Source organism: Panthera tigris, assembly GCF_018350195.1.
Source record: "Panthera tigris isolate Pti1 chromosome X unlocalized genomic scaffold, P.tigris_Pti1_mat1.1 chrX_random_Un_scaffold_87, whole genome shotgun sequence".
Classification (NCBI taxonomy): domain Eukaryota; kingdom Metazoa; phylum Chordata; class Mammalia; order Carnivora; family Felidae; genus Panthera; species Panthera tigris.
In genome coordinates this window covers 52,677-123,010 of record NW_024962178.1, presented here as the reverse complement: position 1 = coordinate 123,010, position 70,334 = coordinate 52,677, and the positions used below count along the sequence as shown (strand labels likewise).

The 70,334-nt window shown below is 56.2% G+C and overlaps 1 protein-coding gene and 1 long non-coding RNA gene across 3 annotated transcripts in view; both read right to left on the bottom strand.

Annotated features, from left to right (window-relative positions):
- Positions 1-1,524, bottom strand: part of LOC102958502 (PI-PLC X domain-containing protein 1) — a 24,942-nt gene extending 23,418 nt beyond the window's left edge. The window contains exon 1 of the mRNA XM_042977161.1: positions 1,488-1,524. The gene's annotated coding sequence lies outside the window, so the exon portion shown is untranslated. The remainder of the gene's footprint in view (positions 1-1,487) is intronic.
- Positions 1,525-29,918: 28,394 nt separating this feature from the next.
- LOC122236292 lies at positions 29,919-54,082 on the bottom strand. 2 transcript variants are annotated; one of them, XR_006214371.1, is made up of 5 exons: positions 53,981-54,082; positions 41,190-41,272; positions 40,685-40,763; positions 40,383-40,473; positions 29,919-30,951 (listed from the first exon to the last, which is right to left on the bottom strand). It is a non-coding gene; the product is annotated as an uncharacterized LOC122236292 (long non-coding RNA). The 2 variants fall into 2 exon arrangements; XR_006214372.1 differs by lacking the exons at positions 29,919-30,951; positions 40,383-40,473 and having other exon boundaries at positions 40,507-40,763.
- Between the last annotated feature and the right edge of the window lie 16,252 nt (positions 54,083-70,334).

Here is a 70,334-nt window from a genome sequence, read left to right as displayed (position 1 = left end):
CCGAGTCCCCTCTGCCGACGCCAGGCCCTGGGAGAGATCCTGGGCGTCCCAGCACCCCAAGTCCCCTCCGCCGACACCAGCCCCTGGGAGAGATCCTGGGGGCCCCAGCACCCGGAGTCCCCTCTGCCGAGCCCAGCCCCTGGGGAAGGTCCTGCAAGCACTAGCACCCCGAGTCCCCTCTGCCGACCCCAGCCCCTGGGAGACATCCTGGGCACCCGGCACCCCGAGTCCTCTCCAAAGCCCAGCCCCTGGGAAGGTCCTGGGAGCACCAGCATCCCGAGTCCCCTCCGCCGACCCCAGGCCCTGGAAGAGATCCTGGGAGCACCAGCACCCCGAGTGCCCTCCACCGACCCCAGCCCCTGGAAGAGATCCTGGGAGCACCAGCACCCGGAGTCCTCTCTGGAGCCCAGCCCCAGGGGAAGGTCCTGGGAGCACCAGAACTCCCAGTCTCCTCCGCCAAGCCTACCCCTGCGAGAGTTCCTGGGAGCACCAGCACTCCAAGTCCCCTCAGCCGAGCCCAGCCCCTGGGAAGGTCCCCTCGACAGCTGGACAGCCTCCACCCTCTCTGATCACATCAAGGCAGGGCTCAGGCGGGCCCTGGGAAGGAGGGGGTTGATTGCACAAAACCGGGTGAGGGCAGGTTTGCAGGCTCCCGGCCCAAGCAGGTGAGACACAGCAGCCTCCCACTCGTGAGCCTTCGGGGAGGTGGCTCCGTGTCCCCGCGGCGCATCCGGAGGTGGTGGCTGGCGACAGTCACACTCAGGAAATAGCTCTTAGGTGAATAAAAGGACGGACGTGCCGCCGGCAAACCCGCGTGACATTCTGTCCCGTTCACGGGCCCCCAACGCTCCCCGACCCGCCTGCGCGCACGCAGGCTCTGCCCCAGACCCAAGGACCCGCGATGACACCTGGGGCGCTAAGTCCTGCGCCAGCGGCAGAGCAGGGTCTGAGGACGCACCGGCATCCGCCGCCCTCACCACCCCGGAGCGGGTCAGCGCTGACCACGGCGAGTTCCCGCGGCCGCGGAGCCCGGAGTCGAGCCTGTGGCGGCCCCTCCTGCTAACCCTTCCCGTCCGGTCCGGAGGACGTGCCGTGCCCCTCTCCCGCCCCAGGCCGGGACCCCACCCCCGCTGTCCCCACCTGTCCCCACTGTCCCCGCAGGGACCCGCGACCCGCCCGGAGGCGCTCACCGCGCGCCGCAGACTCTCCAGCGGACTTTCCGGCGAGGCCTGAGCCCAGGACGCGCCCCGCCGGAGCCCCAGGCCGGGACCCCCCGCCCCCGTCCCCACCTGTCCCCACTGTCCCCGCAGGGACCCGCGACCCGCCCGGAGGCGCTCACCGCGCGCCGCAGACTCTCCAGCGGACTTTCCGGCGAGGCCTGAGTACAAGACGCGCCCCGCCCGAGCCCCAGGCCGGGACCCCCCACCCCGTCCCCACCTGTCCCCACTGTCCCCGCAGGGACCCGCGACCCGCCCGGAGGCACTCACCGCGCGCCGCAGACTCGCCAGCGGACTTTCCGGCGAGGCGCCCTCCCCCAGCCGCGGAGTCAAGCACTTCCTAAAATGCTCTGGCCTCGCCATTGGACGCCGGGAACCCCCGCCCCCGCGAGGAGGAGGGGCCGCCTCCAGACAGTCACGCCCAACCCCACACGGGCCCCAGGCTGCAGCCCCCACGTCCCAGCAGGACCCCTGCGGGGAGGGCAGGGCGCGGCGGGAGGGGGGCGTGCCCCACACGTCCCGGGCAGCCCCACCTGCAGGGACCAGACCCTCCCCGAGGACGGGAAGGTGTCCCGAGGGGACCCGCGGGGTCAGCGGTCAGCGGTCAGGGACAGGAGGGTGTCCTGAGTGTGACCACGGGGTCAGGGTCAGGGGACAGGGACAGGAGGGTGTCCTGAGTGTGACCACGGGGTCAGGGTCAGGGGACAGGATGGGAGGACATCCTGAGAGCCTGGCCGTGCTTTGGCTGCCGTCCGTTCCGGTCAGTCTGGACCCCAGGCCCAGAGCAAACAGGACTTTCATCAGAGCTCGGATGGCCTCATGTCCTCGGCGCCTGTGATCTCTGAGGACGTGGGTCTGCAATCCGACCGCGGCCTTTACTGAAGTGTGTGGCCCTCTGGCCTGAGTGGCTCTGGTCCCCGTCCCGGCCGGGCCAGGGCGTGTGGCCTCCGTCCGCGTCGGCGGAGGCGCATTCCAGGGCACGTGCACACCTGCACAGCCACCCACCCTGACGCTGACCCCGGTGACCCGGAGCCTCGTCCCGTCGGCTCCAGGGCGCGGGGCGCTCCGCACGTGCGCCTGGTGTGGGCTCTGCCCTGCCTGCCCGAGGCCAGCCGGGACCCAGAGCGCGCACAGGACAGCCCAACGTGTGCGGCGGAACCCCGCGCGACTGCCCCCCCCCCCGCGCCCTCCGCCCGCAGCGCAGTCCGGCTACTGGGGCCGGGGGGGAGGGGGGCGGGGGGCCGGGCACTGCCTCAGGGGCTCCCCGCCCAGCAGCCCCGCGGCGCCTCTTTCCGCGCCCTACCCCCGCGGTCCCTGCCTCCTCCTCCTGCCCCCTCCCCCTTCTTTCCCCTCCTCCCTCCGCCCTCTCTTCTCCCCTCCCCTCCCTCCCCCTCCCTCCCTTCGCCTCCCTCATCTTCCCCTCCCCCCTCCTCTCTCTCCTCTCCCCTCCCCCTCCCTTCCCCTCCTCCACTTTCTCCCTTCCTCCCTCCTTGGAGACCCTGCTCCTGGCCGGCAGCTCCCTGACTGGCCCCCTGTGCCCCGCCCTCCACAGCCCGGGGGGCCCCCCCCGTACCGCCCGTGAAATGGGGCTCTGAGCTCCTGGGGCCTGGGCAGCGGCCGCCACTGGGGACCCCCGCTGCCTGCGGAACAGACCCTCCCTCCCCGTGTGTCCGGGCTTCCTGAGGCCGGCCTCCACGCGCCTTCCTGCCTCAGGTGGGGAGACCCAGGGCCCCGAAGTTGTCCAGATCCCCAGAACCTGTGACTGTCAGGCTCCACTGCGGACGGGACTCCAGGTCTCTGCACAGCTGAGCTCAAAGCAGGGGGCGGGTGTGCGCGCAGTCCCAGGGGCTGTGCTGGGCCCGCGGGCCCAGGACTGGGCGGGACCCTCGACAAGCACTCCAGCCTGGCTGGGTTTGCCGGAGTGGGGGGGGGGGGGGCGCAAGGGAACCCAACACCGGCGCATTCGCACCCCAGTGTGGACGTGCCTACTATCTGAGCCTGGACCCCACTGTGGAAGTCCCTGCACCCGGATCCCCCCCCCCGACCCCCCACCCCCACCCCACTTGGACGTCCCTGCGCCCGGGTCCCCCCACCCCACCCCACTTGGACGTCCCTGCGCCCAGCTCCCCTCCCGGACACCACTGTGGACGTCCCTGCACCCGGGTCCCGCCCCCCCCCCCCCCCCCCCCCCCCCGACTCCACTGTGGACGTCCCTGCGCCCGGGTCCCCCCGCCCCCCACCCCGGACTCCACTGTGGACGTCCCTGCGCCCGGGTCCCCCCCCCCACCCCACTTGGACGTCCCTGCGCCCGGGTCCCCCCCCCCGACCCCCCCCCCACCCCACTTGGACGTCCCTGCGCCCGGGTCCCCCCACCCCACCCCACTTGGACGTCCCTGCGCCCAGCTCCCCTCCCGGACCCCACTGTGGACGTCCCTGCACCCGGGTCCCCCCGCCCCCCCCCCCCCGGACTCCACTGTGGACGTCCCTGCGCCCGGGTCCCCCCCCCACCCCACTTGGACATCCCTGTGCCCGGGTCCCTCTCCCCACCCCACTTGGACGTCCCTGCGCCCAGGTCCCCTCCCGGACCTCACTGTGGACATCCCTGCGCCCCGGTCCCGAGTCCCCCCCCCCCCCGACCCCACTTGGATGTCCCTGCACTGGGGTCCCCCCCCACCCCACTGTGGACGTCCCTGCACCCTGATTTCCTATAGCCAGACAGGCCAGGGGGACATTCATCACTGGAATAGGCGCCCCCCTCCCCACGTCCCTATGTCCAAAAAAGATCCCTTCCACAGACTCTGGGGGTCAGGACATGGCCACGTCTCTGTGGGGACACTGCCAGTAAGAGGCTACTAGGGGAGGGTGTGCTCCCAACACAAGAGCAGAGGTGAGTGATGCTGGGCTGGGTCTCAGCCAACACTATGGGTAGATGCACCAAGGCCCCTTGGAGGGGACACAGGCAGGGCCACCCCAAGAGTGCTGCCCATTGGGGATGCAGCACCTTGTGCTCTGTCAAGTTGGGGTCACCCCCTCCCCCAGAGGCCACCCCCCACACACACCTGTGCTCAGCCAGGTTGGGGTCACCCCCTCCCCCAAAGGCCACCCCCACCCTCACACCTGTGCTCAACCAGGACCCGCAGTCCCCGTCTGTCAGGGTCTGTCCCCTGGCCCCCCTCTCTTTGGGGTCTGTCCCCTGTCTTCCCCCCTATGGGGTCTGTCCCCTGGCCCCCATCTCTTTAGGGTCTGTCCCCTGTCCTCCCCATTCTGGGGGCTGTCCCTGTCCCCCTCTCTCCGGGGTCTGTCCCCTGTGCCCCTCTCTCCAGGCTCTGTCTCCTGTCCTCCCCCCTATGGGGTCTGTCCCTTGTCCTCCCCGCTCTGGGGTCTGTCCCTGTGCCCCTCTCTCTGGGGTCTGTCCCCTGGCCCCCCTCTCTTTGGGGTCTGTCCCCTGTCCTCCCCCCTATGGAGTCTGTCCCCTGGCCCCCATCTCTTTGGGGTCTGTCCCCTGTCCTCCCCATTCTGGGGTCTGTCCCTGTCCCCCTCTCTCCGGGGTCTGTCCCCTGTGCCCCTCTCTCCAGGCTCTGTCCCCTGTCCTCCCCCCCATGGGGTCTGTCCCCTGTCCTCTCTGCTCTGGGGTCTGCCCCTGTCCCCCTCTCTTTGGGGTCTGTCCCTGTCCCCCTCTCTTTGAGGTCTGTCCCCTGTCCTCCCTGCTCTGGGGTCTGTCCCTGTGCCCCTCTCTCTGGGGTCTGTCCCCTGGCCCCCTCTCTTTGGGGTCTGTCCCCTGTCTTCCCCCCTATGGGGTCTGTCCCCTGGCCCCCATCTCTTTAGGGTCTGTCCCCTGTCCTCCCCATTCTGGGGTCTGTCCCTGTCCCCCTCTCTCCGGGGTCTGTCCCCTGTGCCCCTCTCTCCAGGCTCTGTCCCCTGTCCTCCCCCCTATGGGGTCTGTCCCCTGTCCACTCTGGGGTCTGTCCCTGTCCCCCTCTGTCTGGGGTCTGTCCCTTGGCCCTCCTGTGTCTTCCAGTCACTGTCCCATATTGCTACCTTTCCTCCACACCTTTTCAGTGTGTCATCTGTCGTATTAAAGGCTCCTGCTCAGGTCACTTCTTCCGGCCGTCAACGTCCTTCGTCTGCCCGTGCGGTGAGAACTTCAGTCACCCTGTGTTTGTGCTCCTGTCCTGGGTCTGGGTCCTCATCTGTTTGTGTCTTGGGCTCAGCAGAGACACTGAGAGGCTGAGAGCTGAGTCCCCTAGGAGCCTGATGACAGAGTGTGAGTATCACTGTCCATCCTGGGGCTCGCTGTGGTTGCTGTTCTCCCATGTGTGGATCTCACACGGCGACCCCCAACCAGCCCTGCTGGGGCCAGGCTGCTGTGGTTCCCACACCCGGATGGGCTCCCAGATTCTGGACAAAGAACAGTGAGATCAGTTTGCTTGGTTTCGAAATGGCTTCATGCAAAATATCTGAGATCCAATCATTAATTTATTGTTTTAATATTTATTTTTTACTTTTGAGAGAGACAGAGAGGGAGAGAGAGAGAGGGAGGAAGAGAGAATGAGTGGGGGAGGGGCAAAGAGAGAGGGAGACGCAGAATCCCAAGCAGGCTCCAGGCTCCAAGCGGTCAGCACAGAGGCCCATGCGGGGCTCGAACCCATGAACCGCGAGATCATGCCCTGAGCCAAAGTCAGACGTTTGACCGACTGAGCCACCCAGGCGCCCCGTTTATTTATTTGTTTGTTTGTTTGTTTGTTTGTTTTCATCATTTTTTTTTAAGAGAGAGAGAGGTCGTGAGTGGGGGAGGGACAGAGAGAGAGAATTCCAAGCAGGCTCCATAGTGAGCTCAAAGCCTGTACTCGTGAACCTTGAGGTTATGACTTGAGCCGAAATCAAGAGTCAGACACTTAACCCATCGAGCAACGCAGGTGCCCCAGTATTTTTTATTTTTTTAGAAACCAATTAGTTTATTTTAAAAAAATTTTTTAATGTTTGTTTATTTTTGAGAGAGACAGAGCATGAGCGGGGGAGGGGCAGAGAGAGGGGGAGACACAGAATCCGAAGGAGGCTCCGGGCTCCCAGCTGTCAGCGCAGAGCCTGATGCAGGGGTTGACCCCACGAACCTTGAGATCGCGACTGGAACCGAAGTCGGACACTCCAGTGGCTGAGTCCCCAGGCGCCCCGAGACCAGTTACTTTAACCCCTCCTCACAGAGCATGTGGGGGCTCCAGGTATGCATATTTCACGGTCTGCAGGACAAGCTCGTCTCTCCTTGTGCTCGAGACCGGTCCAACTCCAGCCACCGGCCCCAGGAAATGTCCTCCCCACCGAGGGCAGAGCCTGCCTCATCCTGTCTCCTCGCTGCCCGGATGGATGGGTGCCCACAGGTCTCTCCCTGTTGGTGTCTGTCTCTGTCTCTCTTCTCTCTGTGTGTCTCTGTCTCATCTGTATCTCTCTGTCTCTGGCACACGCTCCTACAGCTGCACAACCAGAAACAGGACTCACCCCATCCCCCACTCCTGGGTCATGATCCCGGGTCTTCAGATCCGGACGGGCCCCAGTCTTCAGGGATGGCAGCCCTCCAGCACCACCTGTGATCCAAACCCAGGACTCTGGGACTGCAAGAGTTGAGCAGAGAGGGAACAGGCTTGGGGCAGAAGCCACGAGCACCCCAGCAGTGTGGGAAGTCACCTCAGCCTGTGCTCCTGGGAAACCACAGTGATTAAACAAATCTGCAGATGAAAGACCTAAATGGAGACAGGAAACCATCCAAACCCCAGAGTAGAGAGCAGGAAAAGACCTCTCTGACCTCAGCCACAGCAATTTCTTCCTTGACACATCCCCAAAGGCAAGGGAATTAAAAGCAAAAATGAACTATTGGGACCTCATGAAGATAAAAAGCTTTTGCACTGCAAAGGAAACAATCAACAAAACTCAAAGGCAACTGACGGAATGGGAAAAGATATTTGCTAATGACATATCGGACAAAGGGCTAGTATCCAAAATCTATAAAGAGCTCACCAAACTCCACACCCGAAAAACAAATAACCCAGTGAAGAAATGGGCAGAAAACATGAATAGACACTTCTCTAAAGAAGACATCCGGATGGCCAACAGGCACATGAAAAGATGTTCAACGTCGCTCCTCATCAGGGAAATACAAATCAAATCCACACTCAGATATCACCTCATGCCAGTCAGAGTGGCCAAAATGAACAAACAGGAGACTATAGATGCTGGAGAGGATGTGGAGAAACGGGAACCCTCTTGCAGTGTTGGTGGAAATGCAAACTGGTGCAGCCACTCTGGAAAACAGTGTGGAGTTTCCTCCAAAAATTAAAAATAGATCTACCCTATGACCCAGCAATAACACTGCTAGGAATTCACCCAAGGGATACAGGAGTCCTGATGCATAGGGGCACTTGTACCCCAGTGTTTAGAGCAGCACTCTCAACAATAGCCAAATTGTGGAAAGAGCCTAAATGTCCATCAACTGATGAATGGAGAAAGAAAGTGTGGTTTATACACACAATGGAGTACTGCGTGGCAATGAGAAAGAATGAAATCTGGCCATTATTTGTAGCAACGTGGACGGAACTGGAGAGTGTGAGGCTAAGTGAAATAAGTCATACAGAGAAAGACAAATACCAATGTTTTCACTCTTATGTGGATCCTGAGAAACTTAACAGAAGACCATGGGGGAAGGGAAAGAAAAAAAAAGGTTGAGAGGGAGGGAGCCAAACCATAAGAGACTCTTAAAGACTGAGAATAAACTGAGGGTTGATGGAGGGTTAGAGGAGAGGGTAGGTGATGGGCACTGAGGAGGGCACCTGCTGGGATGAGCCCTGGGTGTTGTATGGAAACCAAGCTGACAATAAATTATATTCATAAAAGAAAAAAAAAGGAATCTCCAGAAAACATCTTTACTGTGGGTGGAAAGGACGCTGGAGTCTGAAAACCCAGGACTTTGCACCGTGACCTTACGTGGAGACAGGGTCTGCACAGAGGCAATCACGTGAAGTGAGGTCATTAGGTTGGACCATAATTCAACAGCACTGGTGTCCCTATAGAAAGGGAATTTGCACGCACACACACACTCAGACACACGTAGAACGTCGTGTGAAGATTTGACTGAACCCACAGCAGTGCAGTTGTCTCCCCGAAGGGAGGACACCCGTGACTGGAATGGCCACAAACCAAGTTCCAAAAGCTGGGACAGACGCCTGGAGCCACCCGGTCAAAGGGGACCCAGACTTGCAACCCCAGAACAGGCCACCACTTGGGCATAAGTTCTCCGTCCTCCTAATCTGCCTAAAAGCAGGGTACACATTTCCCTTTGTGAGGTTGGTGTGGACGTCTGCACCCTGTCCTGTGCTGGGACGAGGAGAGAGACCCTTATCACACAGAGGGGCCACTGACACCGAGAGGACACTGCATAAAGGGACCTCACTAGAATAACCTGTACCTGCCATTGAGTTCCCCATTTCCTAGTCACGTCCCCACAATCTATCTCTCCTTAAAGCCCAAACCCTGTTTTCTTTGTTAAAAGGATACATAAACCCCTGAGTGTAACTACTTCTTTGAGTATCAGTTCTCGTCTGTGGAGACCTCTCTGCATGTCAGTATTCATACAAATTGCGTTATTTTTTTCCTCTTAATCTTTTTTTTTTTTTTACTTTAATTCACAGGCCTCCATGACAGAACATAACAGGGCAGAAGGAAAGTCTTTCCTCTCCAATATGTCCACAAAGCATTGAGAGGGAGTCAGGCCCTGCCGACGACTTGATGTGGGACTCCTGGCCCCTGGAACTGAGGGACGACAGACACATTTCTGATGTTTCAGCTACCTGTTTGTGTTTATTAATTTTGGCAGCCTCAGTAAAGTCACACCACTGTCCTCAAAGACTCAGATGAGACCCCTGAAGACGCTGTTTCCTCGGACAACGCTGCTGGGCCCTCCACTTCTCTCCTCCGTCCCATCGGTGGCCCGCTGAAGTGTCCGTCCCCAGTGATCCTTCGGGATAAGTGCTAGTCAGCTTGCCTCCTGTCATTGGGCCTCTGGACTCTGCCTGCATCCACCTGAGCCCCCAGACGGCCCTCCTGTGGGCCCATCCGGAGAGCCGGCTATAGGCAAGGACAGACGTTCCCTGGCCGGCTGTCAGGCGCACGGCACACTCTCCCCACCCAGGCGGTCCAGCCCTTTTGCTCCTAACGCTGGAGACGCCTGCAGACCAGTGGCCCCAGTGTGCTGCCTGTCCCGCCGTTCTGCGTGTACTGGATGGACCTTCACACGTCAAACCTCACCGCACTGATCTCATCCCTGTGTCATCCATTCAAACACCCAGGAAATCACAGCGAGGCTCTGTGGCTCGTTCTGAGGGACCGCCGGGTGCACAGTCAGATGGTCACCCGCCTGGGTCACGTCACCTGCCTGGATCACGTCCCTCGCCTGGATCACGCCACCCGCCTGGATCATGGTCACTCACCTGGAACTTAATCCCATCTGCAGAGACCCTTTTCCAAATAAGGTCCTGAACCACAGCTTCCAGAATTAGTAGGTGCACACATATTTCGGGGTGTGGGGTCACTGTTCAAGACACTTCAACACCTAAAAAGGTGCGTATTTTACTTCCTGTGACTTGTGAAAGGATTTATGGTTTATGTAATCTTTTGGAACTTACTTTTCCCTTGAAGTTGCCTTCCTAAGATTCATCCTTTTTTTTTTTTTTAAGTTTATTTATTTATTTTGAGAGAGAGAGAGAGCAAGGAGGGGAGGGGCAGAGAGAGAGGGAGGCAGAGAATCCCAAGCAGACTCCACACTGGCAGCACAGAGCTCGACGAAGGGCTTGATCGCATGAACTGTGAGATCATGACCTGACTCGAAATCGAGAGTCAGATGCTTAACCAGCCGAGCCCCCCAGGTGCCCCCTCAGATTCGTCCTTATTGTGAGGCATCAGCAGGGCATTCGCTCTGGCTGGGGTACACTCGCCATGCGACCCGCCTGCCAGGTCTCCACATTACCAAAAAAAAAAAAAAAAAAAATTCCTGGGCTCTCGGGTAGCTAAGTCTGTCAAGTGACTGACTCTTCATTTCAGCTCAGGTCATGATGTCATGGTTCGTGAGGTCGAGCCCCGCATCAGGCTCTGCACTGGCAGCATGGAATCTGCTTGGGATTATCTCTCTGCCCTTTCCCCGCTTGTGCACGAACCCCCCCTCAAAATACATAAATAAACTTAAAACACAACTGATTAAAAAAAAATTCTCCACTCAACGTACAAAATATAGAGATCCATATTTTCTTCATTTTTGGATTATATATATATATTTCTGTATTGTACGTGTGTGAATATACAATATACAATGTACGTGTATACTATATATATATTTCTGCATTGTATGTGTCTATTTACAATATACAATGCATGTATGCTTATATATATGTTTCTGTATTGTACATGTGTGTATATACAATATACAATGTATGTATACATATATATATTTCTGTATTGTACGTGTGTGTATATACAATAAACAATGCATGTATATATATATATATATTTCTATGTTGTACGTGTCTGTATGTACAATATACAATGTATGTATACATACATATATTTCTGAATTATATGTGTGTGTATATACAAAATACAATGCAGGTATATATATATTTCTGTATTGTACATGTGTGTATATACAATATACAATGCGTGTATACATACATATATTTCTGCATTGTACGTGTGTATATATACAATATACAATGCATGTATATATATATATATTTCTGTATTGTACGTGTGTGTATATACAATATACAATGCATGTATATATATATATTTCTGTATTGTATGTGTGTATATACAAAATACAATGCATGTATATATATATTTCTGTATTGTACATGTGTGTATATGCAATATACAATGCATGTATACATATATATGTTTCTGTATTGTACATGTGTGTATATACAATATACAATGCATGTATACATACATATATTTCTGTATTGTACGTGTGTGTATATACAATATACAATGCATGTATATATATATATTTCTGTATTGTACGTGTGTATATACAAAATACAATGCATGTATATATATATTTCTGTATTGTACATGTGTGTATATGCAATATACAATGCATGTATACATATATATGTTTCTGTATTGTACATGTGTGTATATGCAATATACAATGCATGTATACATACATATATTTCTGTATTGTACGTGTGTGTATATACAATATACAATGCATGTATATATATATATTTCTGTATTGTACGTGTGTGTATATACAATATACAATGCATGTATATATATACATCTATATATTTCTGAATTATATGTGTGTGTATATACAATATACAATGCATGTATACATACATATATATATACACATATATATTTCTGTATTGTACGTGTGTATACCCAATCTCTACCTTGTCGGCACTTAATTCCTGTGGAGCTGATTTCGCCAAAGAGGGAGCTGGAGAAGTCCACTTTGATCCTCCTTTTTATGAATAATATGCTGCCTCTCCCTCCCCCTGTTATACAATTAACACCTTTATTGTTTGTAGCAGTTTTAGGTTTGAATAAAAATTGGACAGGAAGCCCACAGAGTTCCTGTGATGTCCCCAACCGTCCCAGTGACGTCCCAACCGCACCCTTCTCAGTCCCGGGATCCCAAACATCACAATCCGGCAGAGCCTTTGTTACACCCTATAAGGTGATGTTGCTACAATGTTATTAACTGGACTCCACCCAGTGTAGGCGGGCTCATCCTGGTGGGTTTACACACATTTACAAGGACGGGACTCTGCCACCACAGGACAGAGCAGAGCAGGGTCTCTGTTCTGCCTCCCCTCTGCCTCCCACCCTGGCCCCGCCATGACAGCTCTGTCCCTTCCATGGTCATTTGTGCATTTGACAGTGGGTCATGTGGCCGGGGCCACACGGGGGTGGGGTGGGGGGGGGGAGCAGCCTTCCAGAGTAGTTTCCTCCTATTCTGTTTCCACTTGAAATTTTATTTTCATTCCTCACCGCTCAGAGAATGTTAGATACTCTCTTTTTCCTGCAGACTTTTATGCCTAAAAGTCTTTTATTGGTCATGCCAGCATCCCCATGCTTACAAATGGTTAAAAATTTCTTGTATGTATTACAACCATAAAGCTCTAAGAGCTACCTTTTCCCCTGAATTAGCATCATAATTATGAGTAGTTGCAACATGTTAACATAGTAGTAAATATGTTTTGGTATGTCATATACTGTTTATACCAGTAGATAAAATGTATCTGAACTGCATCTTTGTATAGAACGAATGAAACGCGCCCTTTCTTCCCACATGTATATGAAGGACAACCACAATTTATTGCTAGAAATAGAAAAGGTGTGGGGGCACCTGGCCAGCTCAGTCACAGGAGCATGTGACTCCTGATCTCAAGTATGTGAGTTCAAGCCCCACGTGGGGGTATAGATTTCTTCAATGAATAAATAAAACTTAAAAAAAAAAAAACATGGGGTGCCTAGGTGGCTGAGTCGCTTGAGTATCTGACTCTTTTTTTTTTTGTCTGCCTCACTTTTTTCTTTTTTCTTTTTTTCAATATATGAAATTTATTGTCAAATTGGTTTCCATACAACACCCAGTGCTCATCCCAAAAGGTGCCCTCCTCAATACCCATCACCCACCCTCCCCAAGTATCTGACTCTTGATTTCAGGTCAGGTCACGATCCCGGGGTTGTGGGATCGAGTCCCGCACCGGGTTCCATGCTCAGTGTGCATGCAGCCTGCTTGGGATTCTCTCTTTCCCTCTGTCCCTCCCTCGCTCTCTCTTTTCAAAAAAAAAAAAAAAACAAACAAACAAACACAACAAAAAACAAAAAAAAACTTGAAAAAAACAGAAAAGATTCAATAATAGATATATTCAGACTTTTTATTTATTTAAAGTTTATTTATTTTGAGAGAGAGAGACAGACAGACCCAGAGGGCGCAGGGGAGGGGCAGAGACGGAAGGAGAGAGAATCCCAAGCAGACCATGCGATGCCAGCATGGACCCCGACGCCAGGCTGGATCTCAGGAACCATAACCGTGGGACCATGACCTGAGCTGAAATCAAGTCGGCGGCAGCCGCGCAGGTGCCTCCCCAGTTTCTACTTTTAGCCATTAGCATTGAGCCGCTGTGTTTACAGGAGAGTAGAAGTTTTGTTACAAAAGTATCAGTTACTCTTTCAAGTCTGCCCTACTGACAAGCCCAAGTGTTACACAAAAGGTTGGGTAATCAGTCCGCTGAGTGATCTGCTTCTCTGCCAGTTGTGTTGAAAGTAAACAATGGCAAACGTTCAAAAGGATGTGGGATTCACTCACGAGAAGGGTCCCCTTTCCGAGGGTCTGGGAAGCCGGCCAGCGGGCTTCCTCAGTGCTTAGCAACAGAGAAGCTGGATTTTGCCAGCCAGTCTAGGACCTAGACATTCTTTTGTGTGTGCGATCTTTAATAATAATCTCTACACCCACGGTGGGGCTCGAGCTCCCAACCCTGAGATCGAGTCACCAGCCAGGAGCCCCTAGAAATGCTTGTGTCCTGATGTGTTCAAAAGACTCGGGAGATTGGGGTACGGTTATTCTGCCTTTGCTCCTGTGGTATTTTACTTTAATGAAGGCTCCTACCGGTGAGATCTGAGATCCACGTGTCTGGGTCATTCTGCTTCTGGAAAATCGGTGTATCCGCCCCTCCCTCCCAGCCCCTGCAACCAGCCCGGTCAGGCCCCCTGACAGCCACAGGCCCGTTTCAGTTTTCGCTGCAAGAAAAGTGTGTGCTATTGTGGCAAAGGCAAGCTCACGGCACCAAGAGAGGCGACCTTCAGGGCAGTTTCTAGAAGCCCGCCGGCGAATCCAAAGGGGAGAAAACGAGTATCAGAATAACTCTCTGCATGTGCAATGCTGCCTCACTAACTGAAACTCCTTTAACGGCAACTTCCGAGCGCACTTCAAGCCCGCGGCTTGATACGTGTTGAAATGTGCGCACACCGGGCAACGGTTCCTGCCATCGAGATAAGGACCTACCCCTCATCCGGAGACAAGCCTCCGGCCCCTGCCCTCGCTCATCTGCAGACAACTGCTTTCTCCCACACACATGCCTGCGCGTCTGGTAAATGCATATCGCTTACCAGTGTGTCTGGAGCTGGGCTTTTCAGAGTCCGGGATAAGTGATAAGAACACGTAGCAATTACAAACGTTTTCACCCGGTTTATCATAGCCTTTAACGCAACAGAAGCTGTGCCCTGGGGGTGAGGGCGGGGACGGCCTGGAGCAGCAGACAGAATATTCTGTATTTACCGGGAAACGTGCCTACACCGTGTTAATAGGAAAAGCAGGAACACTTTGCAAGATTCTGTGAGGCTCAGCTACACCCGGATCGGCATTTTAGGGCAGGAGTAGGTCCGAGAAGCTCTGCCCCAACAAAGCCGGTCTGTCGGCCAGGGGCACAGCAAGCTCACCGTCACTCTGTCACCACCTGCAGCCCCGTGGGTGTGACCGTTGACAGCCCGTTTCCCTCCCGACCCTTTCGAGGCTCCTTCCGTCCAGCTCGGGAAGCACACGAAGATGAGCGGTGTGGGAAGCCGAACAGAATCGCTGTGTTTAAGGCTGCGAAATGCTGCACGGCTAAGACACATTTCAGATGTGCTGCTCACGTGGGGTCTCGCCCGGACGCAGTGATTCCCGGCATTGCCGGAGGGCGGACGCCGTCTTGGGTCCCACCGACAGCTGAGTTCATAATGAACCGTGAACACCACCTGCTCTCGTTTTTGTTTCAATGTTTATTTATTTTTGAGAGAGAGAGAGACAGACAGTGTGCCCGAGGGGGCAGGGCAAGAGCGAAAAGGGGACGCAGGGTCCCAAGCAGGCTCTGCGCTGACAGCCGTGAGCCTGATGCGGGGCTCAAACCCACAAACCACGAGATCGCTGAGCCCCCCACCCGTCTCTCTGCTCTAACCCTTAACAGAAACTGGCCCAGGCTGGGTAAGGCAGGAAACCTTTTCTTATGGACTGAATTGTGTCCCCTGAATGTCCGTATCTTCAAGTCCTCAGCCCCAGGACCCCAGAAGGTCCTTGAAAGAGATAACTTAGCTTAAATAGTCAGTAGGGGGTCCCCAACCCAACATGACTTGGGTGCTTCGTTCCCAATAATTCACGATGATCACACTTTCTGCCTCGTGGAGAAAAGATGAATTATTTCTCTTACTAATTATAAGGGAGCGGGAACACACGGAAGGAAACAATTACAGTAAACGTAAAGAGAGAGAGTATCGAGAAGAACAGAGAAGGGTTAATCCACCAAATCGGGTGCTCACGACATCCAACCTCTCGGCTGGGGAAGCCCCACAGTGAACAGCCAGCTGGAGTCCCGATTCGGCGTCCTGGCAGCCTGTCCCCCCTCGGATGAGGCCTCCCACTACCTCTTGCCGCCAGGGCAACACATACACCCGGCTTGTGTGACCCACGGTCAGTCATTAAGTCGGCCTCGGTGCGGTCCCTAGCGAGCTGGTTTTTCTGTCTCTCGAATGGTACTCACGATCTTAGGGACGGGCGTCTGCACAGTCCTCTCCCCTCCCTGATCCATCCCAGGGGGCCAGCCTGGTCTGGCTCAAGGAGGAACGTGAGTCGCTTTAATGCCTCTTGGTGTCAGGAACAGAAGGGCCGTTCTGATCGTGAGGCCAGAGACGGAGCACAAGCCAGCTAAGCCCCCGTGAGGGTGTGTGGGTGGCTCGGGGCAGAAATGCATAACAGGTCACACGAACAAGTTCTACACAGAGCATCCTTATAAGCAGATCAGGACACAGACACGCGCGGAGGGCCAGCCACATGAGGACACAGGGAGAAGACGGGGTCTACTTGGCCACTCGGCGTGTGGGGCTTTGTTTGTTATAGTGCAGCCCGAGCAGAGACATCTTGCATTGATGGCATCTTGAGGACTTCAAGTCTGTAGGGAAGAGGGCTGCATGGGGGGTTTGCTCTGCAAGTCAGCTGCCAGGCAGGCCACTTTCAGGAGCACCCAAGAATTGGAGGGTCTGCGCAGGGATTCCCTCCAAATCACTACCCTCTCCTGCGCCTTGGACAGAGGACACGGGAGTCCCCGTTTGGAGACCTCTGGTCCCAGCTGCGTTCTCTACATGGAATTGTAGATTCTGGGTCCACACCAAAGTTGGGTGTTCTGCTCGTGAACCACGCTGGTGCCCTGAGCTGCCAGGCATCCTGGGGTAGAGCCCTGTGCTCGAGAGCCCTGTCGAGCTCATCTTTCCTGGGAAAAGGACCAGCACACAATTCTGGGCAACAAATTAACTTTGATCTACTGATGAACACACATGATTTCTGAACGGCTTTAAGATGCGCTTAATTTTGCAGGTATGTAACCACGGTGTGATTCTAGGAACGGTTGTTCTCATTTTTATTCAGAACCTTATTGAGAACATTTTGGAAAATCATGTCTCCAGTGATTACGTGGCTCGGAGGTTTTGAATTGCCAGTGAATGCACCAGGATTGCTGTAACCATGGTGATTTAGATTGTATACAGACATGCCCATTTGTCCTTGTTTAAAAGTATCATAAAGGTTGATGGGGCACCTGGGTGGCTCAGTCGGTTGAGCGTCTGACTCTTGGTTTCGGCTCAGGTCAGGGTCTCTCAGTTCCTGGGATCAAGTCCCGACTTGGGCTCTGCACTGACAGCATAGAGCCTGCTTGGGGTTCTCTCTCTCTCTGCCCTTTCCCGGCTCGTAGGCTCACTCTCTCTCAGATAAATAAACATAAAAAAATGTTGAATCGAGTTGAATCCTATCTCTTTTCTTAAGTTTAAGCATGTGATTGATTACTGGTTATGTCTTTAGTGTACGGAGGGCAAGCTCTGACATACTAAATTACAGGTTATTTTATTAAAATGTATTTACCTTTCATTCTCCTTTATAGTATAATTATAGCTACATAATAGACACACATTATAAGGGAGTTACACATGCAGAGACACTATGTTACCTCTACATTTGATTTCAGAAAGGGAGGGGAGGGTTACAAAATATTTGATACAAAGGGGATGCGAAATCTGTTGACAGACTCACAATGAGACACCGCCTCACGCCCACCGAGGAATCGGAAACACAGGCAATAACCAGGTGCGAAATGGAACCTCCAAACAAGGCTGGTGGGGAAGCAAAATGGTATAGCCATTTCGGAAAACCGTCTGGAAGTCCCTCCAGACGCCAAGCAGGGAGCCACCCCGTGGACCAGCGATTCCAGTCTCCCGTACGTGTCCCGCTTGTTCACGGCACCACGGTTCACGAGCACCAAAAAGTGAAAACCGCCCACATGACCATCAACGGGTGAATGGATAACAAACAGAACGTGGTGTGTGCACACTGGGATGTCACTCAGCCACAAACGGGAGTGAAGCGTTGACACCTGGTGCCACGTGGATGGACCTTGAAAGTGCGCTCGGTGAGACAAGCCAGATGAGGACACCAGATGGAGACCCTTCCCATGGAGGAAGTCACACGATTCCCTTTACACAAAATGTCCAGATCAGGAAAATCTAGAGCGACAGTGGAAACCAGCGGGTGCCGAGGGCCGGGGGAAGGAGGTATGGGGAGACGCTGTTTAATGGGCACAGGTCTCCTTCTGGGGTGAAGGCGATGTTCTAAAACGGACCCTGGGGATGGTGGTTGCGACTCTACCGATGTTGTGACCACACTGACAACCACTGTCTTGTACCCTGGGTGGTCTGCATGGTGTGTGAATGCATCTCAATAAAGCTGTTTGCAAGAAGAGAATCTGGTGGGTAGAGAAGCACGGCCTCAGGTGGTCCTAGGAATTCTAGCTCCTGTGCCAGAATTGGGTTTGGCCGCCATCTTGGCGTGGAGACATTGTGCGGGGACCCCCACGGGAAGGGTTTCCACGGAGAAATTAAGATTCACAGGAGGTTCGGACTTTGCTGTGCTACAACATGAGGCTGCTAATATAGATTATCACACGGATGTATGATCACATAAATACATATAAATTTCAATGTATCAATACGTTGGCCAACACAGACACTGGTTTAGAAACATTGTATCGTGTGAAAGAAAAAAAGGTTCACAGGAGGAAACAGACGGAACAAGCCTCAGTGTTGTCCACGGTGTGTGATGCCTGGAGCTACAGCAGCCACTTAGGGACCCTGAGGAGACTAGGCTGGATTAAAGCTCCACTGACTGAAGAAGGAACACGAAAGACGGAAGAAAAGAGCCTGAGCCTTCCGAACTGTTATCCAGAGGCCAGGCTAACAGCTCGGCTTTCACACCTGCCGCGTCTCTGTACAGAGAGCCAGGAAAGTCCCATCTTTTGTCACCGGCAGCCCCAAAGTAAGGCCCATGTCATTTGAGAGGATGTGTACGCCTGGAAAAGGAGACGCGGAGGTGAGCCCCCTGGACGACTCCACTGTTCATCACGGAGCAGGTGCCTGGCGGGGGGGGGGGGGGAAAGGGGCACAGAGCGGCCTCAGGAGCTGGTGTTGTCCCACCAGCCCCCGCCCCCTGCCCCTCACCCCACCTGCCCCTGACGCCCTGCTCAGTCCCCACTCCCACCTGCCCCTGACCCCCATTCAGTCCCCACCCCCACCTGGTCCCTGATATCGCCCCCATCAGGGCTCAGCCTCACCCCGCCCCCACCTCCCCAACGTTGCCCCCTCCTTCCCCCCCCCCCCCCGCCCCGCCCCACCGCCCCCAGGCCGTCCTGCCCGGGCCTCCAGGTGTGGTCTTTGTCCCCCCAGGAAGCTAACCCAGCCGGGGACGGCTCCCTACCCAGATCAGAGTCAGAAACTCTTGTAACGGCGGCGGCGGAGTAGCTGTGCTGACACTGTTTGCAACCGAACCCTGTGGTTCGGCCAAGACATCCGCGTTCCTCCTGGGCTCCGGGAGACCACCGGGGTCGGGGGGGGGGGGGGGGGGGGCGCCAAGCGGCGTGCCCAAGTGACCAGCCCCCAGCCCAGGTTCCGCGTCTCTGAGGGGGGGAAGCCCACCTGTTTTCACCCTTCCTTGCGGGGGGAGGGGCAGGCTCTGCGAGACCCCGGGGGAAGGAGGGAGCATTAGGGCACCAGCACCCGGATTCCTCCCGGTCCCAAAGTCGGATCCGGCCACGCGTCCGCGGGGCGCACTGACTCACGCATGCAGCCCTCTACCGAGCCCTGAGATCCTGCCAGCACGGTTCCGCCAGGGGTGGGGGTGGGGAGGGGGGGGAGGGCGGGTGTTGTGTGACCTCGGGGACCCCCCGCACGCCTCCCCTCTCTCTCTGCTAGATGCAGGAACCACTTCCCCTTGCCGTCTGGGGAGCATTTCCAGTGTTTGAAGGCTGAGCCCCTGTCTCGATGACCCCACCCCCCACCCCCCACCAAGAACATGCAAACCATCCAGAACTGGTTGGTCCCCAGGCCTGGAATCCTTCCCTTCCCCATGTCCTAAGGAAGGAACTGGAAGTTTGCGCAGCAGAGGTCTCAGCAGTCGGCTCCGCTCTCCCCACGCGGTCACGTCTGCCATGGAAAACACGCTTGTGAGCTCTCCCGGCCCCCTCTGCCCCCTGTGTGGACGGCCCTTCCCACGTGCCGGCCGCAGGCCCCGCTGCTGGAGGGCACTGGGTTCCGGGGCTGGTCCACGCAACGCCCCCACGGGGTGGCTGAGGCCTCACAAAGGCACACGCTGAGCCACAGCTCCTGCCATACGTGCTGCTAGCTGGAGCCCGAGAGCTAAAACGGGGAGAAGAGACGGGGCTTTGGAAGCAGCACGTTGGCCACAATGGGCCCCCTGGCCCGTGTCCTGGCGTCGCTGTGCACGGACACACGGTTCCTCGTCGTCTCTTCCCACACAGGACGTCCCCCATCCTGCGCTTCGCCCTGGCCACGCCCCAGGCGTCAGGGACGCCATAGGCTGCGAAGGAGGCCTACCCGTGGTGGAGGCCCGGCTGGTCGCCCCGCTCCCAGGAGCCCAGACACAGCGCACGAGGGGGGCCGCGCAGTGAGGTCCTGAGGGTTCCAGGTCCGGGACGCTCACGCCAGCAAAATCTGCCACTGCTCACTGGAGTCTCACCCAGTGCGAGACCCGGCACCCACACTGCGGCCGTGAGGTCTGCAGGAGACGCCCGCTGCGGTTCCTGAAAAGTCTGCTCAGCACTCGTTTCGGCCCTGTGCTCAGCAAGGGACAGTTGCCAATGCCCGCCATCACGGCCCCACGCCCAGGCTGGGAGACACTAATAACCCGTACGCAGCACACAGCAGGGCCTTGGTGCGGTTCGCACCTGGGGGCTGGGGGCTGGCGGGAGTGGGCCTGGCCCTCTGCGCCCCTCCCCACCCCCTCTGAGTGCCCCTTGGCAAAACCTGACTGTCAGGACTTACGTTGCAAACACCTTCCCTTGGGGCATCTGGGTGGCTCTGTTGGTTACCCACTTTGGCTGAGGTCATGATCTTGCCGCTCGTGGAGTCAAGCCCAGGGTCAGGCTCTCTGCTGTCACCACAGGGCCTGCTTTGGATCTTCTGTCCCCTCTCTCTGTCCCTCCCGGGCTTGCGCTCTCTCCCTCTCAAAATAAATAAACATAAAAAAAAAGAAAAAAAGAAAAAGAAAAAAGCCTTCCTTCAATGGGATTGGGTGTCCAATCCTACCATCGGGGTCGCTCTGCAGCAGGTTCTGTATTTCCCATCACCAGGAGCTGCTCTGGGGCACGACTCGGGGAGGCCCCACTGGGCCCCCGCAAGGCCCCCAGCTGCTCCTGGATGAGTCCGCCACGGCCGTGGTGCAGAGGGCTTTGCACTGTGTGGCTTTCCTCCTCCCGCAGGTGCACAGACCTATGCTGCATAGAGAGGGGCCGCTCTGGGCTGCCGTGCCTGCTGCCCCCAAGGGCTCCGGGGCGTGTGACTCTGCCCACCACCCCTCCTCCCCTCTTCCTTACTCCTCGTGAGGACCGGGTCTTCTCGAAGCGCCCTGTGACTCACCAGCTGGTTGAAATGATTCAGAAAACGAACCAGAGACACCTCCCCACTCTGTCCTGATGCCCCACACCTGTTCCTGGCTGGGGCAGGAAGGCCCATGTCTCCACCTGAGACCCCTGATTGGCCTACCGGGGCGGCGAGAATTGGAGAATTGGCCTACGGGGCAGCCTCCCCCAGCCGAGACAGCCTTCCTGGGAGTGGGGCACAGGTGTCCCTGCAAAAGAGGTTTGTATAAATACCCCCTTCAAAGTAAGGGCACCTGTAGGCACGCCTGATCTGGCCGGTGGCTTCAGGGCTGGGCTGCTGGGAGAGAACAAGGGGTCACGGCCTGGCAGTTTGCCTGGTCTGAGTGGCCTTTGCTGGAATCTTCTATCAAATTGCTGGGTTGCAGCCTGCCAAGGAAGAGACTGTGTGGCACGACCCACTGTGTGAAATTCACGCCAGGTAGAGGTGAGGAAGCAGGAAAATAAGGCCCTGGGGTGAGGAAGGAGGGGCCGACTCGGGTAAATCGAAAGCTTGCAGAAGAGCGTGTGCAAGAAACCAGGCCCTGTGGCCTCAAGGTGCCAAACTAGGCTGGTTTGCTTGTGTTTACTGGTTTGGTTTTGTGTGACTTTTTGGTTACGTGTTTCCCCATATTTAAGGTTGTTGCACGTAATCTGTGTGGTGTGGCCTGCAGAGTGGGAGCTGTGGCTGGGCAGACGGCCCCTGGTGGGGCCCAGCAGCTTTCCGGTGGGGACGCTCCCTGCATGGGTGCCTGCTGGCCTCACATGAGGAAGTCCCCTCCCTCACGCCGTTTGTCCACCTCCAATCGGCTTCTGACAGTGTGGCAGGTGTCCCAATGGGGTTTTTGTCACTGGGACGACCGGACTCTTGGTTACCACTGAGAACGGGGGCATGGAAGGTGTTGAACCAGGAGATTGTCTGCGATGCTTCTGACCCCACACGTACAGGGCGCCAAAACCTCGGGAGGCCAGTGGGCAGTCTGCACACTTAGGGGCTCAGGGCTCCAGACTTGACCCTTCCGCAGTCTGGTGTCCAGCCCCTGCTGTGGGACCTGTGGGGACCCACTGCTGACTCTGCGGGTTCCATAGTCCATCTGCCTTTTAGGGGACCCATGCCCCCGGGAGCCTACAGAGCAGGGGCCGTGTGTGTGAGTTTCCCTGCAGCTTACTGTAACAACGTCCACAAGCTGGTGTTGAAAACAACAGAAAGGTAACCTCTCTCAGCTCTGGGGCCGGAAGTCTGAGATCCAGGCGGAGCGGGGCCGTTCTCCCTCTGGCGGCTCCAGAGGGTGGGGGTAGGGGTCCTTCCAGCTTCTCCAGCTTCTGGTGGTTGCTGGCAGTCCTTGGCTTATAGACCTCACTCCAGTCTCTGGCCCTGTCATCCCATCGGCTTTGTCCCCGCAGGTTCTCTTTTCCCTTTTCCCCTTCTTACAAAGCACACCTGTCACTGAATTAGGGCCCACCCTACTCCAGTGGGACCTCAGCTTGGTCACATCTGCAAGGACCCTAACCCAAATGAGGACATGTTCACAGGTACTGGGGGTTAGGATGTGAGCATAGCTTTTGGGGGGAATACAATTCAACCCCACACAGGGTCTGTGAAGTCCTTGGCATGCGTTCGCAAAGGTATGGTGCAGAATTTACTCTGAGAGTTGCTGTTAGGACACCATGGTCTCTGACTCTACATTGTACCTTCTCTCTGCGATCTCCTGGCAAGTTTCCCTGGTTACCAAGGACAGTTCACAGTCACTCCTGAAGCCAGGTGACTTCCCACGAGGCCACTTCACAGCCTCAGCGAAACCCTCCTTGACTTGAGCTCGTGAGCTGCAGAATCCGGGGCGGACTTGCCTTTCGTCCTTTGGGAGGTGGGCTGTGGGCTGACGCAAGATATGTTCAAGGTGTCCCATGCGGCCACAATCTGAGGGACGGCCATGTTTTTAACATTCTAGTCGTAGCGTGCACGTGGGAACGACGCAGGGGGCGGGAAGAGGTCTTAGGCCATGAACTGTAGAATTGTAGAGCCAGGAGTGGCCTCAGGAAGTGTCCACTTGAACTGTATGCAAGTTCTTTCTGATCAAGGACCTGTATGCTGTGCTTTTTTTTTCCACCAGGGACCCTGTATTTTGAAGTATTGTGACTACCAGAGTGAATTAAAGTTTTTAATTCAAGTTTCCATATTTATTAGTGAAGAACAAAGCTAACCTGCCTTAAAAACTTTTAAAAAATGTTTATTTTTGAGGCAGAGAGAGAGAGAGAGACAGAGCCCAAGCAGGGGAGGGGCAGAGGGAGAGGGAGACACAGAATCGGAAGCAGGCTCCAGGTCCCAAGGTGTATGCAGAGAACCCAGTGCTGGGCTCAAACTCATGAACTGTGACATCGTGACCTGAGCCGAGGTCAGATGCTTAACCGATTGCGCCACGCAGGCACCCCCAAAAATTATTTTTAATTGTAGTAAAGAACGCAGAATACAAAAATTATCCTCTGAACAATTTTTCAGCCTACGGTTTAGGGAGTGAGTAACTGTATTCCATTTTGTGTAATGGATCTCTAGGACTTTTTTCATCTCGCAAAACTGAAACTCTGTGCCTGTTCAACAACTCCCCCCCCCCCCCAGCACCTGGGGCCCACCCTTCTACTCTCCTTCCCGTGAATTCCATATAAATGGCGTCATGGTGTTTGTCCTTTTGTGACTCCCTTCATTCACTCATCATGTCCTCAAGGGTCATCCATGTTGTAACATGACAGGATTTCTTTTAATTTAATTTTTTTTAATTTACATCCAAATTAGACTACAGTGCAATAATGATTTCAGGAGTAGATTCCTTACCCATTTAGCCCATCCCCCCCTCCCACAACCCCTCCAGTAACCCTCAGTTTGTTCTCTATATTTATGAGCCTCTTCTGTTTTGTCCCCCTCCCCGTTTTTATATTTGTTTCCCTTCCCTTAAGTTCATCTGCTTTGTCTCTTAAAGTCCTCATATGAGTGAAGTCATAGGATTTTTGTCTTTCTCTAATTTCACTTAGCATAATACCCTCCGGTTCCATCCACGTAGTTGCAAATGGCAAGATTTCTTTTTTTCTTTCTTTCTTTCTTTTTTTTTTTTTTTGATTGCCGGTGATACTGCATTGTACACATGTACCACATCTTCTTTATCCATTCATCCGTCGACAGACATTTGGGCTATTTCCATACTTTGGCTATTGTGGATAGTGCTGCTATAAACGTGGGGGTGCACGTGTCCCTTCGAAAGAGCACACCTGTATCCCGTGGATAATTGCCTAGTAGTGCAATTGCTGGGTCATAGGGTAGTTCTATTTTTAGTTTTTGGAGGAACCTCCATACTGTTTTCCAGAGAGGCTGCACCAGCTTGCGTTCCCATGGATTTCTTTCTTTTTTGTGACTGAATAATACTTCATTGTATATGCCACATCTTCTGTGCCCATCTTCCCAGAGACGTCTTGTTGCATCCACACGACTCCTGAAACAGAATGCTACGGGCGCCAGTGACAGTCACAACAAAGTTTATTGCAATGAGAGGCAAGGCAAACCGACCGATCGGGACCGACACTCTTCACCAGAGTGCGGTCTCGAACAGCTGGGGTACAGAGTTTTTATAGCCGACCACATTGTCTTATCACCTGGGAGCAGAACAAAGGAATAGTTCCCAGGTGGAAACAGTTCAAACAAGCCCTTGCCCCAATCCAATCAAACACTAATCCATCCCTTGATTGATAGGATAAGGCTGTTGTCTCCTAACCTATAGTGTTAAAGCTGTTATTTCTTAAGGCTACGTGTTAGCCCTACACTACAATTTAACCCTTACAATCTGGGCTGTTTCCACCTCTCGGCTGTTGTGAATGATGTTGCCATGAGCACAGGCATCCAAATATCTAAGATCCTCCTTTCAATTCTTTTGGCTATGTGCGCAGAAGTGAGATCGCTGGGTCAAAGGGTAGTTCTATGTTTAGTTTATCAAGGAACCTCCATACTGTTTTCCATGGTGGCTGCACCATTTTTCATTCCCACCCACAGTGCATGAGGGTTTCGATTTCTCCACATCCTCATCAATGCTTCTTGTTTTCTGTGTTGATAGTGGCCTTCCTAGTGGGCGTGAGGTGGTATCTCCTTGTGCTTCCCATGTGTGTTTAATGACCAGAGATGCTGACCATCTTTTCATATGTCTGTTGGCCCCCTTTGTGTCGTCTTGGAGAAATGTCTGTTCAGGTCTACCTATTAAGTAGCTCACCCGCTTTTATTGTAGGAGTTCTCTGTATATTCTGAATACCAACCCTTATCAGAAGTAGGATTTGGGATTAGTTTTCACTCCAGGTCTCCTTTTCGCTTCTGCAGAAGCTTTTAAGTTGGTAGTCCCATTTGTGTATTTTTCTTCTGTTGCGTGTGCTTATGTGGCCTTTGAATAACTTGAGACAAAGAGCAGGTGTTCTTGCACCAGTCCATCAAGTTCCTCCCAGAGCAAAGGCACAGACATATTAGTGAGCAGAGAATGTCTCCGTAGCAAGCATAAACATAAGACTTCTGTCGAGAAGTTTCAATGTTTGGACACAATGACAGACTTTCCAAAAGGCAACAATATGGTACAAAGAATTCCTATATAATGTGCATTCACAGTGCCCAAATGTTAGCGTTTACGTGAGCTGCGTCCAGGATCCGAGCAAAGAGGACAGAACACACTTTTTGTGGGAATTAGTTTCCTATGGTTGCAGTCACAAACGAAATCAGCTGGTTGGCTTACAACTACCAAAGTCTACCCTCTTCCAGTTCTGGAGACCAGAAGGCTGAGATCCAGGAGGGGCAGGACCACACTCCCTCCAGAGGTTCCAGGAGAGGGTCCTTCCTGCCTCTTGCAGCTTCTGTGGCTCCTGGGCTTGTGGCCGTGTCCCTTCCAACTCTACCTCTGTCTTCACGTGGCTTCTCAGGAGTGTGTCCCCTCCTCTGTATCCGTGTCTCCTCCTCTGTCTCTTCTAAGGACACCTGTCACTGGACTTAGAGCCACCCTGACCCAGGATAGTGTCAGCTCAAAATCCTTCACTGCAAAGAACCCTTTCCCAAATAAGGTCCTGTTCACATGTTCTTGGAGAAACCCCTTCTGGAGGTCACCATTCAGTCCACTATCTGTGTTAAGATAATTCTTTCATCCTGGATGAGTCAGGTCTTCTATGGACTGGTGTTGACAGCAGTATTATTGGGGTGTGGGTATAGGGACACTGAAAAATCTCTGATGGAAGGAACCCAAGTCCTGGCTCCATCACAAGGCGGGCTCTTCGACCATGAGAACAGTTACCCCATCCTTTTCATGGGTGCCGAGTGCAGAATTAGTCACCTTGTAACGCTGGTTCTTACGGGATTTTATGATTAATAACCTCATGTAGCCAATAATTGCAGGTTTGGAGTAATTGATCGCTGGAACATAATGACAGCACAGTCACTGTAGGCTCTGCAAGACTGAAATAGGAATGCTGTTAATGGGGAAGGCTTGGGCAATTCAGAAAGTTGGTTGCCAAGGGAACCGAGCAGGTTTGTCAGGGTTGTCAAGGAAACTTCTCCTCCACGGGGAAGGCGGAGGTGGGCGGGACCTGAACTGAGGGATTAGCCTTTCAAAGGGGCCCCGGCTTTCAAGCCCCATGTACCTGAGTGAGGCTCTCTGAGTACCCTTCTAGTGTGGGCTGTGGCTTGGGGAAGTGAGTTCCATTAAGCCTTATTTTTTTTTTTTGTCACAATCGTGGAGGGGTTTGCAAAGCACCTTTGTGTTTAGGGCAACAGATGTTACCACAGCAGAGCGTCCCCACACATCAGAGATGAAAGATTCAGGCCATGTCTTCGTCATGTGAATCTCAGGCCGGTCAAGCCCTGTCCATGTGGTTTCTCCCTCCTCCTTCTGGATGGAGGGTTCCCACCAGTAGTGGGTGGGGCTGTTTGGGTGACCGTGCAGGAGCCAGACCCCTTGTCCTAAGACCCTCACGGATCCGACTACATCCCCTTGGGAACACCCAGGGACGTGGAGTCCACACTCCAAAGTGGGGATAGGCTGGGAAGCGCAGTGCAGACATGAGCAGGAATAAGGTAGGAAGACGGCTTCTGGCAAGGAGCCTCTGCCACAGTGGGGTCGCCAGGCTCCTGGTTCACAGTCTCTGGGTCCGTATACTATGTGAATTACACGTTACTATGGACTCTGCTGTTTCCTTGTTTTGGAAGCCCCATAGGAGGTGGCTCACATCGCTTGTTAAGCTATGGATGCAGTCACAGCAAAGTTCTGTGGTTCAGTCTGGAGGTGCCGATGTGGGCGCAGAAAACTGGCAAGAACGAAACCACCTTGTGGGAATGTGGATAGGGTGCATTGAACCTGAATGTGGTTGTGTTTTGCCTAAAATCTCTTCTATTGCTTTTTTAAAAAAAATACCTATTACAAGCTTTTGTGCGTTATTAGAGAATTCAACGAACACAATTACTGTGGGGCCCTTGTTGGGCTTTGCGGATGCTGGAGTAGCGGGTAACTTGGTACATGTCCCTCGTGTTTGTGCCCCAGAGGAGCACAGTCACCCCTCAGTGTGTATTTAGGGCACTTGTAACGTTGCTGCCTCGAAATGTGCACTCAGGTGAACATATTTAAAAATAATTTTTTTTAAGTTTATTTGAGAGAGAGAGAAGGAGAGGAGAAGCAGAGAGATAATTTTTTTTAAGTTTATTTGAGAGAGAGAGAAGAAGGAGAGGAGAAGCAGAGAGAGAGAATCCCAAGCATTCTCTGCACTGTCAGCACAGAGCCCGATGCGGGGCTCAAAGCCATGAACCGTGAGACCGTGAACTGAGCCTAAATCCAGAGTTGAGGGGCACCTGGGTGGCTCAGTCAGCTGAGCGCCCGACTTCAGCTCAAGTAATGATCTCACGGTCCGTGAGTTCGAGCCCCGCGTCGGGCTCTGTGCTGACAGCTCAGAGCCTGAATCCTGCTTCGGATTCTGTGTCTCCCTCTCTCTCTGCTCCTCCCCAGCTCATGCTCTGTCTCTCTGTCAAAAATAAATAAACATTAAAAAAATTAAAAAAAAAAAAAAAGAAGAGTTGGATGCTTACTTGACTGAGCCCCCCAGGTGCCCCTCAGGTGAACATATATGTAATGAGAGCTTTCTCAGTGACTGGGAGTGAACCCGGTGACGTGTTTGTTGCTCTGGTGATTCTCGCCTCTGCCTCTCCAAGATGCTGTGAGTAGAGCAGCCATGTTCACATCCAGACGGTGTCATTTAAAAAAATACTAACAAGCAGGGGCGCCTGGGTGGCTTACTCGGTTAAGCGTCCGATTTCGGCTCAGGTCATGATCTCACGCTTTGCGAGCTTGAGCTCCGCATAGAGCTTTGTGCTGACAGCTCAGAGCCTGAAGCCTGCTTCAGATTCTGTGTTTGCCTCTCTTCCTGCCCCTCCCCCACTCACGCTCTGTCTCTCTCAAAAATAAACATTAAAAAATTAAAAAAAATAAAAAATACTAACAAGCAAATCCACTGTAATCACAGATGCCTGGTAGGGAATGGCCAATCCCGCATCTGACACGAGCCGCACGCTTACGGTTCCAAAGTGCCAGTGAGTGTAGGTAACAAGGGGACGTGCTCCCACTGTGGTCCGAGTGACATTAAATGCCCTCAGTGCCACCTAGAGATACTATGGTGTCGCCTTTGTGTTCTCCAGCAGCCTTGGAGCCAGGGGCCACAGGATGTGACGAACCCTTTACAGACACCACTTTGTGCAGCATGGGCTCGCCACGACCCAGGTCTAAATGATGCAGCAAAGTCGGCCTCTGCCTTCACTCTTCCTGGGGACGTCGGTGAGACCAAAAGATGCGGACAACCCCCAGGTGCCACTTCAGGGCCTGGTCCCCAAAGGGAGAGTCCTGGTCAGGGGCCAGGCACCCAGAGAGTGGTCGGGGAGGGGGGACGACAGTGGCCGCTCAGGGGCAGGGCGCTCACTTGGACTCAGATGTAGAATGTGTCTGGACGTCCCTGGTGGGTACAGGGCAGGAACCAGCTCCTGGTGCCTGGAAGGCCAGAAAGGGTGTTTGAAATGAATGAATGGATGATAATCCAGAGCACAAGGGGAGGGCGCCGTGGTGGCCGGGAGGCATGGCCCGACAAGGCAGAGAAGTCCGTGCTGCTTACGCACCAGGCTTGTTCTCATTATCACTCTTGAGCCCGTCTGGCAGCCCCCGTCTGGCAGCCCAGCACCTCGTCCCGATGGACCACTGCCCCTGGGAAAACAATATTTTCCCTGCTCGAAGGCTGAAACCATTCTGCCTCACGTACAGATGGCACAGGGAGTTTGAGTCAGCGTGCAGACGTGCTTGGGAGTCTGGTTTTGCCATTTACCAGCGTGTGATGCAGGACACCCACTTCCCTCTTGGGGCCTCAGTTGCTACACCATGAGCAAACCGTGTATAAGGATGTCCCAGTCCAAGGACTGCTGTGACGCTCCCATGTGACCATTGATGCAAAGGACCTGCTACATAGAAGGTGCTCACAGCGTCAGGCAGATGCTGCATCCAGACCATGAGGGTCCGGAGCCAGGTCCCTGCGTCCCTCGACGATCCTGTCCCTGGGGCCCCTGTGACTTGTGTACCAGGGGAACAAGTGGCAGGTTCTGTCAGTTCTGAGACCTGATATTTTCACGGCATGCTCGCGCTGCCATAGCAAATACCCCAGACTGGGCGGCTTAGACCATAGGTATTCATTTCTCAGGGTTCTGGAGGCTGGGAGTCTGAGATCCAGGCGGGGCTGAGGCTGGTTCCTGCAGAGCCCTCTCTCCTGGGTGTGTAGATATCATCTTTATCCGGGTCCTCTTGTGGTTGTCCCTCTGTGTATGTCTGTCTCCTCATCTTCTAGGACTCCAGTCCTTTGGGATCAGGGCCAATCCTAATGACCTCATTTTGATTTAATTACCTCTTTCAAGACCCTATATCCAAATACATCCGCATTCTGAGGTGCTGGGGGTGGGGGTAGGACTTGAACATATGGATTTTGAGGGACATCATTTAGCCTGTAACATCCTGCCTAGAAACAGGTGCTCTGGTCCCTCCTTCCATCAAGTCCCATGGGTGTGATGCAGTGGCCAAGGGAAACACCACACGGGCAGTGGTTTGATCCCAGCTGGGGAACCTGTCTTTGAACTCTTTGCAGCACAGGAGCCAGCCCCCTGCTGGGGCGAGTAGTTTGAGGTGTCAGTCTGTGTCATCTGACCACTGGAATGCCCAGGTGACCCGCCCCAGGAAGTGCTCCCTGTTGGGAAACCTGGGAGTCAACAGCGTCAGTTGAGGGTGTCGGGGGCTCTCAGGAGCAGGTGCCTCTTCCAAAAGACACCCCAGCAAATATCGAGAAACCTTTGGGTGGAGTTACAGGTGGACAAGTGTCATGCTGTCATTTGTGTTCCAGAAAGATCCCCTCGGGGGTAGATGTGAGCTGCACCGAGGAGCAGGGAACCTCTTCTGGGCCCCATGCAGGAGTCGGGCCCAAGACTGGGGCTTGGGGCAGGGCTGTGCTGCATGTGGGAATTAGTGTCGGGACTGGAGACCGACTTGGGGCGTACAGCTGCGGATGTTACTGGGACACAAGGAGAGTGGGGAGACCAGGATGGCCCCGTGTATTCGGGCTCAGCTACTAGCGTGTAGAGCGCAACCGAGATCAGTCCTGGGAGTTGGCCGTTTGTCTGAAGTCGAGACTGTGATTCTTGGTTGGATAGATGTATCCATCTGGAGGGGAGGAGAAAGGTCATGTCGGAGGCGCCAGGGCGATGACGTTCTGGTGGGGGCAGGCGGGTCAGGAGCGGACCCTGTGTGGCTGACTGTAGGCCTGATGGAAGCAGCTGTGAGGCACAGACGCGAACAGCTGTCCGTTGCCGCAGCTTTATGATCTAGCCAGAAAGCCCAGGTCCCCGAGCACAGCCCCCCTGTCGTCTGGTCGGGGTGGGCGAGCAGTCTATTGTCAACGCGTTTGCCATCAGGGACTGATTAGCTGCAGCGGGAGGTCTGCGCAGTGTGCAATCCCCACACCGGCTGCGGGCGCCATGGTTACGGCATCGGACCCCGTGACTGCTTCCGAGAAGGCCCGCTCCGCTGCTCACTGCGGCTAACAGGAGGGGCTCCGGGGGCCCCGGCTGAGCCCGGCCCCCTGTCCACCCTCTGCCAGGCCAGTTCTTTGCACACGGCCTGCTTCCGTGTCCCCCAAAGTAACCAGCACGTTCGCCCCTCTTTCCCAGGTGCAGCGAGGCCTCTGGCAAGGGTTGGGGAGAATCCTAGACTTCAGACACAGGACTGCTGGGAGCCAGTGTCCTGTCCTGCCCTACCCCCAACCCCCCCCCCCCCCCCCGCTAGGACCCCTGTGGGACAGACGAGTCAGGGCTGTTTTTGGGGTGCTGCGTGGAGGTCCTTAGGGGGGACACTTAGGGCCCCCTTTCCAGGAAGATGGCAGAAGGGGGGACTGCTGTGAGTGCGTGATGTGAGAGAGAAATGTTGGCGCCACCCACACAAAGGGTGGGCTTTCAAGCACGGACTCCCCCTCCCCGGGGGGTGTGCGGGAGCTGGGAGCCCCGAGCTGGAGCAGGACTGTCCCCGGGCGGCTGTAGCACCGACCCGCGCTGGGGCCTCCCCGTCACGTCCGCTCTGCAAGCGGCCTCTCCGGGGTGCACACTGGCTTCCTGTCGCTCGGCGCTCCGCGGTCTTCCATCGCCAGCCTGGGCACCTGCCACTCCATTCCGCTGCGTCACTTCCTGTCCTGTTGCTAGGCGCTCCGCGGTCTTCCATCGCCAGCCTGGGCACCTGTCACTCCATTCCTCTGCGTCACTTCCTGTCCTATCGCTCGGCGCTCCGCGGTCTTCCGTCACCAGCTTCGGCACCAGTCGTCCATCTTCGCTCGCTCTCGTCACTGCGTCACTTCCCGTCCTGTGCCTCGGCGCTCTGCAGCCTTCCGTCACTAGCTTCGGCACCTGTCACTCCATTCCGCTGCGTCACTTCCTGTCCTGTTGCTAGGCGCTCCGCGGTCTTCCATCAGCAGCCTGGGCACCTGTCACTCCATTCCTCTGCGTCACTTCCTGTCCTGTCGCTATCGGCACCTGTCGCTCCGTCCCTCTGCGTCACTTCCGTCCATTCGATCGGCGATCTTCCATCACCAGCTTCGGCACCTGTCGTGCATCTCCGTCTGTTCCCGTGTCTGCGTTCGTTGCGCTGCGTCACTTCCTGTCCGTCTCCCTACAAGTTGCCCGATCTCGTCCGGCGGCCCTTTGGCGCCCTCCGACCGGGCTTGGACCGCTCGGCGCCATGTATCCCCACCCAGTGCCCGCCCACCACCGCTCGGCACCGCCCGTCACCACTCGGGTCCCTCCGTCCGCGGTTCGTGTGTGTGTGTGTGTGTGTGTGTGTGTGTGTGTGTGTGTGTCTCTCTCTCTCCCCCTCTCTCCCCCTCTCCTCTCTCTCTCCTCTCTCTCCCCCTCTCCTCTCTCTCTCCTCTCTCTCTCCCTCTCCTCTCTCTCTCTGTCCTTGGTCCCTGGCGCCTCCCTCTGGCCCTTCGTCCAGGCTCGGCTCCCTCCGTGCGCACTTCGTGTGGCCTTGGCCCTTGTTCTCCGTGACTGCGCTGTCCTGCCAGCTCTCCTCCCTGGGCACGCGGGTGTTGTCGCGGGTGTGCACGGACTCCTGCACATGCATGGCACGCGGCCACCCCGCCTTCCTGCCCCCCTGTGCGTGCACGCAGGCAGCGGGGCAGGAGTGGGTCGGGGCTCGCGGCACCGTCCCTGAAGCAGGGCCGGTCAGCCTGCGCAGTCGCACGGAGCACCGTGTCCCGCGTCACTTCTTGACCCAGGGCCCCCTTGGAAAGGCCTTTCCCACTACGACGGTGTAAACCCTGATGCCCTCCACTTCTTGGACAACTGCTACTGTTCTTTCTTGTACACCTGCAGTCCTGCCGCAGAGCGTGTACGCGTGATACACGCAGTTGTACATCCGCGGCTCTGATGGGGCGTGTGTACACGTGATATACGGGGTTGTACATCTGCGGTCCCGCACGAGCGTGTGTACATGCGAGATACCCTGCTAACCTGTGGTTGTACACTTGCGGTCCTGCCAGAGCATGTGTACACGTGACATATGCGGTTGTCCATCTGCGGTCCTGCCGGAGCGCGTGCACATGGGAGATACCCGGTTGTACATCCACAGTCCTGGTGGAACGCGTGTAACGTGCGACCCACCACTAACCTGTGGTTGTACATCCGTGGTTCGGACGGAGCTCATGTACGAGGCTCACCTGTGGTTGTACATCCGCGGTCCGTGAGAGGCCGGCTGTGCAGCTCATCTCCCTAATTTTCTCTCTAGCATTCTCAGATCTCTCTTCCTATTTGCAATATTATCTCACTTTTATGCTAAAACCATGCATGTTTTTAGCTCTGTCTGCTGTATTTTCCTTCTTCTGTGAATCTGTGGATACCATGCCGAGGCACGTGGTCTCTCACACTTGTGAGCTGTCGGTCCTGATCCATCTGACAAGTCCTAGGTTAACTGGTGGCGATTTCTTAGCGGCACACGAACCCTGCAATGCGCGGTAGTGTCCTGGATGCAGTGAGGCGCTCTTAACTGTGGTTGTAAATTTGCTTTATTGCCTGCGAGGCCTCGTCACGTCTCACTGCCCATTTTTTGTTCCTGCCATTCCTTTGGGTGTTTCCTAGGTATTATTATTCATTTTTCTCTGAAATTACGATCCAATTATTACATTCTGAAAATAAGTCTGACTGGGGTTTTTATTAACATTGCGTTAGTCTAAGAAGTGACATTTATATGAAATCTTACCATGAAAAACACTGTCTTCACAAGGATACAATGTGTGTATGTGTGTTCCTTCAGAGGGTGTTAAGGAAACTGTCCTTTCTACTTGTTCTGTCCATATTTACTGGACGTCTACTATGGGGCAGGCCCTGTCCTCGCACTGGGGATACAGGATAAACCTAGCAGACAAGATCTCTGCACTCAGATCTTTGCTTACCTTCACAGCATAAAGACACTGTTCCCCTGTTGTCTGCTGGCTGGTTTTACCTTTCACGTTTATTTAAGTTGATTTACTTCTTCAGAGAGAGAACGAGTGGGGAAGGGGCAGAGAGAAAGGGAGACCGAGAATCCCAAGCAGGCTCCACGCTGTCGGTGCAGACCCCGACGTGGGGCTCGATCCACAAACCATGAGATCGTGACTGCAGCCAAAACCAGGAGGTGGTCGCTCAGTTGACTGAGCCACCCAGGCAGCCCTACCTTTCGCATTTAGATCCACAAATCACCTTTTTATTAATCATTTTACTCCATGTAGATGGTCAGTTGATTAAACACCACTTACTGAAAAAGCTACTTTTCTTCAGTGCTCAACAGTGGTTCACACTGTAATAAATCAAGTGCTCATATATGTTTGGTTCTAGACCTATTTCAACAGTAGATCAGCTTTGCTTTCCCTCACACTCGATCAGGAGTTGGTGAGAAGGAAGGGAGCCAAGAATGACTCCACAGTCTGATCCTGAGAAACGAGTGGCAGGTGTCCATAGGGAGGAAGGCACTGGCAGGAACAGATTGGAGGCTTAAGCTAGACGTGGGGGACTTGAGGCATCTCTCAGACACCAAAGTGAAGAGGTCGGGTAGGCAAGTGCATATAACACAATCAAATTCTGTCTCTGAGAACCATTACCTTTACAAAATCTCTATGTAATGTTTTGCTTTGCGTTCTTTTGTTGAATAACCACATCACTGTTTCTTTTCATGTCATTGATAATAGTTGGCAATTTAATCCATTTTAAGTGTCTAATTTTGTGGCATTAATTACGTTCGTAGTGTTTTACATCCTTCACCATTACTTCCAAAACTTTTTCACTGCCCCCAGCAAAACTGTCCCTATTAAGCAATTACTCTCAATTCTTCCCTCCCCAACCCCTGGCCACCTCTGATGTCCTTTCTGTCTCCATGAAGTAGCTTTTCCTAGATATTTCATATAAATTGAATCGCATAATCCATTTCGTGTCTGGCTTCTTTCACTGAGTATGTTTTTCAGGTTTGTCCACGTATGTATCTCATACCTTCATCATTCTTTAGGGCTGAATAATTGTCCACCGCATGTACATAGCACAACTTGTGTATCCATTCATGTACTGTGAACACTGGGTGAATCCCAATGCTCTGAATGTTCACATACAAGTGTCTACTTGAGTTCCTGTTTGCAATCCTTGTGGGTACATCCCCAGGAATGCAATTGCAAGGTCATGTGGAAAATCTAACTTTTTGAGGAAAACCCAAACTCTTTTCCACAGTGCCCGCATCATTTTACCTTGTTACTAGGAATGCATATGGTTTCAGTTTCTCCATATTCCAATACAGGTTTATTCTCTCCAAACTCATTTTATATTTTTGTTGACATTTTTAACACTATAGTCCTTTTGTCACTGTTTTCCTTTGACTAATGACCAATGATCAGCATCTTTATGTGCTTATTGGCCCTCTGTATAGATCTTCTTTGAAGAAATGTCTGTTGGTCTTTTGCCCAGTTTCATATTGAATTGTCTTTTGGGGCACCTGGGTGGCTCAGTCGGTTAAGCATCCAACTGAGGTCATGATCTCACAGTTCATGAGTTCAAGCCCCGTGTCAGGCTCTCTGCTGTCAGTGAGGACTCCACTTCAGATCCTGTGTCCCCCTCTCTCTGCCCCTCCCCTGCTTGGGTGCGTGTGCTCTCTAAAATATTAATAAAATAGGGGTGCCTGGGTAGTTCAGTTGGTTAAGCGTCTGACTTCGCCTCAGGTCATGATCTCGTGGTTCGTGACTTTGGGCCCGCGTCAGGCTCTGTGTTGACAGCTCAGAGCCTGGAGCCTGCTTTGGATTCTGTGTCCCGCTCTCTCTCTGCCCCTCCCCTGCTTGTGCTCTTTCTCTCTGAAAAGTAAATAAGCATTAAAAAAAATTGTCTTTTTGTTGTTGTAGGCATTTTTTATATATTCTGGACGTGTTCCATATCTGCCTTATCAGATAGATTACGTCCAAATATTTCTCCCTGTTTTTTCTTTTTGAGATTTTTAAAAAAAACTTAGATTTTTTATTTTTTCAGTTTATTTTTGAGAGAGAGAGGGAGGGAGGGAAAGCAGGGGAGGGGCAGAGAGAATCCTGCACTGTCAGCACAGAACCCTGTGTGGGGCTCGAACTTATAAACCGAGAGATCATGACCTGAGCCAAAAATCAAGACTGAGCTTAACCAACTGAGCCACCCTGGGGCCCCAAGATTTTCTTCTTAAGTAATCTCTACACCCAACATGGGGCTCGAACTCACAACCCTGAGATCAAGAGTCCTACGCTCCACCAACTGAGCCAGCCATGTGCTGCTTTGTATTGCTTAAATCTCCTGACCGTGTCCTTTGTAGCAGAGTATTTAATTTTAGTAAGTTGAATCTATTTTTCCTTTCTCTGCCTCTGCGTTTGGTGCCATATTTAAGAAAGCTGCCCAATTCAAGGTCGTGAAGGTCTTTCCTATGCTTTCTTCTCACGGTTTTGTAGTTGTGGCTCTGAAATGTAGGTCTTTGATCCATTTTGAGTAAATATTTGTATGGTGTAAATTGTCAGAATCAACTGGCCATAACTCGAGGTTTTTTTTCCTGGGCTGTCAATTCTCTATTTTAAAAAAGAACTTGGGGGCACCTGGGGGGGGCTCAGTTGGTTGAGCCTCTGACTTCGGCTCAGGTCATGATCTCACAGTTTGTGGGTTCAAGCCCCGCGTCAGGCTCTGTGCTAACAGCTCAGAGCCTGGATCCGGCTTTGGATTCTGTGTCTCCCTCTCTCTCTGCTCCTCCCTCGCTCATACTCTGTCTCTCTCTGTCTGTCTGTCTCTCTCTCTCTCTCTCTCTCAAAAATAACATAAAAATAATAAAGAACTTGGTTAAACCATAATCTACATACAATATACATAATTTAAGTGTCCAGTTTTGATATCTGACCAATTTTTTTTAAAGCTTAAGATTTTTGAGAGCGACACAGCACAGGTGGGGAGAGACAGAGAGAGTGGGAGAGAGATTCCCAAGCAGGCCCCGTGCTGCCAGCACAGAACCTGAGGTGGGGCTCAAACTCTCGAACCTGTGAGATCATGACCTGAGCTGCAACCAAGAGTCAGCTGCTCAGCCGACTGAGCCTCCCAGGCACCCCGATATCTGAAAAATATAACTACAATGAAAATACAGAATACTTCTGTCACCACAGTCTTCTCCCCTCCACCCCCCCCTCCCCCCACCGACCCTGACCTTCCCAATTGTCCCCAGCACCACCGAGCAAATAGTGATCTGTTTTCTGTCACTGAAGGTTAGATTTATCTTATCCAGAGTTTCATACATGTTGAATTATATATATTCTTTTCTGTCTGGCTTTTGCACAACATATCAATTTTGATACTCGTGGATATTATGTGTGTCCATTTTTAATAGATGTGTAATGTTACACTGTATAGATATATTGATGTTTTTTTTTTTTTTCCAAGTTTGGCTATTATGAATAAAACTGCTGTAAACATTTACATACACATGCATGTGCACATATATTTCATTTGTTTTGGCAACCCTAAAAGTAGAATTGCGAGTTCATTTCCTTTTTTAACTTTCATTTTTTTTTGAGAGAGGGCACGTGTGCGTCTGTGCATGCACGAGTGGGGGAAGGGCAGAGCCAGAATCCTAAGTAGGCCCTGTGCTGTCAGCGTAGAGCCCAACGCGGGGCTCGATCTCACAAATCACGAATCAGGACCCGAATCGAAACAAAGAGTCAGACACTTAACCAACTGGGCCATCCGGGCGCCCCCTGGATTTTAACTTTTAAAAGAAGCTGATGAAAGTAGTTTTGCAAAGTATGAGCACCGCTCCCATGAGCAGCGTAGGAGAGTCCCCACTGCTCCAAAGCCTCGCCACGTGGCAGTCTGTCTTTTTCATTGTAGTCATTCACGTGGGTGTTTAGTGGGATCTCGTGGTTTTAATTTGGATGTCTCTGGCGACTAATAAGTTGAGCATTTCTGTGTGCTTACTGGGCAACCGTGTATTTTTTGGGAAGTGTCTTCCCATCATCTTGGGGACTTGTTTGTGTTTTTGTGGAAACAGTTCTGTGTATATTCTGTATCAAAAGTTGTGAAGTATGCGTCTCCACTGTGCGTGCACATACGGACACACACAGGGCATATTTTATCCCATGTTTCTCCTACATGTTTGATTCTATGATCGTGTACGTGGCCCATTTGGAATTTATGTCGTGCACCGTGTGGAGCAAGGATCAACGTTATTTTTTTGGCCATATGGATGTCCACTTTCCCCATCACTTTCTGTTGAAAGGCCCATGTTTTCCCACATCGGACTGTCCTGGAGCCTTCGTCAAACAGGAGTTGATCCTGTAAGTGTGGGTCAGTCCCAGATTCTCTGTCCGTCTCCACTGACCTGTGTAGGGCACTCGAGTGGCTCTGCACCATGTCCACAAAGGGCAGGCTGAAGTGGAGTCGGAGACAAGTCTTGGCACAATGCGTGGCGGTCCTTCTAGAAGGTGACCCACCTACTCCAGACAGGTGGCCCAGGGCAGAGCTCTGACCTCGTTCCCCCTGTCTGTTTCGCAGAAGGCTCGCTGTCCTGGGGAGGCTGATGAGTCCGTGTGTCATCCGCCTCCCTAGGACGGGACCTCCCACGGAGCACCCACCCCTTCGCTGCAGTGCTGTCTCTAGTAAGGGACGGGCTTGAAACCTGCTCTCCAAATGGTGCCTTAGTTGCTGGTCAGAGTCCACTTGGTGAGGCTGAGTGCAAGTGCATTAAAACAGACGGTGAGCTCGGGGCGCCTGGGTGGCTCAGTTGGTTAGGCGACCGACTTCGGCTCAGGTCATGATCTCCCAGTTTGTGACTTCGAGCTCCGCGTGGGGCTCTGTGCTGACAGTTCGGAGCCTGGAGCCTGCTTCGGATTCTGTGTCTCCCTCTCTCCCTGCCCCTGTCCGGCTCACGCTCTGTGTCTCTCAATGATAAATAAATGTTAAAAAAACAAAATAAAAAACAGTGAGTGCAGACCGGCACGTGTGGTGTGGGCTCCCTCTCTGTGCTCCAATGTCTCCGTCTCCCTCAGCCTCGGACGCCCCAGGAGGGGGTGTCCTGCTGCTGTACCTGACCCTGCACATGGAGCTGACCCCCCCCCCCCCCATACTGCCCTGCACTGGGTGCGCTCCCAGCTGAGCAGGAAAGCCATAGTAGCCGCCACCGTGATGCCTCAAGTGCATATGGTGAACGTTTTCTTTTTGTAATTTTTTGGGTAAAGAGCATCTGAATCCAGCTTTAACTCATGGTCTAGAACTAGCAATAAAGAGACGAAGTTAATGTGAACTCGTGGGGCCTCTGAGCTGGCCCAGTGCGGTGCTGTGGAGACGCAGACCGGAAACGGTGCGTCCATGTCTAGGTGGTGAGTGCCCACGTGGTGCCATGGGAGTCTGTCCCGTCCGTGGCCTGAAGCCGTGTCCCCTGCGGTGTTCCCAGGTTTTCACTCTGGGCGTGTGGCCTGGGTGCCATCCCTGCTAAACACCCTACAGGCCCAAGCGTCCTGCTGGTCGTACACAAGAGGGACACAGCCTCCAGCGCCGGCACAGCCAGTCCCACCTTGCAGGGTGACCTACTGCTCACGACTGTTCCAGACTCTTCCAGTGCGAGAGGCACGTGCACAAGCGGAGCTCGGCTCCCCAGGGAGCACTTTCAGGATGGGGACTCGGGGCTCTCCCACAGCAGTTCCCCAGAAGGGGCCTTCCCGTTAGGAGAGAATGTGTGTGATGCTGGGGAGGGGACAAGGAACTCTGGCCTGGCTTTAGGAATCCAAACTCGGGGCCTGGGGGGCTCAGTCGGCAGGCGTCTGACTCTGGATGTCAACTCCGGTCATGATCTCCTAGTCTGTGGGTTCGAGTCCCGTGACGGAGTCTGCGGTGACAGCACAGAGCCTGCTTGGTTCTCCGCCACCCTGAACCCATGTGTCTCTCTCTCTTCCAAAACAAAACAAACATTTAGAAGAAATAACAAACTCTGCAATTACCCTGTGTCCTGCTCTGTGCCACAGTGTCCCCTGAGAAGGTGGGTGTCTGCAGCCCACAGTCAACAGACCACGCAGGGGTGGGAGAGTAAGCCGGCACTTCCCTTACCTCCTATGAATCCCTGCTGCGTCTGCGTGGTCCTGGACACTGAGGGCGGCGGTCACGGTATCTGTGCCTCAGCCAGTGGACGGGGTATGTTCTAGGAAGGGAGAAGGTGGGACTCCCCCCCCCCCCCCCCCCCCCCTCCCCAGGGTCTCCTGAGCACAGGGGATGTGGGACCCGGGGCCCTGGTTAGTGGCAGGACGTGAGAAAAGGGTAAAGTGGTTGGTATGCGGTCATCGTGTGACTGGCGGGAGAAGAAACAGTTGACACGTGGGGGTGAATGCTGGGGACAGGGCCGTGATCCTCACCTGCCTTTCACCTGTGGGACACCTGGCCCAGCCTATCCTCCCAGGATTTTCTAGCATCCTCGTCAGCTTCCTGGAACCCCTGGTGTACAGATCACAGTACAACAAAGGGGGCCAGACGTCAAGCTGGGTGCACGGTCGTGTACTTTGCTGCTTCAGCCAAGAGTGCAGTCTTTTCTGGCCTGCAGCTGCCCCCTGGGAGCAGGAAGCCCCGGACGTGACCCAAACGAGACAGGTGGACAGGCGGCCGGTCTCTGCAGGAGCAGCTGAGCACATGCTTCTGAGCAGCCCCCCAAAGCCTGCCTTTCTTGCTGTGCTGGGACCCTGTGTGCCCCTCCGCCCCCCACCCCCCCCGGCCCCCAGGCTCGGGCAGCTGCGATCCAGCCTTGTCTCTGTGGTCTGCAAGGTTCTCTGGGTGCCAGGGTGCCACGAGGGGCTTGGCCGTGGCCTCGGGGACACTTCCCTGCGCAGCACGGGGGGCATGTATCAGGGTACAGTAACACCGTACTTTCCATCCTGTGGACGTCGGGCTTCACAACAGCCGCTCCGTCCTCGGGGTCCCGCCGTCCTCGGGGTCCCGCGTGTCCGGGCCTGTGAGTGTAGAGCAGTAGACAGGTCAGCAGGGTTGGGAGCGGAGCCAGAAGACAGGAGGGTCTGGACACTGGCAACCTCCAGTCGAGGGGGAGAGGACGGGGGGCAGGGGCCTGGGAACGACGCTGCACCTTGACGGCACGGCCACCGTGAAAGAGAATGTGCTGTCTCCCTCATGCACGCTTCTGTCCCGTGTCCTGGCCACGGAACTGGACTTTGATCTCACCTGACCTGTTCCTAGCTGCCCCTGCGGGGGGCGGGTGTGTGTGTCACGTGGACCTGGCCCCTCCGCCCCTCGGCCCCTCGGCCCCTCCTCGCAATCCCGACCTGTCTTCTGCACCTCCCCCAACACCACCCCTGCACACGACCCCAACCTGTCTCCTCCCCCCTCTCCCTCTACCACCCCTGGTCGGCCAACTGTCCCCATTCTCAGATATAGGGACGGGGCTCAGACAACAACCAGCTCCAGACACCAGCAGCTGGAGGCAGTGTAGACCCTGTACCCAGGCTCCCGCAAGCCAGTGCGGAGATGAGCTGGGGTGCGAGCAGCCGGGCCTCCCTGGGCCCTGTGACCCTGCGAATGCAGGAGAGCTGAGCATTCCAACCTGAGAACAAATGCACCGTCACCGTGGCCAGCACGTACCCGGCCCGGTCCTGCCAGGGCACAGGTCCGAGGTCCAGGTGCACCAGGCGGGAGCAGGTGCCCCCCACGTGCACCTGCCCCCCACGTGCACCTGCCTACTGCAGCCCCCTGCAGACACTCCTGTCCCTTGACCTACCACCTTCCAATGCTTGTCCACTGGGCCCTTGTCACCTGTAGCGTCACTTCTGCTCAGGTGCTCGTCCCTGCGGTCCACCCACCCTGCACAGGCTGTGTACCAGCAGCCCTTTGATGCCTCGCGTCGCACGTGTCCTAAGAAAGAAACCAACCCTCCCTTGCCCAGGAGCCCTCGAGTGCTGCTGGCCTCTGTACTGGGGACTTGCCTGCTAGGCCGGCTTCCTCTGTGACGCTCCAGGGACACGGTGCCGATACCTCACGAGCTCCTACGGCCTCCAGTGCCGTGTCTGTGTCCAGAACAGCACCCCTACCTCGGTCTGCCTTTCAGCGGAGGGTCCCTGCTCACCGGGGAGCCACCCAGGTGCGCCTGGGTGTCCGATTAGGGTCTCTGAACAAGAGCCCTCTTCTCTCCGACCCCGTGCGTTTGGTGCCCCCGCGGCCCTGGGAAGTCAGCCCGCCGTGCTGGCCGCTCCTTCAGAGTCTCTGCCCGCAGAGCTCCCACAGCCAAAGTGACCGTCTCTGGTCATGGGCAGTCCGTGCTGTTCCCTCCAACTTTTGCAGGAACTTCCCTCTTTCTGGAATATTCTCCCGTCTGTGCCTCTCCCACTTCATCAAACTCCCGAATAGCAGTCCAATCTCCGCTTTCCCAGGGGCCTTTGCACGCAGTTGTTACTTTACCGTTGTCACTGTGTGCCACAACCCCAACGTGTCCGCGGTCACCCCCTGCTACACCCACTGGCTCGCTCTTCCTTCTAAGGGGACAGGCTGCCTTTCCGGTTACTTCCAAGGAGGCGTCTTGCTCCTCAGCTGCTTTGCAGGACAGGCTGCTGGTGCACGTCCTGCGAGTGGGGAGGAGGAGTCGGGGCCCCCCGAGCAGGCTGCCGGGGATGTCGACAGTTGGAACTCACACTCCTCATAGGGCTGGCCTGGCCCGGGTGACTCCGCTCCTCACAGGGCCCCGTGTGCCACACAGGAAGGGGACGCAGCCCCTGCACGGTGCCTGGGCCAGGTTACTAACGGGGCTCTTGCACACTGGCCCAGAGCGGAAATTCCCATCAACACCCTCAAGAAGAGGGAGGCGGGTGTAAGGGATCCTACTGGCCCAGCACGCTGCCCCGGAAACAGGGACGCCGAGTCCCACCCAGACTGTTCCAATCCCTGCTGCCTGTACTGAAGCCGATGGGAGGGGTGGCATCCCCGACCGACCGCTGCTCCTCTGATTAGACCCGGTCGCTGGGTACATGCCTGGCCGGCACGCGCTCAGCCTGTGTCACTCGTGGGGAGCGGGAGGGGTCTGGTTGGACCAGGACGGTGGTCAGAGGGCAGGGGAAGGGTGTGCCCCGCGGTGTCACTGCCCGGGGACCTGGAACAGGGCTGTCTTCACCTGCAGAGGCTGAATCCTCACGGTGGGGGGTGAGAGGCTAACATCAGGCCTGGGAGCCCCACCTGATGTCCGCTGGGTAGGGGGCACCGTCAGAGCTCCCTCATGGCCACGACACAACAGGTCTGTGAATGAGGCCGAGGGGAAGTCTGCCAGCCAGATGAGAAGCTGAAGCCAGGAGCCCTCAGGGTCACCAGGGTCAAGAGAACAAGGTCAAAATGGCAGGAGGTATGAGCCGTGGGGCCTGAGTCTTTATCGACATTCGGGCACAACCTGGCTGTGAGTTCGTGGGGCAAGTGACCCAGGAACGGAGGTTTCATCCGCGCATTGTGCGATGTGACCCTCAGAACGGTGCTGGGCGGTGGGCAGGAAGCCCCCGGCCCCAGATCTGTGCATACGTGCGTGTGTAGACACGCCTGATGCGTCTACATAACATGCAGTTGATTAAACCCTAACCCCCTCCCCACACCTCCCACCTGTCCTAACAGCAGGGACCTCCATGGCTGTTTCCAACAACATACACGTCAGCTGCTGTGCACACAGACCATGCGCCCCACACCCCTCCGCACACGGGCGGACCGTGGGCGCCCGCGCCCCTCCGCAGACGGAGAAGGAGCCCGTGTTAGGAGGGCGGGGATGTGTCCTTTCACACTGGAAGGGACAAGAAATGGGTCGAGCTCAAAGACGTCTGTGTGACACGCAGCTCCCACCTTGAGCCTGGTGTTTCCAGGAGCCGCGGGCCTCGGGGACTTGCTGGGGACAGCCTCCATTCCAAATGGGGAGTCCAGATCCGGCGTCCTGCAGGTTCCCCCATCCTGCAGCCCTGCCGTTTCCAGGGGGCCTGGACACCTGCCTCCCATCCTGGACTGCACGGCTGCTTCTGTGGGCGGGACCCAGTGCTGCGTGGGGGCCGCGGGGATGGGAGCCTGCATTGTAGGGTTAGCACCGGGGCAGGATTTAAGTCTAAGGTGGGAGCTTAGGGTTCGGGTTCGGCCCTGCATAAACTCCAGGTCTGGGTTTGTGGTTAAGGCAGGTCTCAGGTCAGGGGCCAGGGGTTTATAAGGCTCATGAGGCTGACAGTGTTGTATGGGTTGCAACTTCTGTGGATCTTCGGCTGTTCAGGGTGAGGATGAGAGTTATGAGTGAGGGCTAGGGCCACGGGAAAGTGACGGAGGTCAGTGTCAAAGTCAGAACTACGGTCAGAGCTCAGTGTCCCTGAGATGCCAGGGCTCGCATGTCTTGCGCCCCCTGCGACACGTCTCTTCCCAAACGTTGTTAAAGACCCACTAAGGAGGGTCTCACGTGGACATAACCTTGTGTTGCAGGGCTACCCTGAACGGGATCAGGTGCCATCTGCAGTCCCATCGAGGACACACTGTGACCTACCTGCGGATCTTCTCCTCTGGATGGAGCACCGACCCATAGGAGAGACCAGGGCCTGGTGGCACTACCCACCCCTCCCAGCACCTCTCCTGGCATCGGACCGTGGACACTGGCCTGCTGTACCCACTATGTGGTCGCCGAGTCTAGGTGGGTCACAGTGGGGTCCCTAAAGTCACCCCAAAGGATCCTTCACTCTGCCCCTCCCGAGTCTCTGGCTAGGAAATCTCTGTCCCATGACTCTACCCTTCTCTCCTCCTCTGACCTCACCCTCCCTACGCCGGAGCCCCTGTTTTAGTGACAGCACCACCGAGTCTGGGGGCAGTGACCTGCCCACGGGATGTCCGGAATGCTCTCCCTGGACTGCTATTTCTAGGAGCCCAGGGCACACGAGCCTGTAAACCCCAGGGTGGGAGAGGGCTGGGGGAGGCGAGGCACCACGGTCACCTGCTCTGCTCACTCAGTAAATGCAGCTTTGTCCCCTCGGTGAAGCTCCACTTTGGGGTTTCTTGGGGGAGGGGTGCTATAATCCTGCCTCAGACACCGAGGACACCGCTGCTCTGTATTCTCAGCTTCTCCTGCTTGTACCCATTAGTCTGGGGCCCATCGAGCCAGACACGGTTGTCACAGGGGGTGGGCTGCAGGCTGAGGGCAGCTGAGAGGTGAGGCTCCCGAGGAGAAGAAATTAGGACAACAGTGTCAGCAGGGACTAGGACAACAGGGACCGTGTGAGGATGACCCATCACCCACACAAACACACACTTGTACCAGAGAATCGACAAGAATTTTTGCAGCTAAGGCTAGAATGACCAAATACACTCCTTGGGGCCACACTGTGGCAATGCGTCAGAGGGCACGTCCAGGCCTTGGGCAGAGGACGGAAAAGCCTCAGTCTCTGCCTCCCTGCGGGGTGGGAGTGGGGCATGCCTACCGATCAGGACCGCATCTTGGCGGGGGGGGGGGGGGGGGCATGCCTACCGATCAGGACCGCATCTTCAGGGGTGGGGGGCCGTGCCTACCGATCAGGATCGCATCTTCCGGGGGGGGGGGCCGTGCCTACCGATCAGGACCGCATCTTCTGGGGGGGGGGGGGCTGTGCCTACCGATCAGGACCGCATCTTGGGGGGAGGGCCGTGCCTACTGATCAGGACCGCATCTTCCGGGGGGAGGGGGCATGCCTACCGATCAGGACCGCATCTTCGGGGGGGGGGGGTGGTGGCGGGGCAGGCCTACCGATCAGGACCGCATCTTCCGGGGGGAGGGGGTGGCGGGGCAGGCCTACCGATCAGGACCGCATCTTCCGGGGGGGGGGGGGGGGGTGGCGGGGCAGGCCTACCGATCAGGACCGCATCTTGGGGGGGCAGGCCTACCGATCAGGACCGCATCTTCCGGGGGGGGGGGGGTGGCGGGGCAGGCCTACCGATCAGGACCGCATCTTCCGGGGGGGGGGTGGCGGGGCAGGCCTACCGATCAGGACCGCATCTTCCGGAGGGGGGGTGGGGGGCCGTGCCTACCGATCAGGACCGCATCTTCCGGGGGGGGGGGGGCGTGCCTACCGATCAGGACCGCATCTTCTGGGGGGGGGGGCTGTGCCTACCGATCAGGACCGCATCTTGGGGGGAGGGCCGTGCTTACCGATCAGGACCGCATCTTCCGGGGGGAGGGGGCATGCCTACCGATCAGGACCGCATCTTCGGGGGGGGGGGGTGGTGGCGGGGCAGGCCTACCGATCAGGACCGCATCTTCCGGAGGGGGGGTGGGGGGCCGTGCCTACCGATCAGGACCGCATCTTCCGGGGGGGGGGGGTGGCGGGGCAGGCCTACGGATCAGGACCGCATCTTCCGGGGGGGGGTGGCGGGGCAGGCCTACCGATCAGGACCGCATCTTCCGGGGGGAGGGGGCATGCCTACCGATCAGGACCGCATCTTCCGGGGGGGGGTGGCGGGGCAGGCCTACCGATCAGGACCGCATCTTCCGGGGGGGGGGGGTGGCGGCGGGGCAGGCCTACCGATCAGGACCGCATCTTCCGGGGGGGGGGGTGGCGGGGCAGGCCTACCGATCAGGACCGCATCTTCCGGGGGGGGGGGGGGCATGCCTACCGATCAGGACCACATCTTCCGGGGGGGGGGGGGCCGTGCCTACCGATCAGGACCGCATCTTCCGGGGGTGGGGGGCCGTGCCTACCGATCAGGACCGCATCTTTGGGGGGGGGGGCGTGCCTACCGATCAGGACCGCATCTTCCGAGGGGGGGCGGTGGGGCGTGCCTACCGATCAGGACCGCATCTTGGGGGGGCATGCCTACCAATCAGGGCCGCATCTTCGGGGGGGGGGGGTGGCGGGGCATGCCTACCGATCAGGACCGCATCTTGGGGGGGGGCGTGCCTACTGATCAGGACCGCATCTTCCAGGGGGGTGGGGGGCATGTCTACATATCAGGACTGCATCTTTGGGGCTGCCTGCAGGGCCACTGGGGTGCCAGCTGTCACAGCCGCTCCTTCCCCTTCCTTGCAGAGCGCAAGTCCCTGGGGCCAGCCCCGCACACGCCACGTGGTCACCCGACTGAGCGGGGCAGAAAGGCTGTGTGGGCTTCTGGGGAGGATGAGGGGGCCGGCAGCCCCTTCACAGCCAGGTGGTGCTGCTGCTGGTGTGTAAACCCCGACCTGGGGGTTCCCCCTTTTGCACCGCAAGGGCCTGACTTCAGCACTGATGGCTGCGCACACGGCCAGCCACCAGCTGAGCCGTGGGGGCTCCTCTGTTTAGAGCGCTGGGGGGGGGGGCGGATTTTCATGACGGACCGTTTGGGCTGTGTGGTCTCGCTCCTGCCACACTTCAAATCCCTGTGTGTGGCACACGTTTATTCTTGAAGTACAGTCGAATGCTTTGCTGAGCCAGCCAGGTGCCCCAGTAAGTGTATTTCAAGTAGAGGCGGATGCTCTGTGGACTGGGCCCACCGGGCACCCCAGATTCCTGGATGTAAAGAGTGAAACTCTACGCCTGCACCCCTGCGGCCCCCAGGCAGGTGGAGCCGCTGTCTCCAGCTGTGTGGCCCCAGGTGTGCCGTGTAACTGCCGCTTCCTACAAGTGATAAACTTTTCTCCCCCGTTCAATGTTTCCTGAGGGCTGTTCCTGAAAGGCGTGTTGCGGTCACGAAGCAGTACAAGGGCTGGTCCAGCCACAACACCGCTGGTTACAAATCTCTGAAAGTCTCATCGAAATACTTCCACTCTCGGGGCGCCTGCGTGGCTCAGTCGGTTAAGCGTCCGACTCCGGCTCAGGTCACGATCTCACCGTTGGTCAGTTTGAATCCCCAGTCGGGCTTCTGCTAACAGCGTGGAGCCCACTTTGGATCCTCTGTCTCCCTGTCTTTCTGCCCCTCCCCTGGTCGCGCACTCTCCCTCAAAAGTAAATAAACATTAAAATAAATACTTCCCCCTTTTAAGACTTCTGAAAACACGGGCAACGCCTGAAAAAGCCTATATTTTATCGCTTTTTTCCTCGCAAATTCTTAAGGCGTCCTCATCATTTAACATGACCGTGAAATAACCTAGGCGTCTTACGTCTATGAAATTGCTTCGAAGAACAGATTACACTGCTTTTAAAAATTCAGCTTGAGAGGCTGGCCAGTAGAATTTCATACCTAAACCTTCAGGAACTTGACTTGGACTTATACTTAGGTCCGCTTTATTTGGAGAAACCTAGAGGAAAACCCTGAATGTGTGGAGCGGGTACTTGCCCTGTTTTACCGTGTGCACGCCCTGACTGCCCTGACGGCTGGCACAACTGGGAACAGGACTCAAGGCACCACTGTGGGCTCAGTACCTCACACAGGTTTCCCCTTCCTGCGGGGAATGTGGGTACCCTCCTCGGTTAGGGAGACGGTGACAGGGCCCTCACTAAAGAGGACGGGGGTGGGGGGCTCAAGAGGGAGCCATCACTCTCCGTGCTCGTTGCAGCGGGAGCACTCAGTTAGGGACCCCAGATGCAAGTCTCAACAGGAAGACTCATCCCTTACAGATCCCAGCAGGGGAAGGGGCACCCTGCACCTACCAGGAGGAACCCCCACCCCTGCAGGTCAACCAGGCAGAAAGTGTCATCTCAAGTCTTGATTCTGTCCAAAGTTTCTTCCAGAACAACCCCTGCCAACTTACTGCTTCTCCACACAGCAGAACCCTTGTTTGTTGGGCTTGTCCACAGTTTTGCTTCCTTGTCCCAAGTCACAGTTCTCTTACTCCCAGACAAACCCTTTTTCGCTGGTAAAATAACTTACTTTAAAGGTTAACGTTAGTGTATTAAAGCAGGGGTTTTTGTTTTGGGTTAAAAACTGTTATAAAAGGATTACAAAACTGTAAGTAAAAGGATTCCTATAGTTCAGATACGTCCTGTCTTACACGAAAATGTTTAACTAGAATATTCGTTTGAATGCGAACTGCCAAGAAGTGAACGCCACCCCCTGTCCCATGCAGGTGTACTTTGCACAAAGTTCTGCTTGAAATCAGCTAGACGGCTGGTGACGCCTAAGAATGTATTGCAATGGGGTCAAAGTGGGCATCTCTGGTCCTTCCAAAGGGTGCGCAGAGAGTCACAGGTGGTCCCGTTCAGCATCCTGACACCTGTGGGCACCGCTCTGCCAGGCCATCGTCACCTGGTGGGGCCAGGCTTCCTACTTGTCACGCCTGGGGACCCGGTCTGGCTGTTTGGTTAGGCTTGGAACTCTGGGCTTCTGACATGAGAGAGCGCCGGGCATGGGGGGGGGGGGGTTACTCTCAGACGTTATAGCGAGCACCGGAGGCGGGGGGTTACGCTCAGACATTAGAGCGAGCGCTGGGGAGTTACTCTCAGATGTTAGAGCGAGCACCCGGTTGGGGGGGGGGGTTACTCACAGATGTTACAGTGAGCGCTGGACTCGGGGAGGGGGTTACTCTCAGATGTTAGACCGAGCGCCGGGCTGGGGGTGTTACTCTCAGACGTTAGAGTGAGTGCTTGGTGGGGGGGGGGGTTACTCTCAGACGTTAGAGCAAGTGCCGGGCTGGGTGGGGGGGGGTGTTACTCTCAGATGTTAGACCGAGTGCAGGGCTGGGGGGGGTTACTCTCAGACATTAGAGCGAGCGCCGGGCTTGGGGGGGGTTACTCTCAGACGTTACAGCGAGTCCCGGGGTGGGGGGGGGTTACTCAGACGTTACAGTGAGCGCCGGGGGGCGGGGGCAGTTACTCTCAGACGTTAGAACAAGTGCAGGGCTGGGGGGGGGGATTAAAGACATTACAGCGAGCGCTGGGCTGGGGGGGTTATTGACAGACGTTAGAGCAAGTGCCGGGCTGGGTGGGGGGGGGTGTTACTCTCAGATGTTAGACCGAGTGCAGGGCTGGGGGGGGTTACTCTCAGACGTTAGAGCGAGCGCCGGGCTTGGGGGGGGTTACTCTCAGACGTTACAGCGAGTCCCAGGGTGGGGGGGGGTTACTCAGACGTTACAGTGAGCGCCGGGGGGCGGGGGCGGTTACTCTGACGTTAGAACAAGTGCAGGGCTGGTGGGGGGATTAAAGACGTTACAGCGAGCGCTGTGCTGGGGGGGTTATTGACAGACGTTAGAGCAAGTGCCGGGCTGGGTGGGGGGGGTGTTACTCTCAGATGTTAGACCGAGTGCAGGGCTGGGGGGAGGGGTTACTCTCAGACGTTAGAGCGAGCGCCGGGCTTGGGGGGGGGTTACTCTCAGATGCGTGAGAGAGCGCCAGGTGGTGGTGGGGGGATTACTCTCAGATATTAGAGCGTGCTCTGGGTGGGGGGGGGGTTACTCTCAGACGTTAGAGCGAGCGCCGGTTTGGGGGGGGTTACTCTCAGATGTTAGAGCAAACGCCAGGGTGGGGGGGGGTTACAGATGTTACAGCAAGCGCCGGGCTGGGGGGGGGGTGTTACTCTCAGATGTTAGAGCGAGTGCCAGGGAGTTACTCTCAGATGTTAGAGCGAGCAACGGGTTGGGGGGGGTTACTCTCAGATGTTAGAGCGCCGGGGGAGTTACTCTCAGATGTTACAGAGAGCGCCGGGGGAGTTACTCTCAGACGTTAGAGTGAGCGCGGCGGGGGGGGGGGGGGGGGGGGGGGAGTTACTCTCAGACATTAGAGCAAGAGCCGGGGAGTTACTCTCAGATGTTAGAGCGAGCACCCGGTTGGGGGGGGGGGTTACTCTCAGATGTTAGAGCGAGCGCTGGGAGAGTTACTCTCAGACGTTAGAGCGAGCGCCAGGGAGTTACTCTCAGATGTTAGAGAGAGGGCCCAGTTGGGGCGGAGGGGTTATTCACAGACATTAGAGGGAGCGCCAGGCTGGGGGGGGAGGGTTACTCTCAGATGTTAGAGCGAGCGCGGGGTGGGGGGTTACTCTCAGATGTTAGAGCAAACGCCAGGGTGGGGGGGTTACAGACGTTACAGCGAGCGCCAGGCTGGGGGGGGTGTTACTCTCAGATGTTAGAGCGAGCGCTGAGGTAGTTACTCTCAGACATTAGAGCGAGCGCCGGGGGAATCACTCTCAGATGTTAGAGCAAGCACCCGGTTGGGGGGGTTACTCTCAGATGTTAGAGTGAGCACTGGGGGAGTTACTCTCAGACATTAGAGCGAGTGCCGGGGAGTTACTCTCAGACGTTAGAGAGAGGGCCCGGTTGCGGGGGGAGGGGTTATTCACAGACATTAGAGGGAGCGCCGGGATGGGGCGGGAGGGTTACTCTCAGATGTTAGAGCGAGCACCGGGTTGGGGGGTGTTACTCTCAGACATTAGAGCGAGTGCAGGGCTGGGGGGGTTACTCTCAGACGTTAGAGCGAGTGCAGGGCTGGGGGGGGTTACTCTCAGACGTTAGAGCGAGTGCAGGGCTGGGGGGGTTACTCTCAGACGTTAGAGCGAGTGCAGGGCTGGGGGGGTTACTCTCAGACGTTAGAGCGAGTGCAGGGCTGGGGGGGGTTACTCTCAGACGTTAGAGCGAGTGCAGGGCTGGGGGGGTTACTCTCAGACGTTAGAGCGAGCACCGGTTTGGGGGGGGGTTACTCTCAGATGTTAGAGCGAGGGCCCGGTTGGGGCGGAGGGGTTATTCACAGACATTAGAGGGAGCGCCAGGCTGGGGGGGGGGGGAGGGTTACTCTCAGATGTTAGAGCGAGTGCTGGGTGGGGGGGGGTTACTCTCAGATGTTAGAGCAAACGCCAGGGTGGGGGGGGGTTTATAGACGTTACAGCGAGCGCCGGGCTGGGGGGGGTGTTACTCTCAGATGTTAGAGCGAGCACCGGGTTGGGGGGGGTTACTCTCAGACGTTAGAGCGAGTGCAGGGCTGGGGGGGTTACTCTCAGACGTTAGAGCGAGTGCAGGGCTGGGGGGTTACTCTCAGACGTTAGAGCGAGTGCAGGGCTGGGGGGGGTTACTCTCAGACGTTAGAGCGAGTGCAGGGCTGGGGGGGGTTACTCTCCGACGTTAGAGCGAGTGCAGGGCTGGGGGGGTTACTCTCAGACGTTAGAGCGAGCACCGGTTTGGGGGGGGGTGGTTACTCTCAGATGTTAGAGCGAGCGCGCCGGAGGAGTTACACTGAGACATTAGAGCGAGCGCCGGGGAGTTACTCTCAGATGTTAGAGCGAGCGCCAAGCTGGGGGGGGGGGTGGTTACAAATGTTACAGCGAGCGCCGGGCTGGGGGGGGGTGGTTACTCTCAGATGTTAGAGCGAGCGCTGGGGGAGTTACTCTCAGACATTAGAGCGAGCGCCGGGGGAATCACTCTCAGATGTTAGAGCGAGCACCGGGTTGGGGGGGGGTTACTCTCAGAAGTTAGAGCGAGCGCCGGGGGAGTTACTCTCAGACATTAGAGCGAGTGCCGGGGGAATCACTCTCAGATGTTAGAGTGAGCGCCAAGCTGGGGGGGGGGGTGGTTACAAATGTTACAGCGAGCGCCGGGCTGGGGGCGGGGGGTGGTTACTCTCAGATGTTAGAGCGAGCGCCGGGGAGTTACTCTCAGACATTAGAGCGAGCGCCGGGGGAATCACTCTCAGATGTTAGAGTGAGCGCCGGGTTGGGGGGGGGGGCGGTTACTCTCAGACGGAAGGATCTGGGGGACAGCGTAAGCCCGTGCAACTTTGACCCGCCCGTTTCGACAATTACGCAGGACAGACCGTTAGGGATCTGCTGAAACCCGAAAAGAGAAGTGGGGTGCACCCCGCGCAGGAAACCCACTGTCCTCCCCAAAAAGGAAACCAACACACCGGCCGGTGACTGCGGCACAGCCTGGTCCCACTGCCGCTCTGTGGAAAGTGCTTTGCGCAACCAGACAAGGCAGCTCAGGAACGAAGGCACGTCAGTGTCACAACAAAGGCCATTCCCCCCCCCCCCCCCACCCCAGGATACCTGCAGCCAGCAAGAAAAAGATAACAACGGGGCTGACCTTCCTGTGAGCCGAGACTGCGCCCCGGGCTGCCACGCTGGCAGGTGTCGCCCAGGTGGGCTCCCGCGCCCGCGGGTGTCAGGCGCCATGAGGCCTGAGCCCCGGACCCTGCGCCAGGGTCCCTAATGACGGCCCGGCCCACGTCCCGTGTCCCCAGTCGTGCCCGTGAACCCGCAACCTTCCCTGGGCCGGGCCTGATTCAGGTCGGGAATAGGGCATCTGAGCTTCGAGTCCCTAAAGACGCCTCTGGGGAGTTCAACGTGCCCTGTGGGGCCCTGGCTCCAGGGACCCGCCCACCGCCCGCGTCCTGGGCCCGCGTCGTGCTGCCCAGGGTCCCAGGAGACTCTGGGAAGGAGACCCCAGCCTCCCACACCACCCCAGACCCTCCATTCCAGCCCATCCCCGCCTAAGGCCCCACCGGCCCTCCCACGGCGCCCCCACAGCCGGTTGGAGCCCCGACCCCAACTAAAGACCCCGGCTACCCCCCGCCCCGCCCCCCAACCTTCACTCCTCCCAAATGAGGACCCTGGGCCTCCCCCTGTCCCTCCCGCGGCGCCCCTGGATTGTCCATTCCTGCCCCGCCCCTATTTAAGGACCGCGGCCGGCCGCCAGCTCCCCCGCCCCTCCCCCTGCTCACTGGTCCCTCCTAGCTGGTGCCCCACCCCCACCACAACCCCGGGCGTCTCCCCAGCCAGCCCAGTTCGTGGCCTGCCCCCAGTCGCCCCCTTCCCGATCACCCCTGGAGGTTGCACTAAAGTCCCGGTCCTACCTGCCGCCGCCCGGCGCGGCCCGCTCGCTCCCATTCCGTCCCGCCGCTCGGTCCTCAGCCTCGGCTCCCCGACTGAGTCTACGCGCCGAGCGGCCCTCGAGCCCTCCCTCGGGCCTTCGGATTCTTCCGTCAGTTTTCGGCCACCATCGCTCGACATCGGCTCAGCTTCGGCTCTTTCCGCTCAGTCTCCGCCCTTTCCATCCTCCCTCGTCGCTGCCCGCCGCCACTCGGCTGTCCCCGTTGATGATCGGCACCGCGCACGGCCTCGGCCCTCTTCCCATCCCGCGGTCTTTCGGTCGCGTGCCCATTCTCGGTCTTGACCCAGGGAAGACCCTTGGCCGCTCTCTTTCAGTGCGGGGGATCTGCGCAGGCGCTCTGCGGTTTCTCCCATCTGGGGTGAATTCTCACATTCTCGGAAGATGCTGTCTCAGGAAACTACACCATGATGGTCTCAAGCGAGGGGTCAGGGCAGAGGGGTAGGGGTGATATCACGAACAGACAGCAAGGGTCAGATAGGGAAAGGGTTGGGTTTAGGCTATAAGCTTTAGGCTTAGGTTTTAGGTGCACGTTTTGGGTTGGGTTAGGACTCAAATCGTTTTAGGTTGGGGTTTGGAGTTATGGGGTACGGGGTAGAGGTTAGGGTTTGGATGAGGATTAGGGTCCAGGTTACAGTTCTGGGTTGAGGGTTAGGGTTAGGAATAGGGCCTGGGCACCGTCGACCCCAATCCGCCTGAAGTGATAGGATTTTCCATAGCGCTGATATCAGGGCTCGGTGAAGAGTGTGTTAGGGTTAGCGTTCTGTTTTTATTTTTTTATTTTTTATTAAAAAAATTTTTTTTAACGTTTATTTTTTTTTTAAGACAGAGAGAGCATGAACGGGGGGAGGGTCAGGGAGAGAGGGAGGCACAGAATCCGAAGCAGGCTCCAGGCTCCGAGCTGTCAGCACAGAGCCTGACGCGGGGCTCGAACTCACGACCGTGAGATCGTGACCTGAGCCGAAGTCAGATGCTCAGCCGACTGAGCCACCCAGGCGCCCCAGGGTTAGCGTTCTGATGCAGGGTCTGACCGAGTTGTGAGCCTGCCTTATGTCGGGCTCAGGATCCCCTCCTTTAGCTCCACCCAGGCACTGAATATGTTATCCAAAATTTCAACATCCTTGCCTAAGAATCCCGCACTGGTTATGGGCCCCAAATCTATTATTTGCTTTGTACAGACAGGTGGGGCTTCTTGGAGCCAGAGTCCCGCTACGGTAGGGTTAGGCCTATGGAGGGTCAGCGTTACAGATAGGCTAGGGTTAGGCGTTAGGGTTAAGTCGCAGGAGGCTCCAGTCCCTAAACCCACAGCAGTGCAGTTGTCTCCCCCAAGTGCTGAGTGGATTGCAGAAGTGAGGGTGCTGGGAACGATTAGTCTTTGGTTTCCAAAACCAGACCACTGTATGGGCCTCAGCAATCCTCTCGTGCAGCTGCAGTCCTGCTTTGGAAGTGACATGGTGATGTTCCACATTCCATGTGGAGTATTTCTATACCGATTCTCGAACCCGTGTGTGTGCTGTTGTGAGATTTTGGAATTAGGACCCCATGGGGAGAGAGCCTTAGTTACGGTTAGAGTTCAGTCCAGGGACGTCACCAGGGCTGAACTGATAACCAGTATTGTGAATTCCATGGAGGGCTGAAGTGAGAGCACATGTGTGGCTGTGGGACTGGTGTAAACTTAGTGAGACAGAGAGGGTTAGGTGTAGGGTGAAGGTTATGTCTAGGTCGGAGGAGGCTCGCTAGGGCCGTTGCGACTCCAATCTCGTGATCTCCCTCGAGGGCTGAATTGAGAGCCCGTGAAAGGGTGTGGGCCAAGTGTAGGGTTAGAGTTAGAGATAGGGTTAGGTGTAGGTTGAGAATTAGGGTTAGGGTTATGGGTAGGGTTAGGTCCCAGGAGGCTCCAGGCACTGACCCCACAGCAGAGATGTTGGATCCAAGAAGGGCTGAGTGGAGAGCACCATGGAGGGTGCCAGTCGGGATAAGTTTTTGGGTTACAAGGCCAGACAACTCTATGCGATGCTCGTCGCGTAGTCCTCAGAAATCCTCTGTTGTAGCAGCAGTCAGACTTGGGAGGAGACATGGTGATGTTCCATTTTCTAGGCAGAGTATTTCTGCACCGGTACTCGAACCTTTTTGTGTGCTGTTTTCAGACGTTGGAATAGGGTCCCTATGGGGAGAGAGCCTTAGCTAGGGTGAGTTTTGTGTCCAGGCATATTTCCAGGGCAGAAACGACACCTGTCTTCTGAACTAGGTGGAAGCCTTTTGTCAGGGCAAAAATGCGGCTGTAGTCTTGTGTGGAGTTAAGGAGATGTATAGTGTTATGTGTAGGTTGAGGATTATGATTAGGGTGAGAGTTAAGCTTAGGATTAGTCCCCAGGAGTCTCCAGGCACTGAACAAACAGTAGAAAAGTGACTCCCAGAAGGACTGAGTGGAGTATACATGGGAGTGTACCGGGCATGATTAGTCTTTGGGTTCAAAGGCCAGTCAATTCTGTGGGACAATGGTTGGGTAGGCCTCAGGAATCCTCTTGGGCAGCTGCAGCCGGGCCTGGAAATGACATAGTGAGCTTCCAGTGAGAGGCCTGAGAAAATTAAAACTTAAAAGCTTAAGTTACGGGAAACTGAAACCTAACCAAGCTTAACCAGCTTGTTCCCCTTCTGTACAATTGCTTGGCACGCCCATGTATTCCTGATCAATCATTGTTGCCTGGCACATCCGTGTATTCCTGATCAACCATTGTGATACCCGTACCCCGGTTGTGGTCTGACCTAAAGGCAGGAACCAATCGAATACTGTTAAGTGTCCAACTTTAAACACCAACCAATCGCAGCTCTGTAACTGTGGAAAATTCCCGATTTCCCCATGACTTGTTTGTACCTGTCTATAAAGGGGTGTAAAAACCTCTCTCAGGACCTCTCGGCGTCACCGGCAACAAGGGCGCAGAGGTCCAGGTTCGAACCTGCAATAAATGACCCTTGCTGCTTAGCTTTGACTCTGGACTCTGGTGGTTTGTTTTTGGGGGTCTCTTAGACTCTGGGCATTTCATTTGGTGCATTGGCCGGGAAGGCCCCCCCCCCAAACCCACCAGACCCCAAGTCAACGGGTCATTTCTGAGACCGATCGGTGAGTGAGCCGGCTCTGTCTGTGTCTGTGTCTGTGTCTGTGTCTGTGTCTGTGTCTGTGTCAGTTGTCTGTCTGTTTCTGGCTCTCCCGCGCGGGATCTGTATCAGTGACTGACCTAGCCCTGGCGGACGCGCTATAGGGAAGTCAGTCGGGACCAGTAGGAGACGTCCTCTGGCTCCCGTCTGGGGCACTATTTTGGCCCATCAGAACTCTGTTCGGGTTACGGACACCCATTCTGTATCTGGTCTCTTCTCCAAGGCACTTTCTGTTTGCCGCCGCGCTTGCGATTTAACTTGTCTTCTCTCCCCTGCAGGTATATCCACCTCGCTTCCGGAACATAAACTAACCATTTATTTTTTCCTATACAGGCTATGGGACAGAAACAGAGTACACCTCTCTCCCTTCTTCTAGCTAATTTCAAGGATGTCCAGGCTGGAAGAAGGGAGAGAGGCCATAACCTAAGCCTGGACATCCGCCGGTCGAGACTCATCACTTTCTGCCAGTCTGAGTGGCCCACTTTTGGGGTGGGCTGGCCTGGCCTACTGAGGGCACTTTTTGTTTGCCTATAGTTGCCAAGGTCAGGGCCACCCAGACCAGGTTCCCTACATCCTCGTCTGGCAAGATCTTGTTAAAAACCCTTCACCCTATCTTCCCCCTCCCCTTGCACCCCAGGCCCTGCCCAAAGCGGCCGCCCCACCTGTTGCCCCGCTGGTTGCCCCTCAAGGGGAACGGGGGCGGGGGGTGGGAAGCAGCAGCTGTGCCAGAACCAGGGAGGCTACAGGCAGCAGCCGTGCCAAGCCCTATTGAAAATGTAACCAACCTTAAAGGGCCAGCCGGCCAAACTCGCCGGCGCACCCAGTGTGAGCCAAGCTCTCGCCTCCCCGACTCCACTGTAGCCCTACCCCTGCGGGAAATAGGACCCCCCGATGAAACGGGCAATCCCCGACTCCAGTATTGGCCCTTCTCCACCAGTGACCTATATAATTGAAAAACCCAAAATGCTCGGTTTTCTGATAACCCTAGAGAACTTATAGCCCTCCTAGAGAGCATAATGTTCACCCACCAGCCTACCTGGGATAACTGCCAACAGCTTTTGCGAATCCTGTTCACCACGGAAGAAAGGGAGAGAATTCAACTTGAGGCGCGGAAGCTGGTCCCCGGGGAAGATGGTCGACCCACTGTTAACCCTGACCTCATTAATGCTGCATTTTCCCTGATTCGGCCTAATTGGGACTACAACACGGCAGAAGGTAGGGGACGACTGCTCATTTATCGCCAGACTCTAATGGCGGGTCTCCGGGCTGCAGCACGCAAGCCCACCAATTTGGCCAAGGTGTACTCGGTAATACAAGGTAAGACAGAGAGCCCTGCCAACTTTTTAAAAAGATTAATGGAAGCCTTTAGACAGTACACTCCCATAGACCCTGAGGCCCCTGAAAATCTGTCTTTTGTAAACCAGGCTGCCCCTGACATCAAAAAGAAACTCCAAAAAGTAGAGAATTTAGAAGAAAAACAGATCCAGGATTTACTCCGCATTGTTCAGTGGGTATATAATAATCGGGACGCTCCAGAGGATAAGCAGAAAACTCGCCCCCTAGGCGCCCCTTAGACAAAGACCAATGCGCCTACTGTAAAACAAAAAACAAAAAAAAAAAAAAAAAAAGGGACATTGGATTCGTGACTGTCCCAAAAAGAAGCAACTGCGCTCGGGGTCAGAGCCATGGCAAACCAAAGCGGCCCCCATCCTATTTACCCAGAACTCAGGAATTCCTGGGGTCTGCGGGATTCTGCCGGTTGTGGATCCCAGGTTTTGCTGAAATGGCCAAACCCCTTTACGCAGTCTCTAAAAACCAACCATCATTTGAATGGTCTGCAGAAGCTGAGCAGGCATTCCAACAGATAAAGAAAACTCTCCTATCGGCCCCAGCTCTAGGACCGCCCGATATCTCTAAGCCCTTCCACTTATATGTGGATGAGCATAAACGCATAGCCAAGGCAGTGCTAACCCAGCATCTAGGTCCATGGCCCAGACCAGTGGCCTATCTCTCAAAGAAACTGGACCCTGTAGCCGCAGGATGGCCCCCTTGTCTCCGGATAATAGCGGCTACAGCCCTAATGGTTAAAGACGCTGATAAGCTGTCCCTGGGTCAAGAGTTACATGTCACCACACCCCACGCCATCGAAGGAGTACTCAAGCAGCCCCCCGATAGATGGATGAGCAATGCTCGGATGGTCCATTATCAGGGACTCCTGTTAAATCCCTTGCGGACCACATACACCCCTCCCCGAACTCTAAACCCGGCCTCGCTGCTACCCGACCCTGACCTGGACTCCCCGCTCCATGACGGTGCTGACATCCTAGCGCAGATCCATGGAACAAGGAAAGACCTACAGGACCAGCCGTTACCTGATGCTGAGGTCACCTGGTTTACTGATGGAAGCAGTTCGTCCATCAAGGACAGAGGTATGCGGGGGCAGCAGTGACATCTGAGACTGAAGTGATATGGGCAAAGGCTCTGCCCCCTGGGACTTCTGCCCAAAGGGCAGAACTAATTGCATTGACCCAAGCATTAAGAATGGGGCGGGACCGCAAAGTGACTGTATATACAGACAGCCGGTATGCCTTTGCCACGGCCCATATACATGGGGCAATATACCGTGAGAGGGGACTACTCACTGCTAAAGGCGAAGACATCAAAAATAAAGATAAAATTCTGGCCCTATTGGCCGCTATTTGGGCCCCTAAAAAATTGGCCATAGTACATTGCCCGGGTCACCAAAAAATAACTGATCCAGTCTCTCGAGGGAATAACCTCGCTGACCAGACTGCACGCCAGGTAGCACAAAACCCCATTCAAGTACTCCCTGCGCAGCTACCAGACCCAGGGCCCCGAGATTTACCCCCAGAGCCTGAATACTCAGAAGATGATCTTATTTGGATGCGCAAGCTCCCCATGACCCAAGTTACAGATGGATGGTGGAGGGACTCTAGAGACCGCCTTATCCTTCCCGAAAAATTGGGCCATGCAATCCTGACAAAAATACACCACTCTACCCATTTGGGGCCCCGAAGACTTCAGGATCTCCTCAGACGATCTCAACTGGTATTAAGAAACATCTCTGACCAGACAGAAAGGGTTGTGACAGCCTGTTCCACATGTCAACTCCAAAACGCGCACCCACACACCACAGCCCAAGGCCACCGAAAAAAAAGGAACCATACCAGGAGCCCACTGGGAAGTGGACTTCACCGAGGTAAAGCCCGGCAAATACGGTTATAAATACTTACTAGTGTTCATAGACACTTTTTCAGGATGGACTGAAGCCTTTCCAACCAAGAAGGAAACGGCACAGATAGTAGCCAAAAAGATCCTAGAGGAAATCCTGCCCAGGTATGGTTTTCCAGTCATGATAGGGTCAGACAATGGACCTGCATTCGTCTCTAAGGTAAGTCAGGGATTGGCTTCTGTACTTGGGGCAGATTGGAAATTACATTGTGCCTACCGGCCCCAAAGCTCAGGACAAGTAGAAAAAAAATAAATAGAACATTAAAAGAGACCCTTACTAAATTGACTATGGAGACTGGCGCTAATTGGGTAAAGTTAATCCCCTACGCTCTGTACAGGGTTCACAACTCCCCATACAAGTTGGGCTTTACACCCTATAAAATCCTGTTTGGCCGACCCACACCTATCATACCTACCTCATCATACCTACCTCATTCAATTAGACCAAGATAACAGCCTCTTGTCTTCTCTCAGGGCTCTACAGCGGGTTCATGAGGCCGTGTGGCCTAAACTAAAAGAACTGTATGAGACGGGGCCCCCACCCACTCCTCATCAGTATCGTCTAGGAGACTGGGTCCTCGTCAAGCGACACCGGCAGGAGAACCTTGAACCCAGGTGAAAAGGACCTTACCAAATCATCCTGACGACTTCCACCGCCATCAAGGTAGATAACCTCCCCACCTGGATTCACCACACCCACGTGAAGCCTGTCGACCCGCTGTCTGACCTCGTGGGACACACTGATAAAAATACTACTTGGACTGTAGACCGGAGTAAAAAAAAAAAAAAAAAAAAAACTCTCAAACTAACCTTGTGCCGTGCCTCCCCTAGACATGTTCAAGATAGTAACCCTTGTCCTACTAGCCCTCAACCTCAACCTCCTGGAGGGAGGACTAAATGCCCCCGTTGACAAACAGAAATTGTACGGAGCTCTGTATAGAAGGCCCTGTGATTGCAGAGGTGGCGTAGTTAGAACCCTCACCCTGCCACATGGTAACAGACTAGTAGCCGGCTCTGTAGGAAGGGGTGGTCACTATCAGCGAAGATACACTCAAACCAAAGACTGTGGGACCACAATTGCTCACTTAACCCAGACCTATGACATCACAGGACCCCCAAAACAGCAGTGATTATGTGTTGACAAACCTAAGCCCTGCCCCCCATAGCAGAATGCCCTTGCTCTACTTTCCAGGAGTCGATGCATAGCTCTTGTTATGACTCCTATCAGCAATGTATAGGGCCAGACAACTCCACTACCTACTTTACAGCTATCCTACAGAGTAACAGGGCAGCAAAAGCTAGTGATAATAATATATAACTTCAAGCTGGCTGCCGTGGCTCAGTTGGAAAAGCCATCCGCTGGAACCCCCATGCCCATCCCTAGTTTAAACTTTGCAACTGGCAGATCCAAACGAGCTGTGGTTTTTATCCCCCTCCTGACAAGCCTAGAAATTACAGGTGCATTAACTACCGGGACAGCGGGATTAGGAGTCTCCATACACTCCTATCTGGGACTCTCTCGGCAACTAATTAACGATGTCGAGGCCTTGTCAGGGACAATCCAGGATCTGCAAGATCAACTACATTCCCTAGCAGAAGTGGTGTTACAAAATAGAAGAGGGTTAGATCTGCTAACCGCAGAATAAGGTGGCATCTGCTTAGCCCTACGAGAAAAATGTTGCTTTTATGCCAATAAATCAGGAATAGTTCGGACCAAAATTAAATAGCTCCAAGAGGACCTCGCATGCCAAACAAAATAAGGAACTTTATTAGAGATAGATTAAACACCATTCAGGTTATGGTCCTTAGACCACAGTATCAGCTCCTCGACATGGAAAGCGAGTTTGATTAGGTAACACTGTAGGACCCAAGATTGGGTCCTCAGGTACTTGAGAAAGGGGGGAATGAGAGGCCTGAGAAAATTAAAACTTAAAAGCTTAAGTTACGGGAAACTGAAACCTAACCAAGCTTAACCAGCTTGTTCCGCTTCTGTACAATTGCTTGGCGCGCCCATGTATTCCTGATCAATCATTGTTGCCTGGCACATCCGTATATTCCTGATCAACCATTGTTACCTGGCACATCCGTGTACTCCTGATCAATCATTGTTGCTTGGCACATCCGTGTATTCCTGATCAATCATTGTGATACCCGTACCCCCGGTTGTGGTCTGACCTAAAGGCAGGAACCAATCGAATACTGTTAAGTGTCCAACTTTAAACACCAACCAATCGCAGCTCTGTAACTGTGGAAAATTCCTGATTTCCCCATGACTTGTTTGTACCTGTCTATAAAGGGGTGTAAAAACCACTCTCAGGACCTCTCGGCGTCACCGGCAACAAGGGCGCAGAGGTCCAGGTTCGAACCTGCAATAAATGACCCTTGATGCTTAGCTTTGACTCTGGACTCTGGTGGTTCATTTTTGGGGGTCTTTTAGACTCTGGGAATTTCACCAGGTTCGATGCCGAGTCAGCCTGCACCGCTTCTGGACCCCAGGCGCGTGGTGTTGTCAGACGTTGGCATTGGGTCCCCATGGGGAGGGAGCCTTAGCTAGGGTTAGGGTTTGGTCCAGGGACGTCGCCAGGGCGGAATCGACTCCAGTCTCGTGATCTCCCTCGAGGGCTGAAGTGAGGGCCCATGCCCGAAGGCGGCTCACTTGCAGGGTTAGGGTTCGAGGCAGGCTGAGGTTGCGGTGGAGGGTCCCCGTTCGGGGTCCGGTTAGGGTTAGGGTTAGGTCCCAGGAGGCTCCAGGCGCCGAACCCACAGCAGGGCCGTGGTCTCCCCGAAGGGCTGAGTTGAGGGCACAAGGGAGCCTGCCGGTCAGGATCCGTCTTTGGCTGCCAAGGCCACACACGTGATTGGGCCCCTGGTCGAGGAGGCCTCCGGAATCCTCTCGGCAGCTGCAGCCGGGCCTGGGTAACGGCATGGTGAGCTTCCAGGTTCCATGCCGAGTCAGCCTGCACCTCTTCCGGACGCCAGGCGCGTGGCGTTGTCACACGTTGGCACTGGGTCCTCTTGGGGAGAGAGCCTTAGCTAGGGTTAGGGTTCGGTCCAGGGACGTCGCCAGGGCCGAAGCGACTCCGGTCTCGTGATCTCCCTCGAGGGCTGAAGTGAGGGCGCATGCGGCAAGGCGGCTCAAGTGCAGGCTTAGGGTTCGAGGCCGGCTTAGGTTTCGGTGGAGGGTCCCCGTTCGGTGTGGGGTTAGGGTTAGGGTTAGGTCCCAGGAGGCTCCAGGCGCCGAACCCACCGCGGGGCAGTGGTCTCCCCGAAGGGCTGAGTTGAGGACACAAGGGACGGTGCCGGTCAGGATCCGGCTTTGGCTGCCAAGGCCACAGACGTCGATCGGCCCCTGTTCGAGGAGGCCTCCGGAATCCTCTCGCTCAGCTGCAGACAGGCGGGGAAACCACATGGTGAGCTTCCGGGTCCCATGCCGAGTCAGCCTGCACCGCTTCTGGACCCCAGGCGCGTGGTGTTGTCAGACGTTGGCATTGGGTCCCCATGGGGAGGGAGCCTTAGCTAGGGTTAGGGTTTGGTCCAGGGACGTCGCCAGGGCGGAATCGACTCCAGTCTCGTGATCTCCCTCGAGGGCTGAAGTGAGGGCCCATGCCCGAAGGCGGCTCACTTGCAGGGTTAGGGTTCGAGGCAGGCTGAGGTTGCGGTGGAGGGTCCCCGTTCGGGGTCCGGTTAGGGTTAGGGTTAGGTCCCAGGAGGCTCCAGGCGCCGAACCCACAGCAGGGCCGTGGTCTCCCCGAAGGGCTGAGTTGAGGGCACAAGGGAGCCTGCCGGTCAGGATCCGTCTTTGGCTGCCAAGGCCACACACGTGATTGGGCCCCTGGTCGAGGAGGCCTCCGGAATCCTCTCGGCAGCTGCAGCCGGGCCTGGGTAACGGCATGGTGAGCTTCCAGGTTCCATGCCGAGTCAGCCTGCACCTCTTCCGGACGCCAGGCGCGTGGCGTTGTCACACGTTGGCACTGGGTCCTCTTGGGGAGAGAGCCTTAGCTAGGGTTAGGGTTCGGTCCAGGGACGTCGCCAGGGCCGAAGCGACTCCGGTCTCGTGATCTCCCTCGAGGGCTGAAGTGAGGGCGCATGCGGCAAGGCGGCTCAAGTGCAGGCTTAGGGTTCGAGGCCGGCTTAGGTTTCGGTGGAGGGTCCCCGTTCGGTGTGGGGTTAGGGTTAGGGTTAGGTCCCAGGAGGCTCCAGGCGCCGAACCCACCGCGGGGCAGTGGTCTCCCCGAAGGGCTGAGTTGAGGACACAAGGGACGGTGCCGGTCAGGATCCGGCTTTGGCTGCCAAGGCCACAGACGTCGATCGGCCCCTGTTCGAGGAGGCCTCCGGAATCCTCTCGCTCAGCTGCAGACAGGCGGGGAAACCACATGGTGAGCTTCCGGGTCCCATGCCGAGTCAGCCTGCACCGCTTCTGGACCCCAGGCGCGTGGTGTTGTCAGACGTTGGCATTGGGTCCCCATGGGGAGGGAGCCTTAGCTAGGGTTAGGGTTTGGTCCAGGGACGTCGCCAGGGCGGAATCGACTCCAGTCTCGTGATCTCCCTCGAGGGCTGAAGTGAGGGCCCATGCCCGAAGGCGGCTCACTTGCAGGGTTAGGGTTCGAGGCAGGCTGAGGTTGCGGTGGAGGGTCCCCGTTCGGGGTCCGGTTAGGGTTAGGGTTAGGTCCCAGGAGGCTCCAGGCGCCCCACCCACAGCAGGGCCGTGGTCTCCCCGAAGGGCTGAGTTGAGGGCACAAGGGAGCCTGCCGGTCAGGATCCGTCTTTGGCTGCCAAGGCCACACACGTGATTGGGCCCCTGGTCGAGGAGGCCTCCGGAATCCTCTCGGCAGCTGCAGCCGGGCCTGGGTAACGGCATGGTGAGCTTCCAGGTTCCATGCCGAGTCAGCCTGCACCTCTTCCGGACGCCAGGCGCGTGGCGTTGTCACACGTTGGCACTGGGTCCTCTTGGGGAGAGAGCCTTAGCTAGGGTTAGGGTTCGGTCCAGGGACGTCGCCAGGGCCGAAGCGACTCCGGTCTCGTGATCTCCCTCGAGGGCTGAAGTGAGGGCGCATGCGGCAAGGCGGCTCAAGTGCAGGCTTAGGGTTCGAGGCCGGCTTAGGTTTCGGTGGAGGGTCCCCGTTCGGTGTGGGGTTAGGGTTAGGGTTAGGTCCCAGGAGGCTCCAGGCGCCGAACCCACCGCGGGGCAGTGGTCTCCCCGAAGGGCTGAGTTGAGGACACAAGGGACGGTGCCGGTCAGGATCCGGCTTTGGCTGCCAAGGCCACAGACGTCGATCGGCCCCTGTTCGAGGAGGCCTCCGGAATCCTCTCGCTCAGCTGCAGACAGGCGGGGAAACCACATGGTGAGCTTCCGGGTCCCATGCCGAGTCAGCCTGCACCGCTTCTGGACCCCAGGCGCGTGGTGTTGTCAGACGTTGGCATTGGGTCCCCATGGGGAGGGAGCCTTAGCTAGGGTTAGGGTTTGGTCCAGGGACGTCGCCAGGGCGGAATCGACTCCAGTCTCGTGATCTCCCTCGAGGGCTGAAGTGAGGGCCCATGCCCGAAGGCGGCTCACTTGCAGGGTTAGGGTTCGAGGCAGGCTGAGGTTGCGGTGGAGGGTCCCCGTTCGGGGTCCGGTTAGGGTTAGGGTTAGGTCCCAGGAGGCTCCAGGCGCCGAACCCACAGCAGGGCCGTGGTCTCCCCGAAGGGCTGAGTTGAGGGCACAAGGGAGCCTGCCGGTCAGGATCCGTCTTTGGCTGCCAAGGCCACACACGTGATTGGGCCCCTGGTCGAGGAGGCCTCCGGAATCCTCTCGGCAGCTGCAGCCGGGCCTGGGTAACGGCATGGTGAGCTTCCAGGTTCCATGCCGAGTCAGCCTGCACCTCTTCCGGACGCCAGGCGCGTGGCGTTGTCACACGTTGGCACTGGGTCCTCTTGGGGAGAGAGCCTTAGCTAGGGTTAGGGTTCGGTCCAGGGACGTCGCCAGGGCCGAAGCGACTCCGGTCTCGTGATCTCCCTCGAGGGCTGAAGTGAGGGCGCATGCGGCAAGGCGGCTCAAGTGCAGGCTTAGGGTTCGAGGCCGGCTTAGGTTTCGGTGGAGGGTCCCCGTTCGGTGTGGGGTTAGGGTTAGGGTTAGGTCCCAGGAGGCTCCAGGCGCCGAACCCACCGCGGGGCAGTGGTCTCCCCGAAGGGCTGAGTTGAGGACACAAGGGACGGTGCCGGTCAGGATCCGGCTTTGGCTGCCAAGGCCACAGACGTCGATCGGCCCCTGTTCGAGGAGGCCTCCGGAATCCTCTCGCTCAGCTGCAGACAGGCGGGGAAACCACATGGTGAGCTTCCGGGTCCCATGCCGAGTCAGCCTGCACCGCTTCTGGACCCCAGGCGCGTGGTGTTGTCAGACGTTGGCATTGGGTCCCCATGGGGAGGGAGCCTTAGCTAGGGTTAGGGTTTGGTCCAGGGACGTCGCCAGGGCGGAATCGACTCCAGTCTCGTGATCTCCCTCGAGGGCTGAAGTGAGGGCCCATGCCCGAAGGCGGCTCACTTGCAGGGTTAGGGTTCGAGGCAGGCTGAGGTTGCGGTGGAGGGTCCCCGTTCGGGGTCCGGTTAGGGTTAGGGTTAGGTCCCAGGAGGCTCCAGGCGCCCCACCCACAGCAGGGCCGTGGTCTCCCCGAAGGGCTGAGTTGAGGACACAAGGGACGGTGCCGGTCAGGATCCGGCTTTGGCTGCCAAGGCCACAGACGTCGATCGGCCCCTGTTCGAGGAGGCCTCCGGAATCCTCTCGCTCAGCTGCAGACAGGCGGGGAAACCACATGGTGAGCTTCCGGGTCCCATGCCGAGTCAGCCTGCACCGCTTCTGGACCCCAGGCGCGTGGTGTTGTCAGACGTTGGCATTGGGTCCCCATGGGGAGGGAGCCTTAGCTAGGGTTAGGGTTTGGTCCAGGGACGTCGCCAGGGCGGAATCGACTCCAGTCTCGTGATCTCCCTCGAGGGCTGAAGTGAGGGCCCATGCCCGAAGGCGGCTCACTTGCAGGGTTAGGGTTCGAGGCAGGCTGAGGTTGCGGTGGAGGGTCCCCGTTCGGGGTCCGGTTAGGGTTAGGGTTAGGTCCCAGGAGGCTCCAGGCGCCGAACCCACAGCAGGGCCGTGGTCTCCCCGAAGGGCTGAGTTGAGGGCACAAGGGAGCCTGCCGGTCAGGATCCGTCTTTGGCTGCCAAGGCCACACACGTGATTGGGCCCCTGGTCGAGGAGGCCTCCGGAATCCTCTCGGCAGCTGCAGCCGGGCCTGGGTAACGGCATGGTGAGCTTCCAGGTTCCATGCCGAGTCAGCCTGCACCTCTTCCGGACGCCAGGCGCGTGGCGTTGTCACACGTTGGCACTGGGTCCTCTTGGGGAGAGAGCCTTAGCTAGGGTTAGGGTTCGGTCCAGGGACGTCGCCAGGGCCGAAGCGACTCCGGTCTCGTGATCTCCCTCGAGGGCTGAAGTGAGGGCGCATGCGGCAAGGCGGCTCAAGTGCAGGCTTAGGGTTCGAGGCCGGCTTAGGTTTCGGTGGAGGGTCCCCGTTCGGTGTGGGGTTAGGGTTAGGGTTAGGTCCCAGGAGGCTCCAGGCGCCGAACCCACCGCGGGGCAGTGGTCTCCCCGAAGGGCTGAGTTGAGGACACAAGGGACGGTGCCGGTCAGGATCCGGCTTTGGCTGCCAAGGCCACAGACGTCGATCGGCCCCTGTTCGAGGAGGCCTCCGGAATCCTCTCGCTCAGCTGCAGACAGGCGGGGAAACCACATGGTGAGCTTCCGGGTCCCATGCCGAGTCAGCCTGCACCGCTTCTGGACCCCAGGCGCGTGGTGTTGTCAGACGTTGGCATTGGGTCCCCATGGGGAGGGAGCCTTAGCTAGGGTTAGGGTTTGGTCCAGGGACGTCGCCAGGGCGGAATCGACTCCAGTCTCGTGATCTCCCTCGAGGGCTGAAGTGAGGGCCCATGCCCGAAGGCGGCTCACTTGCAGGGTTAGGGTTCGAGGCAGGCTGAGGTTGCGGTGGAGGGTCCCCGTTCGGGGTCCGGTTAGGGTTAGGGTTAGGTCCCAGGAGGCTCCAGGCGCCGAACCCACAGCAGGGCCGTGGTCTCCCCGAAGGGCTGAGTTGAGGGCACAAGGGAGCCTGCCGGTCAGGATCCGTCTTTGGCTGCCAAGGCCACACACGTGATTGGGCCCCTGGTCGAGGAGGCCTCCGGAATCCTCTCGGCAGCTGCAGCCGGGCCTGGGTAACGGCATGGTGAGCTTCCAGGTTCCATGCCGAGTCAGCCTGCACCTCTTCCGGACGCCAGGCGCGTGGCGTTGTCACACGTTGGCACTGGGTCCTCTTGGGGAGAGAGCCTTAGCTAGGGTTAGGGTTCGGTCCAGGGACGTCGCCAGGGCCGAAGCGACTCCGGTCTCGTGATCTCCCTCGAGGGCTGAAGTGAGGGCGCATGCGGCAAGGCGGCTCAAGTGCAGGCTTAGGGTTCGAGGCCGGCTTAGGTTTCGGTGGAGGGTCCCCGTTCGGTGTGGGGTTAGGGTTAGGGTTAGGTCCCAGGAGGCTCCAGGCGCCGAACCCACCGCGGGGCAGTGGTCTCCCCGAAGGGCTGAGTTGAGGACACAAGGGACGGTGCCGGTCAGGATCCGGCTTTGGCTGCCAAGGCCACAGACGTCGATCGGCCCCTGTTCGAGGAGGCCTCCGGAATCCTCTCGCTCAGCTGCAGACAGGCGGGGAAACCACATGGTGAGCTTCCGGGTCCCATGCCGAGTCAGCCTGCACCGCTTCTGGACCCCAGGCGCGTGGTGTTGTCAGACGTTGGCATTGGGTCCCCATGGGGAGGGAGCCTTAGCTAGGGTTAGGGTTTGGTCCAGGGACGTCGCCAGGGCGGAATCGACTCCAGTCTCGTGATCTCCCTCGAGGGCTGAAGTGAGGGCCCATGCCCGAAGGCGGCTCACTTGCAGGGTTAGGGTTCGAGGCAGGCTGAGGTTGCGGTGGAGGGTCCCCGTTCGGGGTCCGGTTAGGGTTAGGGTTAGGTCCCAGGAGGCTCCAGGCGCCCCACCCACAGCAGGGCCGTGGTCTCCCCGAAGGGCTGAGTTGAGGGCACAAGGGAGCCTGCCGGTCAGGATCCGTCTTTGGCTGCCAAGGCCACACACGTGATTGGGCCCCTGGTCGAGGAGGCCTCCGGAATCCTCTCGGCAGCTGCAGCCGGGCCTGGGTAACGGCATGGTGAGCTTCCAGGTTCCATGCCGAGTCAGCCTGCACCTCTTCCGGACGCCAGGCGCGTGGCGTTGTCACACGTTGGCACTGGGTCCTCTTGGGGAGAGAGCCTTAGCTAGGGTTAGGGTTCGGTCCAGGGACGTCGCCAGGGCCGAAGCGACTCCGGTCTCGTGATCTCCCTCGAGGGCTGAAGTGAGGGCGCATGCGGCAAGGCGGCTCAAGTGCAGGCTTAGGGTTCGAGGCCGGCTTAGGTTTCGGTGGAGGGTCCCCGTTCGGTGTGGGGTTAGGGTTAGGGTTAGGTCCCAGGAGGCTCCAGGCGCCGAACCCACCGCGGGGCAGTGGTCTCCCCGAAGGGCTGAGTTGAGGACACAAGGGACGGTGCCGGTCAGGATCCGGCTTTGGCTGCCAAGGCCACAGACGTCGATCGGCCCCTGTTCGAGGAGGCCTCCGGAATCCTCTCGCTCAGCTGCAGACAGGCGGGGAAACCACATGGTGAGCTTCCGGGTCCCATGCCGAGTCAGCCTGCACCGCTTCTGGACCCCAGGCGCGTGGTGTTGTCAGACGTTGGCATTGGGTCCCCATGGGGAGGGAGCCTTAGCTAGGGTTAGGGTTTGGTCCAGGGACGTCGCCAGGGCGGAATCGACTCCAGTCTCGTGATCTCCCTCGAGGGCTGAAGTGAGGGCCCATGCCCGAAGGCGGCTCACTTGCAGGGTT